Source organism: Lemur catta, chromosome 6 (genome assembly GCF_020740605.2).
Source record: "Lemur catta isolate mLemCat1 chromosome 6, mLemCat1.pri, whole genome shotgun sequence".
Lineage (NCBI taxonomy): Eukaryota > Metazoa > Chordata > Mammalia > Primates > Lemuridae > Lemur > Lemur catta.
This window is the reverse complement of record NC_059133.1, coordinates 54,363,960-54,427,389: the sequence shown is the minus strand read 5'-3', so window position 1 is coordinate 54,427,389 and position 63,430 is coordinate 54,363,960. Positions and strand designations below refer to the sequence as shown.

Below are 63,430 nucleotides of genomic sequence, written 5' to 3'. Positions count from 1 at the left end.
CAGGGGTCAGTAAACTTCGGCCTATGGGCTGAATCTGGCCTACCATCTGTTTTTGTAAGGCCCATGACCCAGGAATGTTTTTTTCTCATTTAAAAATGGTTATGTAAGTACCTATGTGTATCCTCAATTTTGTGTCTTGGTTAACACAATTTAAAATATTTACTATCATGCCCTTTAAGAAAAAGTTTGCCGAGGCTTGCTTTAAAATACTGTATATCACTAGCCTGAGCAAAAGCAAAACCCTGTCTCTACAAAAAATAGAAAAATTAGCCGGACGTAGTAGCACACACCTGTAGTCCCAGCTACTCCAGAGGCTGAGGCAGGAGAATTGCTTGAGCCCAAGAGTTTGAGGTTGCAGTGAGCTATGATGACATCACTGCACTCTAGCCCAGGTGTCAAAGCGAGACTCTGTCTCAAAAACAAACACACAAACAAGCAAAACTGTGTATGTCAGGGGCTTACACAAAAGGAGCAAGTACTAAGGAGGAGGTCAGGAAGGGGTTCACAGAGAAATACCTGAGTTGAGTTTTGAATGATGAACGGGGAGATTTTGGGGGAGATAAGTAGAAGGACATTCTAAACTAAACAAAACATGCATAGAAGCACAGAGGTTTAGGTAGACGCCAACAAAGGGTTTAGCTAGAAGCCGACAGAGAAGAGCCTGGAGGGGTGAGCAGATAGGATCAAGGACGACCTTGTGTATCATGCTAGGGAGCTGGGGTTTTATGTTGAAGGAGATGGAGAGATTTGTACTCAGACGGCTGTGAGTGAACAGTGAAGGCATGCAGGCTGGAAGTGAGTAAGACCAGTAAAGAGACACAATTCAGACAAGAGGTAGAAAAGTCTGTGTTAGGGCCAGGCCACCAGTGTAATAGCACAGGGTCCTGCACTTAGAAGGATCTGGTGCTTGGTTTAATGCTCTTCAGTCACTCTCTTGGAATTCTTAATACTTTTTGAATAAGGGGCCATGCTTTTTCATTTTGTACTGGGCCCTAGAAATTACATATCCAGCCCTGGTTAGGGCAGTGGTTATAGGAATGGAGAACAATGATCAGGATCCACAGGCCTTCAAGAGATCAAATAGTGGGAGGCTGAGGCAGTAGGATCGCTTAAGCCCAGGAGTTTGAGGTTGCTGTGAGCTAGGCTGATGCCACCGCACTCACTCTAGCCCAGGCAACAAAGTGACTCTGTCTCAAAAAAAAAGAGAGATCAAATAGGATTTATTTAGTGATTCATTGAATGAAGTTAGGAAGAGGGAGGAACTAGAATGACTCCCTGTTTTCCAGATGGATGGTGGTGCTCTTAATCAATAAGACAGGGAATATGGGAGGAGAAGCAGGCTTAGGCAAAGGGGTAAATAATGAATTTAGTTTTAAACTAGCAGGTGTGAGGTACCTATGGGGCATGTTAGTATCCCAACCTCTTTAACTCCAATTTCTTCCAGCCCTTAGCTCCCTCCCGACATGTGACCCAGCTCCTGCTTTTCTCTACCCACTCTTCTATAGGCCACTCTTGCCCCTCATGCTTTTGGATCTGTTTTTTTGTTTGTTTGTTTGTTTGTTTTTAAGCTAGATTAACCTGAAAAACAACAGCAACAACAAAAAACTCCTTGTCGGGTTTCATTTCTGAACCCATAGTGAACCCTTACCCCCAACTTCACAGTTGACAAACCCAGGAGGCCCCTATTCTCCTCTTCTTCCTCTTTAACAGTTATCATTCCGTCTTCCCTCCTCCTTTCTTCTGCAAGACTGGGAAGTGGGTAGAGAGGGGGAACTGAGCAAAGAAGAAGCAAACCAGGAATATTCCACATAGCTGCTGAGTTTTGGTCTGAGCTTTTTGGTTTTAGCTTCTTGCCACTCAGCAGGGCTAGAGAGAAGGGGTCACAGGATTACCGACTGCTCTTGGTAGCTTACGGTTGAATTGAATTCTGGGTTTAATGAGGAAGCCCCTCCCCCATGCACCATGTGAGAGGCAGCTGAGCAGTGTGCTCCTCTGTCCCATAGACCATTTAAGGGGCTAGATGAGAAGGTATTCTAGTGCATCTGTGAATAGCACAGTCCTAGTTCTTTAGTCTTGGATACATGAAGTCTCAATGAACCTTTTTTTTTTTTGAGACAGAGTCTCACTCTGTTGCCCGGGCTAGAGTGCTGTGGCGTCAGCCTAGCTCACAGCAACCTCAAACTCCTGGGCTCAAGCAATCCTGCCTCAGCCTCCCAAGTAGCTGGGACTACAGGCATGTGCCACCATGCCCGGCTAATTTTTTCTGTATATATTTTTAGCTGTCCATATAATTTCTTTCTATTTTTAGTAGAGACGGGGTCTTGCTCTTGCTTAGGCTAGTCTCGACTCCTGACCTCAAGCGATCCACCCGCCTGGGCCTCCCAGAGTGCTAGGATTACAGGCGTGAGCCACTGCGCCCAGCCTTCAATGAACCTCTAAATAACTCAAACCTGCTCATTTTTGCAGATGGCGACAGTGAGTTTCAGAGAGGGCAAAGACTGACCCAAGGTCACTATTCATATGGGGCCAACCAGAGCCTAAAGCTCAGACTCCCAGTCCCTGCCCACCGGACGCACAAATTCCTTTGTTTAAGGCTGAGTCTGGACTCGTGTCCCTAGAATAGCGAGACGAGTCACAGGAGCGGCTTAGCCTAGGGGAAACTCCTTTTCTGGGTCGTTGGCGCCGCCTGGTGGACTTGAGGCAAATTTCCAACAGCCGCAACTGCAGTTCCAGACCTGGACTCGAAATGATTCCCCTAGCTAGGCCAAGTTTACACGAGCTGGGCGGGAGTGGGGGTGGGTGGGATGGGGAGCCTCTGCTCGCTTTGCACGAGCCTCGTATCTTGCTTTCCCCCACCCTGTTTTTCCATCCCCCCTCCTCTTTCTCGCTTCCTTTTCTATGTGTGCCAGTTCCCCTCACCATACAGATACATCTCCTGGCAAAGACAGAGTCTGAGTCTGGGGGGCGGAGGGCAGAACGAATTCAGACTTTATTGTCAGGGAGAGGAAAAAGGGGAGGACGTGGGTAGGGGGCCGGGGTTGCTACATTGTCAAGCAGAAAGAGTTGATGGGAAGAGGAAGGCCAGTCCCCTCCCGGGTTGGCGGCTGGAGGGCTGACGATACGGAAACCATAAGGGGGGGGGTGTCACGCCCCCACCCGAGTTGTGCAGTGGAGGTGTCTGGTGGGAGGGGACAGCCATGAGGTCTAGGAGCTGGGATGGGGAGGCTACAGACTCGGCGAATCCTGCGGAAGGGGGAGGGGCGGGGCGAGGCTTCTATTGCTTTTTGCTCACAGTTTTGCGGAAGGCGAGGCGGGGGTGGGCTTGGACTGGACACCCCTTGCCCCCCTCGGTACCCCTTGGGCGATGGGTGCTGGTGAAAAGAATGGAACCCGGACTGGGGAGGAAGAAGGCGAGGAAAAGTTCTACGGGGGCATCTCCTTGGTCCCACCCAAGTGCCAGAGATGCCCTCAAGTGCTGCCCCCTGCAATGGGCCCGGCTAGACCTGGGGCTGGGGCATGGTGCGGGGCGGGCACAGTGAGGTTGCAGGCGGTAAAACCAAAGTGCTTATGAGGGACCCAGGATCCCACCTGCTCCCTTCCCCCTGCGGAGGACGGGGGTGTTCACGGAAGCGCCTCAGTTTGGGGTAGGGGGCCGGAGTTCCAGAGTCCGCTTATTGCCAAGAAAATCCATTTCTGCCCCCTGGACCCCGACCATGGCTTGTGAACCCCGTTTTGTGCTAGGTTTGGGGGGGAAAGGATGGATGGACATGGCTTTTGGGAGGGGGGGTGTCTCCAAGGGGGCTCGGGGGTGAGACGGCCCCCCCTTTTCTAGGGGAGAGGGAAAGGCAGGGGGCGGGGTTCCCTGAGATCTGGGGTGTTCCCCCCCTTCTGAAGCCCCCCTCCCCCGCTACCCCTCCCCATTCCTGGAACCCCGAACCTCGGGGTGTGGGGGGGAAGGAGAGATCATTCAGGGAGTGCCAGGAGGAGGGGCGGGCTGGGAGCCCGGAGGCCTGGGTCCCGGCTGGAGGTGGGGAGTTGAGTGGGAGGGATTCAGGGTGGAGGTCAGTAGGGGGAGAAGAGGATGGGTCCGTGCGCAGTTCGGATGGGTCCGGGGGCCGGGTGGAGCAGGGGGTGGGTGATCGGCGGTCCCTGGAGAAGAGGTGCGGCTGCAGCTGGGCGCAAGGACAGCGGGGAGCCTGCAGCCGCTGCCATCACCGCAGCCACCGCCAGGGGGCTGGGGAGCAGGCCACCCGCCAGGGACTTGGGCAGTTCCTTGGAGAAAGTCAGCGTGCCCTGAGCGGGGAGAGAGGTGGGGTAAGAGAGAGAAGTCATCCTGCTGTCCGGCAAACTCCACCTCTCCCCGGGCCAGGCCCGTGTCCCTCTCTGCTCCTCGCCCAGGTCCTCCCATTGCCGAATTCCCCAGCGTCCAGAACTCACCGCCAGCTCCCCGGCGCCCCTAGACTTCTTGTGACGGCTTAGTAGTGGGTTGGGTTTCCCGGCCACGCCGTCTCGGTGCCGCCGGCTGGAGATGTGCTGCGGGGGCGAGTGGGTAGGGGTCTGTGAGCTCCGGAAAAAGAGCAACCGCGAGGGGGCACGGCCACAGCGCCGATAATCACGTTGAAAGCACCTGGCCTTGCCTCCTTTGGCGACCTGGGGGAAGACCCTGAAGAAGGACCCCTACCCAAGCTGTTGTTCTCCTTCCCCCCTTAGCGGGGAAGGGTCTGAGAAGGGCCTTCGACCCACCTGTTTCAGTTGGACCTCCGAGTTGACCTTGACATTGCAGATCTCACAGTGGAAAGTTCGGTCCTGGGCAGGAGCCTCTGGTTCCCCCGGGGTGGGAGGCCCCAGCCGAGGGTAAGCTTTGATGGGTCCCAGCCCACTTCGGGCCTCCAGAATTGTCTTGTGCTTAGTACCTGGAGCCCACAGAGGACAAGAGGTAAGGGGTGGAGGAAAAAATTCTCTAAGCCTACTAGGATTCAAACACCCACCTTCCCAGTTACAATGTTGGGGAGGGGGGGAAGGAGGAGAGGGCCAAGTGTGGGGTTTTTTCCAAGGCTCTTGAGACCCTCCCAAACATAAGGTAGATCAGAGGACAGACACAGGTAAAGAAGTAAGGTGAAGGGGGAGCTGAGGGCTAAGGAATGGGGAGATGACTGGGGAAGGAGATAGGCTGTTAGGTCTTGGAGGGTCTACAGATATTGGAAGCCAGGGGCAGGGGGCCAGGGAGGGCTGAGGACAGGAGAGTGGGTGGAGGCAGGGGAGTCCATACCTTTGTTATGTGCCTCAAGCTGGGACAGGGAGTTCACAGCCACCTTGCATAGAGCACAGTAGAGCAGCCTCTTGGCTTTCTCCTCCTCTTCCTTGCTACCCCCAGGCAAGGATGCTGGGGCTGGAGTTCCCCCTTCACCCTTGATTACACCCTGACCAGTCTCCGGAACACTGGGAGGGGATGGGGAGCCAGGCTGTTTCTCTGGGGATCCTGGGGCTGGACCCAGTCCATTCTCCATGGAAACTGTTGTTGGGGGAGAAACATGGGGGTCACCCTGGATGGCTGTTGGAGAAGACTCTTCGTGTGGAAGAGTCCCACCCCCGTTTCCTGAAGGGCAAGGGCCCAGGAGTCCCCACCCTGTGACAACATGCATGTTCTCATGCCCTGGGCCAGAGCCAGATGTGGTCCAGCAGCCGCAGGCTGAGTGTGAGACTCCAGTGCCTGGTTCATTCCCTACAAGCTGAGAATAGCCAAGGGGTCTAGCCCCACCAGCCTACCTTCAGGGTGAAGCTGGCAGCCAGCCCACCCTGGGGGGAGGTATGAAACAAAGATTCACCCCTCAATAGCCTACCAGCCAGTCTGGGCTTCCTGCCAGGACAGCCCCTTCCCAGAGTCCTGCCTAGCCCCAAGGAGGCACACCAACGAGCCCTAGGAAGGGGCACAGGCAAGGTGAGGAAAGGTCTCTAGAGACAGACACAGGCATGGCAAAAGGGAAACAGAAACAGCAGAACCAGAGAGGGAAGAAACAGGGATGCAGGTTGCTCTATAATTCATGGCTCGATTAAAGATGCACAGGCCCCAGGCCTCAGTGCTGGGTTCTGGCCTCTGTACAGGGGAAACTCTAGTGCTCCCATTCTAGCTCCAGCAGCCGATCCAGTTTCCGGGTCATGGGGAGGCTGGCAGTGGGGGAGGGGCGCTTGTGGGAGGGGAACTCCTGACCCTTGCGGGTGTCTCTTTGCTTGTCCATCCTATGATCCTTTCCCTCATTTCTTTTACTCATTTCTGACATCCTCCACCTCCATCCCAATCCAGACAGCAATCCACATCCCAGTTTGATCAGGACTTCATGGTTTATGAAAGCAGGGCAGGTATAGTTATCCCGCCCTGCATCCCCAGAGAGATACTGTAGGAACTAAATGAGGTAATATGTGTAAAGCACTTAAAATACTGCTATTCAAGAACTGTTAGCTATTACCATCATCATCATCATCCTCATTTTACAGAGATGTTAACAAACTAACCTAAGATGATCAGGCTAAGAAGCAGCCAGAGTACAATGGGAACTCAGCTCCCCTACCTGCCCACCTGCCCACTCACTTCGTCTGTGCATGCCTGAGGGTGTTTCTGTGTGTGTGTGTGTGTGTGTGTGTGTGTGTGTGTGTGTGTGTGCATGTGGTGAGAATGCAGGCCGGGTTCCCAATCTTGTGGTTCACATGCTTGTTTCTCGTTCTTCTTAGGCTGGGGCAGGAAGGACAGGCAAGGATAAGGAGGAAGATGGGGATGTTAGGCCTGCCTGGAGCTGGCCATATTTGACATCTGATGTGGTAATCCCAGGATCAGGGGGCTGATATCTTCCTGTCTTGATAGTCCCTCTTTCCAGTTTCTTGGCTGGAAGCATGGTTGAAGATGGCCACCAGCCATGAGGGAGAAAGAATCTGAGAGTTGCTTTTTGTAAACCTGGAAAAGATCTCAAAGATCTTAAAGTCTCACTCCCCTATTTCCCAGATAAAAAAAAAAAACTGGTTGGTCCAGAGAGGTCAGAAGGTCTACCCAAGATCATCCAGGGAGTTGCCCAGGTTTCCTAGACTGTGTCTTCCCTGAGGGGAGCCCCAGTCGGGCAGGCACTCAGGTAGCCTGATTCCCTCTGCTGTCCCTCTCCCCAGGAGGAAGAGGCCTCTCTCTAGATTTGATGGTTCCCTTTTTCTTGGGGAGGTTTGCCAGGTGGCCTCACCCTAGCCCCTCTCTGAGTCACTGGGCAGTGGGGAGGACAGACAGTGGGACTGTGTACAGAGGAGCTGTGGCGGGGGTAGGGGTGACAGGATGGAAATTTTACATCACTGTGCTTGGCTCCAGGACTCACCTTGGGTGGGGGTAGGGGTGGGGACTGAGGAAGAGAGATGGAAACAGAGGAGAGTTCTGGGAAATGGGGAGAGAACAGAGAAGACAGAGATCAGCTGAAGAATGTGGGGGATTCAGACACACCTGGACGGGGTGCTACGCCATCCCCATTTGGGGGGGTGCTGCCTGGGGGAGCTGGGTCTCCAGGTTCCCGGACACTAGGCTCTCTGCCTCGGGTCTTGGCGGCCTCGATGCCTTTGACTCGCCGGGCATGACGATTACCCTTGTAGTGCGCCTCGGCCTGGCTCTTTGGGATGGAAGAAGAAAATGGAATCTGAGATCACCTTTCATTTGACTGCTTTCCCCACAGAGCTCCTTCAAGCCCTGGGGTGGTCTCAGCAGGCTGCAGTGAATCTTTCCCTACACCAGTGAGATGTAAAGCTCCATGCCAATAAGTTCTGGTTATTCCTGGGGCTCAGACTAGCTTCTCAGCTTGAGTCTCTGGGAACCTAGATCCCCAGCTAGCCCAGACTCCACCCCCCACCACACCCAGGGCCAGGCTGCTGACTCAGGCCCCCACCTAGTCCTGGGGTGGAGGGAGGGGGACCCCAAACCTATGGAAGGATTCTAAACTGGGTAGGGCCTAGTAATCCAGTCAGTCAGCAACCCCTTAGATCCTAGGGACTCTTCTTAGTCTCCTAACCCCAGGATCCAGCCATTGCTGCTTTCACCCTCAGGCTGGGAGTCCTAATATCTCTATAGCCTGGGCTCTGGGCTCTATCCTGACTACTCCCTCCTGGGTCTCATTTTTCCTGAAGCCTCTGTGGATACCCTGGAGGACCCTGGCCTCAAGCCCAGCTCTGGGGACAGAGACAGCAGCAGAGACAGCTGTCAAAACAGAGCCACTTGATGGGGGAGGGAAAGAGAGGGCAAAAAGAAGGCAGGGCTGTCTGCTATTGGCTCCCCACCTCCAGTCTTCCACCCTCCACCACTGAAGGAGAGCCAGGGTTGGCAGAGAGGATGCCTGGGGTCCAGGCTAAAGGAGAGGCATAATGCTGGGTTAGTCCCAGCTCTGCCTCCCCACCCGCGGCTCCACACCCATGCACACCCTTGCTAAGAACGCACAGTGCCGGAGGTACACGGTCACCTAGACAAGGGTAGAAATAAAAAAATATGGATAGGCAAGAAAAGAAGATTGACAGCTTAGGGATAGAGTAGCATGGAGTGTGTGTGTGTACTGGTTAGAAAAATAGAACATGCTTGTATTTTCCCCTACTCAGCAGAATGAGGCTCTGCTGTTTTTCTCCAAAAGCTCTCAGAGCTTGCACCCCACAAAGTACCCCCTAGACCCACACAAAAGTCCCAGTGGAGCCTCAGAAGATTTCCAAGAGGAAATCTTGGAAGCCAGACATCTGGGTTCTGGGTTTTGGGTGGCTTCTCTCCATGAGAAAGTCCCATGGGAGGGGAGCGTAGGCCAGGCCTTGTGTGTGATTTGGAAGGAGGAGGGTAGAAATAGGGTGGAGAGAAGAGGAAGCCAGGGGGTTAGAGGCAAGTTGGTGGGGTGGTGGAGGAGTTTAGCAGAGGCCAGTGAGGACAGAGGCTCTGTGGGGGAGCCAGTCACCTAACACAGTCCCTTGCCCAAGGACCAATGGAACAGAGGCCACACTCCCACTCAGACACTGATGGCTACCTATGTTCCAAGAAGCTCTGAGGCAGGGATGCCCCAGTCCCAAGGGAGGGAGGGGTCAGTCTTAGAGGACCAATCTACTTCACGTCAAAACACAGCAACCTCTTTTCCCTTTTGAGTGCTTTCCCCATCAGCCCCTGTCCCTCCTGCAGTATCCCCATTCCCTGCTCTTCCCCTAATATCCTCTTAATCCCTGCCCCTCTCCCAGAGCTCCCAGCCTTTTCCTTCTCTCAAGGTCCCCTGGCAGACCCTGCCCCACCCATTAGGTGGACGAGCAGCTGGGCTTCTTACCTGAGAATTGAAGCGGATCTGACAGACATTACAGGAAATGATGGGCCGCTTGGTCTTGAGCAAGGGTCCCCCAAAAGTGTGGGAGAGCACAGCCTTCTGTACAGGGTCCATCTGTGGAGGTAGGCTGGGGTGAGCTGGGAACCCCAGCACAAGCTCATGTCTATCATCCCCCCACTGGCAGCATCTGGGTTGAACCAAGGTCCCCAGAGCCTCCTCCCGTCCCTCAGTATGCCTGGGGACCCTGAGCCTCAGTCCCAATTCTCTCCTAGCCCAATCCTCATAGCACTGGAAGGGACCTGATGGATCAACTGGCCCAATGTTCCCATTTTACAGAAAGTAGAAGTGGTTTGCCCAAGGTCACACCATGAGTTAATAGCAGAGCTGGAACTTGAACCTGGATTCCTGCCTTGGTCTATCATACCATGAAGATCCAACTCTGTTCCCTTGACCTATCTCCGATAGCTAGGCCAATCTACTAGAGGCTCCTTGATATGAAATCTCAAAGCACTCCAGATCCTAGGGCCTTCAGCTGAAGCCTTTGAACCCTTTTGGCCCCCACTCTGGGGTAAGACTGTCTGCCAAGCCCAGCCTCTGGTCCCAGGTGACAGATGTTCCCAGCTTCCCATCTCTGGGCCCCAAGTTGCCCTAACACACTCGCTCTTTGTACCTCTTTAAGGCAGTTACTTCTAGAGGGAGTAAAAGAACTCAGGAGAGAGTAGGTGTCTCTAGAGAATAATGAGAAATAAGTGCAGGGACCTAAACAGCTGGGCTGGCCTGAGGCAGCCCAGGGATCTTCGGAACCCTCTCTCCCTGATCAACAGGCCTTCTGGGGCAGGGCCGTGGGGCTGGGCGGGATTAGGAACCATTTCTGCCCCCACCCTGGGTCAGCAGATGTCTTTGCAGTCTCCTGCCAAGAGTTCACATAAGGAGGGGAAAAGATGGGAGTTTCTCTGAAGGCTTCTGCTACCAGGGGATGAAGCCAGGGACCTAGAGGTATGAAAATTGCCTCCCGGAACAGTGTTCCTCCCTTCTGGCCCCTAGGCAGTTAGGGAGAGGAGAGACTGGAATGCATATGAGGCTGAAGATTTGGTAATGGCTAGGACCTTGCATAAGAATGGGACCGAATTAGGGCAATAACCTTATTTTCCAAGTGGAGGGATCAATAAAAAATAGTTGCTGGGGACTTGGGGGTCCCTAACTCCTCAGCTGATCCCCTCTGGGTGCCTAGGTCTTTGGGTTCCCAGTGAGACACTGGTGAGAGATGGAACATGAAGCACAGGGTAAGCAGTGAGTCTGGAAAGCCCAGACATCTTGACTTTCCTTTGCCTCTCCCTAGTAGTCTCACTGGCTGGTTGGGGTTAATGTAAGCAAAGGGGCTTCAACATCCCTGTGAAATGGTGGTGGCCTCATCACTCTGCCATTTTTGTAGTGCTGGAGGCAGGAGACATGACTGGGTTCAGATAACTGGTATGACTGACAAGTGTCAATTTTTTGGCCTATGTTTGACTGGAAACCAGCCCTCCCTGAGGTTCAGTTTTTACCTCCCTGTCAGCTTTCTGGGAGCCCCAGTCACATCCAAGAAAACGGCAAACAGGAGAAGAATGGGTGTGTCTGTGTGTGTTAGGCAGGCTGTGATCAATCTGTGCATGGGTGGAGTGTGAATGAGTGCCATGTACTGTGTGTACATCATTTACGTATCAACAGTTCTGCGTTGGGGGCTTTGCCGACACCACGAATGGTCAGGTTGTGTAATCTTCAGCTGTGTGTTTATCTGTGCGAATGTATGATGTGTTTGGCAGAAAGAAAGACAGACCAAGTTGGAGACAGGTTTTAATCAGAAGCTGCTGTCAGCTCCCAGTCTCTAGGCCTCAGGTCTTCCTATTTAGATACCCCCAACTCTTCCCTAGAGTCCCCCTAACCCCTGGGTTTTCTCACATGCTGGGTGGGGAATGGGAATTCAGCCTAAACAGAAACCCAATCTGGGTCAGGAAACTTAAGTCGGATGAAAACTGTAGAGAGAGAGGAGGAGTGGGATGCAAAGGGGAGAGCAGAGTCTCCTGGTTCTGCCCATGCCCCACCCCACCACCCAGCCTGCTCCCCAGAGGGGCTGAGGACCCAGCACTCTGAGGATGACTTGTGGACTGACCATCCCACATCCATCACCTGAGAATGGTCCCTGGCCTACCTGGGTCCTTCCTCCAGGGTGAAAACCTTAGCTTTGGCACAACCTCCTCCCCAGATTTAGTACATAAATGTCAGCTAAGAGTGGGGGCGGGGGATGGAGCAGAGGGCAGCAATGGAGTCAGGCGGGTCCTTGCCACCCTCTGCTCCAGGAACTGAGGAGACACCAGGCTGAAGGTGAGGGCTCCTGGGCCCAATCCCTGCGCAGGTGGAACGTGAGCCACCGAAGTGCTGCTCCAGGCCAAGGTCAGGAGGCCCCGGTGACCTAGATGAGGGCTCCCTGGGGAGGGGCAGAGGCCAGCATCTCCCAGAACCCATCTCACTCCAGAGCCCCTTCCTTGGGATGTTGGCCTAGTCACTGCCTGGAAAGGTCCATGAAACAGTCCCCTCCCACCTGCCCTCCAACAGCAGACTGAAGGGGAATCGCTCCCTGAAGCTGGGGCAAAATGAATCAGGAAGGGCAAGGGGGAGGGAAGCGGGGAAACCAGATCAGGAACGTGGGGGGGTATGATTATATTTCCTTCCATTGCCCTTTATCTGATAGAACTCATTGCCCCTTGTCTGATCACCCCAGTTCCCCACCCACCAAAATAAAGACGAAAAGGGAAAGGTTGTGGAATCTCAGGGATGGGAAGACCTGAGGGACAGGAAGGATTGAGATAGGAAAGAGAGGGAGTTAGGGGCTATCTGAAGAGCAGGTGGAAGCTGGTAGGGGACAGATGCTGGGAAGAGGCCAGGGCTGGAGAAGAGGGATCTGGTCAGTGTGGTAATTTGAGGGGAGGTGTAAGACCTGACGGGAAGTCTGAAGATTTGGGGACTCCAAGGATCTGGGAAGCAGAGGCTAGGGTATCCAGTACGGTGGCAATAGTCTGGGGGCGCCAGCTGGGATCCAGAGATTGGTTAGGGCCGCGCCGGCGTGGGGGATGGGCTGGATAACCCGAGGACTAGGCGAAGGGAGAGGTAGCCAGCCCCGCAGGGGCGGGCGGGGATGGGGGGTGCGCTGCGGCAGCTGAGGGATCCAGGGAGAGAGGAGGGGCCGGGTGGCTTACCCTGCGAGACCCTGGGGGCCGCGGCTCCATGGCCCGGGGTGGCGGACCCGGGCGGGGGGGGCCGAGCCTGGCCTGGCCGGGCCGGGCGGGCCGGGGACGCGGCGCTCGTTGCCCGGGCGTCTCGGGGCTGTGCGGCCCGGCCGGCCGGGAGAAGGGGAGGTGGCGCCGGCCGAGTCCGGAGCCCGCCCCGGAGGCGGGGCCGAGGGTGGGGGCGGGGACAGGGAGCTGGAGAGGAACGAAGGGGGCTAGTGCAAAAGGGTAGAGGAGGGGATGTCCATATCCAGACACTCCTTCCAAGGAAGACCTTGTCCTGGCCAGGGGCCACTCGGTCCGGCATCAGGGGCATTGACCTGATGACCCCTGTTGCCCCCACTGGGGTTCCTTCTTGGGTCCAGTGTGCCCACCAATACTTCGCACGACCCTGTTTGTCTAGCTCGGACATTTCTCCTTTCTTCCAACCCTTGCGCCCTAACCTTCCCTCGCGCCTCTGCCATTAGCCTTTCTTCTCAGTCCCTAGACGACTCTTCCCCAGCTGCCTCTGCAGACGACTCCTGTGCTGCTACCTTTCCCCCTAGGGATGGGAAACCGAGCCCAGGTACCCACGTGTCAGGCACTGCTCTCTCAGCTACTTCTCCGAACTGTGGCCAAGGGCACAAGCGACCTCAGACTGGGAACATCGTCCCTCACCTCTTCCCACCTCCCCTGGCCCGCCACCTGCCGGAAAACCAGGCTCCCTAACAGCCTACACTTCGTGCACTTGCTGCCCTCTGCCGGTTGAGTGTGGGGAGCACTGAGCGACCGGCGGCAGGGAGGCCAAGCAGCCCACTCCCCCGACACCGCATCCCCTTTAGACAGGTCCTGGGATTCCCACTCTCTATGTCTAGGTCTCATCCCCTCCCATTCCACCTAGGTCAGAGAGGTTAGTGAAGCAGAGGACTGGATCTAAAGAGAGGCTGGCTCTGGGAAACAGTGAGGGACGTCCAAGGGCAGAGAAAAACAGTGAGTGGGAGGAGAATGAGGGGAGACAGTGATGCCAGGATGGGTCTAAGGGGTAGGAACTGCCCAAGTAGGAGAGAGAGCTGGAGGCACCAGTTCACCGGGAAGGACTCTGTCATGAATAATAATACCACCACTATCACTAATGTTGATTGAGCCCTTGGAATGTGCCAGCTTCTGTACTGAGCTCTTTGCATGGATTATCTAATTTAATCTTCACAACCACTATTTGAAGTAAGTACTATTATTATCTTCATTTTATAGATGAGGGAACTGAGGTTTAGAGAGGTTAAATAATTTGCCCAAGGTCATAAGCTAGTAAGTGGCTGAACTGGGATTTGAATTTAAACCTGGGCAGCCTGACTCCAAAGCCGTGTACTTAACAGCTGCACAGTACTTCCCAAGGCCTGTCTGCAGCTTTTCTGCAGCACTCATTCCCCTGCAGAATCTGACACTATTGATGCAGCCCGCCACGCTCTCTCCTTTGGCTTCTCCAACTCTACAGGAACATATTTCCCTCTCCACCCCCTCCAGTGGCTCCTCCATTTTCTTTGCTGGAGCCTCCTCCCATTCCCACTGCCTAATCTCACTTATTTCTCCAAGGCTAAGGATGGCCTGGACTATCCTGCCTTTTTCTCTCTGTTCCTCCCTTAAACAAAAATAATAGCAATAACAATAGTAAAAACATAGAAATCATAGCAGCTAACACTGATTGAGTGCTCAGTTTGTGCTGGGCATTATGATTATGTAATATGATTCTCACAACCTTGTGAGTTGATGTTATTACTATCCCATTTTACAGCTGGTAAAAGTGAGGTTCAGAACAGTTACATAACTTGCCTAAGGTCACACAGCCAGTACTTTGGAAGACTGATTCAAATCCTGCCAGCCAGATGCCAGAGTTGGTGCAGTTCAACACCCTATTGCACTCTTACCCATGCTAATGGCTTTAAATACCTATGCTAGAGGCAGAGGAGCTATGAACTCTGCAGGAGTCAGAAACCCTGGATTACCCACATCAATCAACTAAGGAGCTTTGTAACCTTGGACAAGTCACTTGACCTCTCTGGGCCTGTGTTTCCTCATCTATACAATGGGGACACTGATGGAGTTGCTAAGATCTGAGGTTAAGTGTAAGTCAGGCATTTAGATGGGGGGAAGTATTCTCCCCACCTTATGCTCCAGTCACACCCAATCAATTGCACTTTCTCAAATGCTCTTTTCCAGCCCTTGTTCATGCTATTTGCTTCAGTCTGGAATGTTCTCTAAGGCTACTTTTTTAAATCTTACCAATAATTCTTCAAAGCCCAAATCATACGTCACCTGCTTCAGGTTAAATCCCTTTTTCCTCTGCTTTCTGTTTTCCTGCTTAACTCTAGTTGGTCCCTTAGGCACCACCACATCCAGCAAGTCTTTCTTGACATTCCCCTGGGCTCCCATGCAAGCTAGATGCTTCCGACACAGCTCTTCTCACACTACAGGGTAACTGTTATCTTTCCTACTAAACTGCGAGCTTCTCAGGGGAGGGACTGAGTCCTGTGTCCCTGACACCAGGAACAGTGCCCAGTACATAGTAGGTACTCAAAATTCTTTTTTGTTAAATTGAATCTTTGTTAGTGTCTTCATAAAAATATGTGTAACCTTTCCTCTGTTTTGCTGTGAACATGTCTTTCTCCCCAATAAAAGGTTCTTCAAGATAGGAGCGTCTCAACTTGTATCTAGAGTGTCTCCATTGTATCTCAAACAGTGCCTTGCTTATAGTCAGTACTCAATTTTCTCATCTGTAAAATGAGGATAATAACAGCTACCCCCTTAGGGTTGCTATAAAGGTTAAGATATGAGAAAACACTCTGTAAACTTCAAAGTGAAATGCAAATGTTTGTTTGGGTTGTTTGGGAGGAGTTTGGGGGGAGTAGCTGGGGTATAAAGAGAATGATACTTAGAGTCAGATGCTACGGGTTCAAATCATACCTTAGGCACATACTGTGTCAACTTATATAAAATACTAAACCCTTGTGAGCCTTAGTTTCTATCTTCCCATTTGTCAAGTTGGAATAATAATGTCTACCTTGTTGGGTTGTTGTGAAGATTAAGTAAGATTATATGTAGAAACATCTATTGCAGCGGCTGGTGCCATAGTCGGTGGTTAATACAAGTTTCGTGGCTGAATATGGTTTGGTGGTGGATTATTTGAATTGAATAAAGCTAACTTCTCCCAAACCTTTAGCTCTATTCCATTCTCCAGGCCTCAAATTCCAAATGTCTATTGGACATTTTTGGCTTAATGTCTTACTGGTACACCAACTCATCTTGTCCTAAAGTGAGTTTGGCACCCTCATCCCAGACCAGCTTCCTCCTTCAACCCCTGTCTCTGTCAATGGTGACTTCTTCCTCCCAGTCACAGAGGCCTGAACCCTGGAGTCATCCTTGACTCATCTCTTCTCTTCTCCCCCACCCCCAAACGCCAGTTGGTCACTATGGTCTGCCTTGTCAATATTTCCTTAGAAACACCTCACCCATCCTCCTTTCCTCTCCACTCATACTGCCACTGCCACTGGCCCATGAGGCTTCTCTGTAGGCCTGCATTGCTGGGACAGCCTTCTAACTGGCTACCCTCCTCCAGCTTCTGCTCCCTTCTATCCAACTGCCCCACTCACCTTCCTCAAATACTGCTCTTAGCAGGTCACTCTCCTACTCAAGAGTGGACAGTGGCTCCCTATTTCATATTGTGTTAAATCTCGACAACCTTGCCAGTCCTTCAAGTCCTACCCCATTGATCCTATACACCTAGCCATGGCTCCAGAGAGCTGGAACTTACAAACTGTCGTGCTTTTCTTCCTGCTTGTTCCCTTCTGAATTCAGCACCTATACCCCTCTCACCTTCCTACAGTCACTACCATCAATTTAAGTCTCATTACTTCTATAGATGGTCGGGTGACTCACTGGTGGACTAAATGAGATAATTCGTCTAAAATACTTAGCACAGTGTTTGGCACATAGAAAGATATCAGGAAATATTAGCTATTACTATTGTTGTTAATAGTATACCAGATAGCCAATAACACTTGTAATTGACTACAATTAAGGAAGATAGAGTCATAAGAAGAGATAAGAAATTAGATATAGGAGGAGAAGAGGGCAGGGGTGGGTCCGAGGGAGAGGGGGGTTGGGGTCACAAGAGGGTGGGGAAGGCAAGCAGGCTGCTACTCACCGTGTTGTAGTTGCTGAAGAGGCCCAGGGCAGGGGCTGGCTCCAGTGGGAAAGGCAGGATCTGCTTGAGGTCCAGTGGGGGCTGCATGATGGGGGGCTGCCGTAGCAGAGGGAGGGGACCTGCCCGGCTCAGGCTGCCTAAAGGGCAGAGAAAACATTCTGTGGGGCAGGAAGATTAAAGCTTGGGAATCCCACCCAAGCCTGTGTCAGTCCCACTCCCTAGCTGGGGCCCCCACACTAGAAGTGCGACCCCAGTGCATGCACACACTTCCTCTGCTGGCTCCAGAGTAATGGAGCATGGTGCCCTGTGGGGAGGGTGCAGACTCGTCCTTCCCTTCTGGGTGGTTTTCACTTCCTTCTTCTCCATCCTCCCTCCCCCGAAAACATTAGGCACTTTATACACCCAGGAAGAGCCTAGACCTTTTCTGCAGGCTGCCTCCTGAACCAGCAGGACTCCTGATCCCCAAACCCCTGTCCACTCCCTTCTCCTTCTGGTTTTGCTTTCCCCCAGGGGATCCTAAAGCTTGGTATCACCCACGAAGAACAGAGTCAAGTGGGTGATTCATCCCATTGACCAGAGGGGAATATTAAGGCCTAGATTTGGAGGTGGGCTGCTGAATCTTTCAGGTTTCCCAGAGTTATGATTTTGTTCCAATCATAATTCTTAATTCACTGTTGACATCTCTGGGGGTAGGTAGTGGGTGAGTGCATTTGCTCTGGGAGGTGGACCGCCTGGGCCATTCTCAGAGCCCCTTCTACCAACGTCTCTCATTCTTCCCCCATGCCCTTTTGTCTCACTGGAAGTGCTCAGTTCCAGCTCTGCAGGAGGAACCTCAGCCTGGCCTCTGGGAGGGGAATGCCTGGGTCTGACCCCAAGGGGAAATGAAAGTCCAGGCAAGCCATTCAGCTACCCTCCCCTGAAAACTTCTCTCAGAGTCATGGGAGGAACTCTACCAGGCTCCAAAGGGGTAGCCCAAAGGCCCTCAGAAACCGTCTGGGCTTCCACTGGCCTAGCTTCCTTCTGTGACCCCCCTCTGTCCACCAGTTGGGGAGCTCTGCCCGCCCTCCACTGCTCTAGCAACCCCCTGCCAGCAACAAGGTTTCCCAGGAACAAAGGCAAACCGAGGAGGCTGCATGCTTGGCCCTGTCCTCCCTTGACCTTACGAGGGCAGAGGGTCCCCAGGATCCTTTCCTGTTCCCTCCATAGAGACCACCCTTTTCATACCTTCGGTTTCTGGTGCCTGCTGCCCCCAGGCAGTGGCCTGGCCCTGGCCCCCCAGGGGCCCGGGCCTGACAGCGTCCCCTTCCCTTGGTTCTGCCCTCTGCCCCCTCCCTTGCCCGCCCCCTCCCCCCAGCCCAGTCAGTAGAATCAGCCAATCAGAATCCTGGAAAAGTGGGGCAGAGGGGAGGGCGGGGGAGCAGGGATTAGGGGAATCTGAGGCGAGAGGGAGGGGGTGGGGAGGGCTCAGGCACAGCTGGGGGCAGGGAGCTGGTCCAGAAAAGTCTGGAGGGGTCTGTCTCTTCCATCCAGTGCCAGGACTGGGTGGCCAGGGTGCCTGAGACAGAGAGGGGTCGAGGCTACTGGGGGCTTGGGCTTCAGAATTCTAAGGGCTAAAGGAGAGGATAAGATGCTTGACTTTGGCCCTTGAGCAGCTGGGGGTCTGTATGCCTGGTTTCCATTCCCTTGCCTGTTACCTTCAAGATTGAGATGGGCTGCGGAGAGGAAAGACGGGGAGAGAGAGAGAGAGACAGACAGACAGACAGACAAAAGTGAGTGAGAGAGAATGGGAAAGAGTGGCAGAAACAGGAATAGGCGACTAAGGACAGAGACACCGAGAGGGAAAAGGATAGAGAACAATGGAGAGATGGAAGAGAGTGAAATAAGATATAAAAACAGAGAGACACAGCAGAAAAGCTGGACACAGAACTAGAGACCAGGGTAGGACCAAAAGACAAGAGACCAGAGAGAGAAAGATGGAAGAGAGGGACGGACTGATGTGGCAGCTTGACCATCTCCCCTTCCTGGTCTGTCCCCTCATGGCCTCTCCCTTCTGTGCCCCACACTCCCTCACGGCCTGGCACCCATGGCCAGGGCAGCCTTAACGAGCCCTGAGCAGCATCAGGAATGGTGAGAGAAACCTGAGCGCTCCCAGAGTCCCCAGCACCCAGCACCCACCCCCTGCAGCTGGTTTGGGCTGGCACTTGCCCCGTGGCAGAGACAGCAGCTTGGCTCCTAGACCCTTTCCTTGGCTTTAGACTCTCTAGGCTCCCACCCTTCAAACCTGTCTTAGAGGAGACAGTAGAGTTCCAGAAAAAATCACAGAAAAAATTTATTGAGGAGCCACTATATGCCAGGTAATTAATTCCAAGTATTATCACATTTAATCTCTGAAGCAGCTCAGTCTATGAGGTAGCTGTGATTCTATGAAATAGCTGATATTTTTTTCCATTTGACATATGAGGAAACAGAGACTCAGAGACATTAAAAAACTTGGCCAATGTCACACAGCCTGTAAGTATTAGGGCTGAGATTTAAATCAAGATCTGTTGCACTCTATAGCAAATTCTTTCTCTGCTACATCACTCCCAAAGGGCTCGAATTTAACTCTGAAACAGAGATCTGAGCACAGGCTTTCATCTTGTTCAAGGAGAGGTAGGGGAGAGCAAGTTCCATCAGTTCCTGGGGTTGGAGTCCTCATTTTTCCTCCAGAGGAGGGATAGAGGAAGACAGGTAGCAGCCATTCGGTTCCCTATGGCCAGCAGCTCATCTTTTCCACTGATGTGAGCCCTGGGTAAGTTGGGGGTAGGGTGGGGGAGAAGTGGGAGAGAGGGGTGAAATGAGGTTAGGGCAGGAAGGAAGTAGGGTAGACAATGGGAGACTCGTTGTCTCCTTCCCAGATTCCTGGGCCCACTCCACTCTGAGATCTGAGGTGGGGAGAGGGGCAGATGGCAGCTTATTATGGGTTGGATGGACAGAAACAGAACTCTTGGTTTCAAGTCGCCCAGGCCTCAGCCCCATCCTTCTCTTTTTCTGAGAATAACAAAAGTTGTCACTTTTTGAGTATTTACTATATGCCAGGCCCTTTACATACACAGTCTCCCAGTGGATGGTTCTACCACTCACTAGCTGGCTGACTGGCCGGTTTCTCTGACTCTTTCAGTCTCATTTCTCACCTGTTAAATGAAAACAACAGTACCTGCCTCACAGGGTTGTTGAGAGGATTGGACAAAGCCATGTAAAGTGCTGGCATGTCACAATGAGAACTCAATGAATGTTTGCTGAATAAATGAATCCTCACCTTATAGGTGATGACAATGGGCTCAGAGAGGGGGAGTTACTTGGCCAGGGTCACACAGCTCGTGAGGGATTTGAACCTGTTTGACTGGCTCCAGAGACAGGGCTTTCAAGCACTACACTTTTCTGGGTAGATTGGAAAAGGGAGGTGGGAAAGGCAGGAATACAGGAAGAGCTGGGGAAGCAGGAACTGAGGTAGGAAATCCAGGGCTTTTGACATCTGGCTAGGTGAAGTCTTCAGGCAGGTCTGGAGGAAGAGTCAGAGAGCAAATTGGAGTATGTGTGTATATATGTGTGCATGGGTGTGTGTGCGTGTGTGGCACCCACATCGGGCAGGGCAGGGAGGAGCTGGGGCCTGGCTGGGACAGGCCACTCCACAGGGAAGCTCATTAGAGTAATTACCTCCCGCAGATAGAGCCCCACCCAGTTCCACGGGGAATTGCTAAATGCTTTATTAAAGACAGCTCCTTACACATTTTAGAGAGGGTGCACCCCCAGACCCTTGGATGGATGTCCATCTGTCCATTACCCCACCCTACTTGCCCCAGGCACTTTGATCCTGATCAGGTTTCCCCGTTAGCACTAACCCACAACCAAGCCACTTCTGGCTCCCTCCTTCCCTCTGAAGTCTGGTCTTTTCCTTTCTCTCTTCCTCAGAAATTGTGGCCAGGTGTGGAGCAGCAGCCCCTTGGCTGTCCTCGGTTTGGCTGGGGCCTCAAGCCCTGGTGGTAGAGAATGGGAGTGCCTGCTGTGAGCTGGCTCAGAGTGGCTGCACCCGGCTAGGAACAGGAGCCAGGGAAGGTGTTAGGGTAGGGCTGTGGGTTAGTGTTGGTCTGAAGACTGGGCCAGGATGAGATTAAGATCAGAGAGAGGCATTGGGGTTAGGGTTGCAAATTGTTAGGGCCTAAGGTGGTGAAAAGCACAGGGTCAGCACCGGGTTAAAATGGGAATTAGACTCTGGGACCAAGGGAGAACTTGGGATCTCATCTCTAATTCATCTTTTTTCCTTCAGGCCTTTTGGCCTCTCCTCCATTCCCAGATACACCTAAAATGAGGAGTGAGAGAGGGAGGAAAGCCTCGAATCCCTGGGTCTTATATTCTTGACCAAATCCCATGTATCTGTCCCCTTCTGCCTTGGTTTTCCCATCTTGGCAGGAGGCAGGCTGAGGGCTGGAAAGGCTTTGAAGTCAAAGATGAAAGAGACAAGGGGATGATTATGAATAACTACTCAAAACACCAACCCTAATACCCTGAGGGTGGATATGGGCGGGGGCAGGGCCTAGAAGGAGGAGGTGACTGGGAAGGAAAGAGCAGGGAGACCCTGGGGAAATCTTTCCCAGCCCGACTGGAAGGGGCCTCCTCCCGTGGCTCCCCACCCTCACCGTACCAGGGACTCAGTTGGAAAGCATGGTACAGAAAGGCTCAGAACAGTGAACCTGGGGCCCAGACTCGAGATCTTCAGGGCAGGAAGATCTTAGGCCCCTCCAGGGCTACTGTGCACATGGATTCATTGGACCTCAGCATTCAGAACTGAAAACCTTAGTGCGGTCCCTGAGGGCGGGGCCTGAGCTCTGGCTGGCAGTTTCCTCCTTCTTCCTTCCTCAAAGAGGGCCAAGGTGTGTGGGCCCCACCAGACTTCCCACCCCTCTGTGGGCTTGGCACAAGGAGAGAGTTAATTACAGTGTCCTCCAGGGAGGGGAGGGTGGTGAGGGTCCAACTGGTGGCGGGGGGTCCAATTTCAGAGAATCTGGACCCAGGCATTCTTCCTGTGGCTGGGGTCTTGGTTGGGCTCAAACAAGCAGGTCCCTGATATCCTCTTCAGGGCCTGCTGACCAGGGAAAGTGTGGCTCATGCCGGCCTGTTCTGGGCAAGTATGATGCTGCCTCTGGGGCCTGTGCCCAGGGTGGGGCCAGGGTGCAGGGATCACACAGGTTGGAGGAATGTGGAGCCTGTGTTCTGGGGGCCTGAGTCCAATGTGTGTTGGTGGGGGTTGCCCTAGGGTGGGGGTAGTACCCATAGAGGGGTGGGGAGTATCTTCCCCTGTTAGAGATACTCTTGGAAGGAGGCAGGCAACCGGTCATTCATGCCCTCGTTCACTCATTCATTTAGTAGATATGATGGAGTGCCAGGTGGAAGGGGGTGAGACATACAGTGATGAGACTGAGGACACACAGGAGGAGGGGGAGGAAAGAGATGGGAGAAGGAGGGCAGAAGGAGAGAAAAACTGCTTGTGGGAAGTCAGTAGGGATAGGAGGTGAAATGAAAGAAGGAAAGAAGGGAGGACAAATAGCAGAGGGGCTCAGGAGAGGGGTGAGAGCAGGAGCCCAGTCAGGCCCTCAGGGCACCAGTATGGAGCCAGGTGTCTCTAGTGGGGGGCAGGGAGACCACAGGTGTCTGGGCCTGGTGGGGGGCTCCCACCATAAACAGGGCCCAGGAACCGGCCTAGCCAGGGTGGAGGGCAGAGGTCAGAGCAGGCCTGTGGACTATTGTGGAGGCAAGGTGGAGGCCAGGGACCTGAAGCCGGAGCTGATGCAGAGTCCAGAGCACAGCTAGGCCCTCTCCTCCCCCACCCCTGGGGCTCCCTTCCCGATGTAGGTCATGAGGATGGGGTGGCTGTGGCTGATGGGCTGTCAGAGCCCAGCAGGAGTTCCCATCCCCCATCCTTACTCTCCCCATCACCCCTCCCTCTCCTGGTGCCCCCGGCCCTAGGCAGGGGTGGAAGGGAAAAAGGAAGACGGGAAGGAAGGGCCCAGGCTGCCAGAGCAGGCAGAGAGAGGGGCAGGTCCCGGCGTGTTGGGGCAGGATGGCTGCGGAGACAGGATCTGAGCCGCAGGAGCCCTGGGATGGACAGTTTCCCACCCCCTCTTCGCCCCAGCTCCCTTATCTCCAGCCCTCAGGTTCCCACCTCCCACCACACTCACCTCGAAGCTACACCCACCATCTTCTCCTTCCACCCCCCACTTCCTCCTTTCCCCCTTATCCTGGGCCCAGAAGGATGTCGGAGTGTCTAAGCCAAGGGTGGGGGAAGGCGCTGGGGGGGACGGGTCAGAACCTTTCCCCAACTCCACCAGGCCAGGGCCAGCCCCCTCCCCCAGCCTCTCGTAGACTGTCATATAATATTCATGAGCCTCATGAATACGCAATGTTCTAATTATGGGGCGGGGGTCTCGCTCAGCTCTGCCTCCCCCTCTAACACTCCCTAGGTTACCCGGAGAAGCGGCAGCGTGGGGAAGAGGGGAAGAGGGGACCCCAGATGTGGAGCCAGATGAAGGGGGAGGGGGAACCGGCCGCTGACGGGCGGCCGCAGTCACCGCGGTGCTGGGAGGTTGGGGCGGGCGAGGGCGGGCGACCCGCAGAGAGGGGCCCAGGAGCCTGGAGCCTGGAGTCGCAGAGACCACTCACCGAGGATCATGCTGGGGACCCAGGCGCCCGGGGTTCCGCGTCGCTCTGTCCCGGGGGCCGTTCTGGCCGGGCTGGGGGTGCGGGGGGCGGAGTCGGGGGAGGAGCAGAGGCCGGCCGAGGCGGAGCGGGGGCGGGGCCCGCAGCAGGTGAAGACGCGGGGGGGCCCGGGCCCCGAGGGCTCCGCGAGGGGGCGACCTGGCCTCCTCCCGCTTCCTCCCGCCCTTCTCCTTGCTGCCCCTGGGTCTCCTGGGTTTACTGTGTCACCGCAGCCCAGGCTGGGGGAACAAGACATCGAGAAGACGGAGTGAGGAGATGGAGGAAACTGGAACCGAAGATGCCTGGGTGCCCAGCAAGAGCTGAATCTGAGGGCGGGAAGTCTGGTTCTAGGCTGATGTGGGGCAGGGGGATGCCTGAGTGCTCTGGAGAGAAATGGAGCTTAGGTTGGGCTGGGTGGAACACCTGGGTCCCCTGCAGAGCGATGGGCTGGGGAGGGGGCGGGGGGAGGTGCGGCAGAGAATGTTTGGGTCCCAGTTTGTCTTTCTGGCTTCGGAGCAGGATGCCTGGGGACTGGGTCTCAGAGGTGAAATGGGAGGTTGAAGATGGATCCCACGGTGATCTCTGGCTGGGGTTCGAATGCCTGGGTCCTTAGGGAAGGTCTCAGGGAAGAGGCTGCGATCAATGGATCTGAGAAGGTGGAAATAGAAGCCTGTAACAGAGATCATTAGGGCAAATGGAAGATGACAGAAGATCCAGAACCGAGGCATAACCTTGTAGAGATGACCCGGATTGGGGCGGGGTGGGGGTGGGGTGCATGTATCCAGGGCCTAAATCCAGGGCATTCCCCACTAAGGTGAGCTTCCACTGAAGAGGACTGGTGGGGTGTTTGGTGAAGTGAAGGGGACTGTAGGACAAAATGTATGAGGGGAGAATGTCTGGGGGGAGAGGGAGTACAGGACACTTGGATATATTCTTAAGGGACCCTAGCAGGAGGCTGGAGTCTGGGAGTCTGCAAGAGATGTCTGGGGAAGATGCAGCTGCCACAGCCTGGACCTGTCTGTACCTGCCTCAAGAGGGAGGGTGGCAGGCAGATTTCCCAGAAAGCTGAGCAGCCAGCTTCAGGCCAACCCCAGCCAGAGGGAAAGGGGGTGTGACTGGGAATGAGAACATTTGGGATTTAGAGAAGGTGGAGGCAGAGGGGACGAGGTCAGAGGAAGGGTGACAGGACTGAAATTTTTTTTTTTTTTTTTTTCATACAGAGTCTCACTCTGTTGCCCTGAGTAGAGTGCCCTGGTGTCAGTCTAGCTCACAGCAACCTCAAACTCCTGAGCTCAAGCGATCCTCCCACCTTGGCCTCCCACAGTGCTAGGATTACAGGCATGAGCCACCAGGACGGCCAGGACTGAAATCTTAGAATGGTTTAGGAAGAGGAAGGGGACTGGCATTCCTGGGTTCTGGAGGGAAGATGGGACTAGATGACCAATTAGTGTGCAAGAAGTTTGAATTCCTACTTCTGGGCCCCAGCAATCTCTTGCCCTCATCCCATTGATCTGATTTCAAAAAAAGATGTTTCTGTACCTGCCAAGATTCTCCAGCTCAAGGGCGAGAGAATGCTGGGGGCACCGATGCCTTGGTTTTGTTCTGATCCAGTGGACCAGAGATCTCAGGGGGCTGTGGCTTTGCTACCCAAGTCTGGCCTTGGGGGAGGTTATGGGGTCTCTGGGTCCATTGGAGGATGTCCTCTTGCTGTGGATCTGACCTGCCACCATACTGTTCAACTCCAGTATGACAAAGCCTGCTTCTCTTTAGATCATGCCTCTCCTTTCCTCTTCCCATTTTTCTTCTCTTGGGTGGACTCCTTGACTAAACAAGGGTCATTTTGGGCACGGTTGATTGGTTACAGAGGCCCCTTTAGCCTCTGCCATTGTCCACCCTCCCACACTGCCCCTAGGGACTCTGGGCAAGGGAGGTCTCAGAAGAGGGTTGCTTAGCTTACCAAGGGGAGGCAGCTGGTTAGAGGGTGGGGTGACCTTGCAGGCAGCTGTGTGTGGGGGGAAGGTGTGTAGGGTGAATTCATTATTGATGAGCCCTGCACCCCAGGCTACTAATGAGCCCAGGCCGGCTGCCCTAATTGATGTCAAGAAACTTGAGACCCCCAGATCAGCTTCCCGCCTGCCAGCTGCCTCTCCTGAGCCCCCTCCCCCTCCTTGCACCCCCAGCTGCTCTGTTCACTTCCTAGGGCCTCCTTCCCTCCTCCTTTCCATCTCCACCAACACAGACAAGGATAGGGCTCAATGCCACTGTCATGAGAATGTACAAATAAAAAGGATAAAAAGGATAAAGCTCAGGCCTTCTTGTCCCCCACCCTCACATTCTCTGGACTACTAAAGTCTCAAGATGGGACTTGCCCTCGAGGGTTGGGAGGTTTGGGAGAGGAAACTTAGACCAGAGTTTGCGAATTACAGCTCAGGGAAAGAGGCTTGTACTACATTACATCTGTGGCGTTTCTGAGCCCAAGGAATTCTTTCCTTGCATTGCGCGTCCCTGGCGGAGACGTTGTCACGCTCTCAAAAGTACAGGCCCTACACAGACACACACCCACGACACCAGCCCGATACTCAGAGCCCACTTCCCCTCATGTACTCCTCACAACAGTGGAAGAAATTTCAGGTCTGGCCTCTGGAGTTTGGCTGCTGTCACCCCCATCCCTCTCCCAAGAGGGGGAACTCCTCTCGGTGTATCAGAAGTATGGGCTTTCCTTCCTTTAGAAATACTGGCTGGTTCTTCGCCTCATCGTGTCTCTGCCTCCCCATTAGTCCCTCTTCACTTACGGGTTCTGTGAAGACATTCCTGAGCTATAGAATTCTACGAAGTCACAGATTGGAGTGTGGTCCAGGCTTGGTCCCCAGGAGGGATAGATATTTTGAGGTGATGCAGGCACTACTAGGCCGTTAATAAGACTAGGCCTGGTGATGGGGGAAGAGGGTGAGGTGGCCCTCACACCCTGCCGTCCCCAAATTCCCATAAATTTGTGGCTATGCTGCCCTCTGGTGGCTGAATTCTGGTCTAGCCTGACCTGGATCTCTGCCTCCAACAACTCCAATCTTCTTCCTCTCGGGGCACATTAGGACCCTGAGGTTTGCATGATTTCTCTTCAAAGACCTGAACTCTACAGGCATGGTGGTTAAGAATGAGGGCTTTCACAGTCAGACCAGCTGAGCTTGATTCTGCTCTGCTGTGTGACCTTGGGAAAGTTATATGAACTTTCTGGGCCTCAGATTCTCCTTGTGTGAATGCGATTAATAGTACTTCACAGGATTGATATAAATTAAATGAGATAATTATGCAAAATATTTAACACCACCCCCCTACTCCCACCAGCACACAATAGCAATTTAAAATACAAAAACCTAATTGGCTTTCTTCCAATTTAGTTCCATGGCTTTTTCCTCTCAACTCATTTCATTATTCTGATTTGGGGAAGCCCAGGTGAATTTCTGAACCATCCTCCCCCACCTTCAACTTGGACCTCCTCCTTTGTATTCTTCTCTAATTTTCAAACCCAAAGAGAAGGGATTCCTTTCTCTCCTCCCTCATTGGGAACCAGATCTGGCGGGGGCTGAGTGAGGTGCAGAGGAGTCAAGCCTTCCTTTCTTCCCTTCCATCATCACCTAAGGGAAGGGAACTCAGAAACTAGTTTCACCGTTCTTGAGGGTCACTTTTCTTGGCTCCCAGTGGAAAGAAGCTGTGAGAGAAACAGGTATCTCCTTCCCACCAAGCCGTCTAGTTCCAGGATGGGTTTGCAAAGAGTTAGGAGCTCACAGATTCTAATTCCAGTAAGTGGGGGCACTGGGTGAGGTTTATTGCACTTGCAACAGAGTTTAAATAAGTCCTGGGTGTCTGGAGCCAAGGTGAGGGAAGGGGTGGGCAGAGAGAAGAGGGGGCAGCGTCAGTGCAGCTGGAAGGCAGAACCCAAATTCTGTAGGCCCAGGATTGGGCTCCCCTTTCCCTGGGGGACTGGGAGGGCCTGTGTCTGGCCAGGCTGAGGTTCCAGATCTGTTGCCATCATGGCCCCCTCAGGGTCCTGGGCAATTCCTGACTTCTTCCAAGTCAGGCGTGAGTTGGGCCTCCAGGACCCGTCTGGAGCAGGTCCAAATGTAGTCCTGGATCTGCTGGATTAGGTTACCAATGTCTGAGTCTGGGATCCAGATCAACCCCAGGCCCCAGGCTGGATCTGGCCCCATTTGAGTTCTGATTGCCCCTGGAGCTGGGTTCTGGGCCAGCGTCGATCCTTGTTTGGGATCTATCCTGAGCTGGTCCTGGGGCACCATCCATAGTTAGTGTTCCTTGTTGGCCCACCAGGGCGGGGGCTGTCCACAGCTGCCAGGTCTCTTTCCCTAAGTTCCAGGTTCTTAGCTGGAGGCTTCCTTTGGATCTCTGGCAAGGCTGAGGACAGATTTTTGCAGGCTAGAGCTGGATAGGAAGTCCTTGTGGCATGTCTGGCCCAAGAACTGGGAATGGATTCCCCAGTTATGGTTCCAAGTTGTTTTCAAGAAACTCTTTCCAAAACACAAAGGCTGCGGGGAGGCTGGGGCCTCTGTCCCTGGATCTGGGTTCCCCCATCCATGAAGAGGGCATGTGTAAACAAGGGTCCTTCACAGTGCATGGGGGGAGGGATCTCCCAGCTTCTTGCCCCCCTGGCTCTGGCCCTTCAAGTATGTCTCTGGGCTGGGGAGAGAAACTTCTCCCTGGCCCTCAGCACCTTTGGGAAGTGCCCAGTCCCCTCACTTTCAGTAGACTGAGGGTGGGGGAACTGGGTCTTCTGGATTGGGAGTCTGGGATCGAGAAGACTCAGGCATCAGAGGTGGCTGGAGGCTTGAGCTGAGCTTTTTCCATGGCGGTGCCATATGGGAGAGAGCGTTTGAAGAATCCGAGCTGATGAAGGGGAAAGGAGAGAGAGTTTAGGTATTCTGGCTCCCATTTCTCCCAGTTCTTATTTCAAGAGGGAATGAGGAGGATTCTAGTGCCTGCAACCTCTATATCCAGCAAAAGTGGCCTCTGAGTTCAGGCTAAGAATACCTATACTGGGTCCAGTGGGCCCAGAAGGGCTAAAATTGGGAGTGGTTTTGTACGGGAGTATCTTTTACCAGTGCCTTAAAAATGCCCCCAGTGAAGCCAGAAATGGCAAATAGGTTTGAGCGCAAGTGCCAAGGCTGATTGCTTAGTAGTGGCTGCCTCTTGAGAAAGATTTTCAGGGCACTTCTAGGATATGATCAATTAGTGATGGCTGCCATGGATTTTGGAGGAAATGACAGCATGAATGTCATGTATTTGCCATCTCTAGGTTACACTGATTTTGCAAATATAGACAAATTTATCTGGAGTCAAGAGGACTCTTTCTGAGCTAGGGGCTGCAGAATGAAGGGAGGGATCCTATAGGAAGGGTCAGAATGGGATGCATGCAGCGAGGACAGAGGTAGGGGCATATAGCTGGAGAATTGGTTGAGGGGTAGATACTTGGGACTATGCCAGGACAAGGGCAGAGCCTGATGAGAGGGTGGCCAAGTCATAGGCACGATGTGGCTGACCTTGTAGAGGATGTAGATGAGCAGACCTAGGAGCAGGAGGCCAAAGAGGATGGCTAGGATAATGATCCACAGTGGGACACCATGGCTGCCTTCTGCCTTAGTCCACTGCATGGCTGTGGCCACCTGGTGAGCAAGTTGGGTGAGGTTACTGAAAACCCAGAAAGTCTTTCTACCCTACACTTGGCCCCCACTTGTCATTGGATCTAGACCCACTCCCTCCTCTTATTTTGAGCTAACAACATTCTGAACTTAAAAATTTAAGTTCCTAAAATATGCAATATTGTCTCTTACTTTCGGGCCTTCACATCTGCTATTCACTCCCCCTAGAATATTCCTTTCCTGAATGGTTAGGCTGGTTAGTTCCTATTTATTCTTCAGGTCTCGGCTTGAACATCACTTCTTCCAGAAAGCCTTTCCTGACCCAGCATGACTGGGTTCAGGTGTTCCTATAATGTGTTTTCATAAATATTATGGCACTTGTCACACTATGTTGTTATTGCCCACTAGACTGTGAACTCTAGGAACAAAGATATCATGTTGATCTTGTTTACTACTGTATCCCTGACCCTTGCACAGCCCCTGGGACATAGTAGATGCTCAATAAATAGTTGTTACAATAACAAGGCCAACTCCCACCCATATCCCAGTCCTAGTTCCAGCACTCTGAGCCCTGTCTTCCTTGGCCCAGACTTCTGGCCCTGGACTCACCTGAAGTTTCTTTTTGGGCAGCTGCCGAGGCAGGATTCTGTAGGGCATCTTCAGGGCTTCATACACAGCTTCACATTGCAGGCTAAATGGCTGGTGCTCCCTCTGTGGGTGAGGGAAAGTTGGTCAGGGCAGCCCCTTTTGGGATCTAGAGGACATAGCGTTCTTCATGGTCTGGCTCAGGTTGTGATCTTTCCCTATTTTGGACTTATCTGCTCTTGAGTCTATCTTGGTGTATTATATGAGATAATAAATGTGTAATTGAATAATCCTAAACTACACAATGTATAATTAGATGATTATATGTTTAATGTAAAACCTTTTTTTCAATCATTAATGTGGGTTAACATCCAGAGCAATTCCTGGCCCATAGTGTGTGCTCAATAAATGACTGCTCTTTACTATTCCTACAAATGCTTGCCTCTATGGATTCATTTTCCATCTGTCTTTCTATCACTCTTTGCACACTGATCTCCCTTCAGCCCTTCCTGCTTTCATGAATGGGCCAGGAAAGAGAAGCTGTTGCTCCCAGTGTGGCCACCAGGTGGCGCCAAGGACACACAGCCTGGTCTAGACAAGGGTGAGGGAGGGGAGCTGGAGTGCCTGGGTCTCATTCACCAAAGGGGAAGTGGCTAGGGCAGTGGAGAAAGGGGAAGGTCAGTCTAGGTAGGCCCAGGGGTCAGGGCTGAGGTAAGGTTCCTTACCTGCAGAAAGGTCTTGGCCCAGACTCGGAAATGTAGTTGGAGACTTAGGCTCTCTTGTCGGTGCAGTGGCCCAAGCTCACAGCGCAGCCTGAAACACTCTGCCTCTGGGCATTTCTGGAAAGAAAGGGGAGACGAACCCGGGGTTCTGCCCTTCTGGTGGCTCTGACAACCCAAACAGGTACTCAATGCTTGGGCCCAGACCTCATCCCCAGGATGACTTACCAGGATCTGAGGTCCTGAGGAGGAAGGGCTCTGGCCCGGAGCTTCCCGTCTTTGAAGGTGATGCAGGGAACCCTCCGGATCCAACTGTAAGAGGAAGGAGACTGCTGCCATTCCTATCTCATTACAGTGTCCTAGTTGGCCCGCACCTGGGTTGCAATGCAGCTTCAAACTATTCTTTTATCTACCTCTTTATCGATCCAGCCAACTGTCCACTTCCTACGTGCAAGTAACTGGGCTCAGCAGTAAAATATGGACATGAATAAAACTTGGTTCTTGGAGTTTACATGGAAGAGATATGTACATAAATAATGAGGTCCTTGTTCCTGCCTTAGGGCCTTTGCACTGGCTCTTCCCTCCGTATGGAATCCGCCACCCCCCCCCCAATGCTCTTCCCGGAATGTTCACAGGTAACTCCACCCTTGTCGCTCCCACCTCAGTCCAGTCTCCCCACAGTATATTAACAGTGCACCTTCATCACTTTGCAATACCTGTTCATTTTTCTCTCTCTTTTTACTTTTTATTGTCTATCACCCTCCAGTAGAGTGTAAGCTTCATGAACATGGGGACTTTGTCAATTTTGTTTGGTGCAATATTTCCTGAGCTTAACAGTGTTCTGTACGGGCACTCATTTAATTAAATGGTAATGAGTAAATGAACTATAAAACAGGTATTGGGACCCAGAAGAACCAGTCTGAAGAAGGCTTCCCAGAGGAGGTGGCACAGAGCTGGGCCCTAGAGATATGCCAGGAAATGAAGGAAGGATATTTCAGGCAGAAAGACAGAAAGGCAGTGGATAAAAGTCTCCCCTCCCAGGGCTCTGAGGTGTCAGTGGGCTTTCTGACCCTATTCCAGTGGCCTCAGTCTTAGCCATAGGCACATCCTCATTGCCTCTTCCAGGTCCCCAGTGACCTTCCCCAGCCCCTCATCCTTGGTCCTCTGGGCCTGCTCCCTTGCCAGCATCCAGGGCTCTCACCTCCAGGTCCTGTGGGTTGAGGGAGTGACTAGCAGTGCAGTTGCTGAGTCCTGTAACCCTGGTCACATAGAGAAGCTGCTGATCTCCCAGAGCCTGGGGACAGCTGAGCTCCAGCATGCCCCGGCTAATGGAGCTGGGGCCCCGGTTGATGAGCTGAGGAGAGAAGAACACAATCATCAGGAGAAGGAAGGGGATGCTTCTGCCCCACCGAGACCCTAGATCACCATGGCCCCACTGCACCGCGCTGCGGGCTCCTATCTCAGCAGTGAAGGAGGTAACCAATGGGCAGAGACGAAATCCTCTCTAATCACTTTCTAAGTCACTCAACTCTCTCCTCTGGCTGTCTCTCCCAGAACCCTGCCCATGCCTTTGCCTATCACTCACCCCTTCCTCCTCTTCTTCCTCTCAGTCCCTCACTCTGGTCCCAGCCACCTGTCACTCATGCTAGCTCCTACTGTCCCATCATTCATTCCTGCCCTGCCCCTCCACTCCCTCTAGCCTGGACTCCTATCCCTCCTCACCTCATAGACGTGGTGGACAGCAGGGCCCACGTCCCCCTCCTCCTGAGGCTGGTCTTGGAGACGCCAGTCACTCACCGGGAACAGCACCGCTTCAGGCTTGGAGACACTAAGGAGGAGGGTGGTTTAGAGGCGCGTGGAAGGGACCCCACAGACATCCTTCCCTGGAAGCCTGTGTCCCCTCCCAGTAAAGGCCCCATTCTGCTCTGGCACTGACCCGTTAAGGGAGACCTGGGCCTGAGCCTCCACGGAGAGCCGGAAGTAAACCATGTCGCTTTGCGAGTTGTTGAGATTCTTGCTGTGGGATGGAGGCAAGACTGAGGTGGTGCCGGAGCCCAGCCAGGAGAGCTGTGCCGGGCCCTCCCTTCCGCCCCCGACTCAGCCCCAGCTCGGCCACTCCCACTGCCCACCTGAGGATCTGGAAGTCAAACTGGATGGTTTTCTTAGTGTCCCGGAGATGAGGGACTGTGAACCGAAGGCCACCCCAGAGCTGGGGGACAGGGAGGAAGGAAAAGGGGCTGTCAGACTGAGTGTTTACCTCATTCCCATCCTGGTCCTCCTTCCCTATCCCACAGCTATGCTCTCGAATGGCGGGGCATTGCCCGCAGGTCCTCTCTCCCTCCAGCCCCCTCCCCTCTGATGTCCCAAACTTACACTGGCTCCTGCCTTCATAGGGTTGCCCAGGTCACACACTAGCAGGCGGCTCTGGTTCACGGCAAAGTAGTCACAGCTCAGGCTGGAGAAGTTCTGGAGGTGGGGGGGGGTGCAGGTCAGGTTTTGGTGCCCTCTCCCGAGGGGTGTTCTCCCAACCCCCATTTGAGAGTCCCCTCTTACCCCTGGGTGTCTGACGAGTCCTGAGTACTCAGCCTCTGGAGGGGCCGTGACCCGAAGCTCAGCCTCATAAGCACCACCCTCACCCACATTCTGGGCATGGAAAGTTAGGTTCAGCGAGTTCTTGTCACCCAGGTACACATGGTTCTGATCCCTTCAGGGGGCACACAGGGTAAGGGACACTGGAGAATTCATCCTCACACCAGGACAATGGGCCGTAATAACAATAATACTACAGTAATAACAGACACCATTTACTGAGTTCCAACTCTATGGCAGGCAGTAGGCCAGATGCTTTATGTACATTACTGCATTTAATCCTTCCAGAAAGTCAGAGAAATAAATGCTATTATTATTCCTACTAAACAGATGAAGAGGTTGAAGCTTAGAGAAGTTCAGTAACTTCCCAAGGTCACGCAGTTAATATGTCCATCCTCTACTTTTCCAGATGCCAGGTGCATCTGGAACTGCCTGGCTTAATGTCAGACCCCACTTACCCAAACACTTCCAGCTGTAGGTCAGGCACACAGATGTTGTCTTCTCCACAGTCCAGCAAGATCTGAGCCTGGGGAGCAGGGCAGCCTTGAGAGGGGGAGTTTAGACCCATGCCTGGGCTGTAGGTTCTCCTTTCTCCAGGGCCCTAACTTCAGGTGTCCAGGCCTCTGTCCGCCCAGGCTCCTTCTCCCTACCCCATCCTCACCTTGTCCTCTATCCGGCTCTTGCTCTGGTAATGCAGGACTGGCCGGAGGCCATGGCTGTCCACAGGGGCTTGGGGGTCCAAGGAGAAGTTGAGAGCGATGTGAATTGGGGAGAGTTTGTCTCGGAATTCTGACTCATTCTGGGGCCAGGGGAGAGATTTCAGAGTTAGGAGACTCTGCGGACTTGACGGCCCTGCTCCTTCGCTTATTACATCTCCCTTTGTCCACTTAGGGCCTGATTATTGCTCCAGAGGCCTTGGTAGCCTGGTTCCCAGCCCCTGCGACAGAAGGGCCCCCTTTCTCAGCCACCGCAGGAGTCCCAAGCCCTTCACTGTAATCTCCCAGTCTCTTGCCCTAAATTCTGTGTGGCCACCCACCCTGACCAGTCCACACCCCGCCCTCAGGGCCATACCCTGAGGTAGATCTTCATCTCTCTGCATTCCTCCCGAGCCCCATTCTCGATGAGCAGGGTCTGGGTCAGGGATGCCTGTCTGGAGGCCAGGAACAGTGCCCGCCGAACCCCTCCCTTCTGCTTCTGCCAGTCCAGCTGAAGTTCCACCGTGAAGCCTGCAGCCAAGGACATACAAGGAGAATCTGCTGTCTATTTTCATCTATTCAGAGAGAAGACAGGTGTCCAGGTCCCCAGTCCCTTCATTCCCTGCCCCAGTGCCAGAGAGATCCAGGCAGTCTCCCTCACCAATGGAGTCAGGGACGTGTTTTCCAGAAGCATTGAGGCAGAAGCTGAGGTTGATGCTGGAGAAAGACCAAGAATAAAGCTGGTGAAGCCAACAGGAACAGGCACCTGTCCTCTACCTACCTCCCAGACTAGGACATCCCATTCCCCTTCCTAAGGCAGACCCGGTACCTCTGCCCACCCCCAGGCACAGACTGAGGTATCCCAGGCTCAGATCCCTGCCACCTCCTAGGCGCCCGCTCACCAGGCCACAGGGTTCCCCTCCAAGCTGCAGCTGCGCTCCTCCGGGTTGAACATGGCAGGGAAGATGGTGAGGGAGGCGCTGGCAGACACAATGGGGCGACCCCTGCCAAGAGTGGGTTTGGGGTAAAGAGGATGAAGACTGCAACCTGTGCACGGGACCCCGATGCCCAGGCCCCAGGATGCCAGTGTCGTCTGCACTGACTTTCCCAGTCAGAGCCCTACTGAGAGATTCCCAGTTCCCAGCTGTCTCGGCTGCCTCCCCCAACCCCTTGGAGTTCATACCTGTACACCACAGCCTTGTCCACACCAAAGGAGCCCACAATCAGATCTGCAGGAAGTCAAGAAACCACCCCTTACAGCAAGCCCAAATCAGGATCCTTTCCTCCTAATCCCTTCTAGTTTCCTGGCTCAAGGAGGCTGATGTGAGAAGACAGTGCCGTCTGGTGGCATTATGCCAGAACTGCACCCAGGAACTTAGGAAAGGTGCAGAAGAGGGGGTAGGGGTCAATGACCAGGGAAGTCTAAGGCAAAAGGGGCCTCAGGCACAACTTACCAGGGTATCCATTGCCGTCCAGGTCTCGGCCTCCACGAAGGGCAGAGCCAAAGAAGTCTGGGGTGTGGCTGGCTGCCCACAGCGGCCGCAGAACCTGGGAAGGCTTAGAGCCCAGCCCTCCTGGGCCCCCAGGGAATACAAACACTACTCCCTGCTGGGTCTCCCCTCCAAAGGGAGCCCCAATGGCCACATCTGCAAGACACAGAACACACACCAGTCAGCAGGCCAGGAATCCAGGAGTGCAAATCCGTACCAACAGACCCCAAGACCTAGGATCCTATTCTTTCCCATCTGTCAATCCCTATGTTCTAATCCCTTCAAACCTTAAGACCTAGACATTGGGATCAAAGTCTATACCCATCCCTGGGAAGTCATAGGGGTCTGGGTATGTTAGCTAACAGAGACCCACTCCCAAGCCCCCTCTGACTCAGGCCCCCGACTCGTCCTCAGCTCCCTGAGCCCAAGGTGCTTACCATTGTAGCCATCCTGGTCCAGGTCCCCCAGGGGGGTCAAGGAGCTGCCAAATCGGCCAAACTCATCATGGCCAGTGAGGGTAAGGGTGGGTGTGGGTTCTATGCCGGCCGGGTGCTGCAGGTAGACATAGACCCTGCCCACCTCCTGAGGCCGCCCATCAGCTGTCCGCTCCATGAGCAGCGGTGCCCCCACCAGCAAGTCATCCAGCCTGAGGGGGAGGGCAAACCCAGGTATCCAGACCCCCTGTCTTGCCAGCCCTCCCGCAGTCCTAGTGATAGAAACCCCAGGCATCCTGGGTCCCAGGCTCCCTCCCACCAAGTCAGAAGATCTGACGTCTCTGATCTTTAGCTCTCGGCTCTCTCCTTGTCCTTGAGCAAGGGAAAGGTAGGCATAAGTGAGAATCCAGAGAAAAAGCCCTGGAGAAACCCTCCTTGCATTTTCTGTCCCATTCACATTCTTCCCTCCTGGATCCGGGAGGGACATCACGGTGTGCCCCTTTCCCAGTGCTCACCCGTCCCCGTTGATGTCTGTGGCAGCCACTGCATAGCCAAAGTAGGAAGCCATCTGGGGAGGAAAAAGGGGCAGCACTGGGTCAGGACAGAGGGGTCCACAAACAGGACCAGCAGGGGCTGCCAGGGGGAGTTCAGAGACTTCAGGGAGGTTGGGAACTTGGGCTGGTGTGACTGGGTCAGGGCAGGGGTCTGGTTGGCAGAGGGCCAAGCTGGGCTGTCCTTACCTGTTCCCCTGAGAAGTTGTAGAGGGATCGGATGTCTGAGCCATTGAGGATGGTGACCTGGGGGATGAAGAGGTAGGTCCTTTGGTCCTGGACTCCCAGACCACCCTATGGTTGGAGGACTGAGGGGTACAGGACACTCAGGGGCAGGCATTCCTTGGAGACACAGACCTTGTGTCCCTGACTCCCTCCTGAGCTTTCCCTCACATTCCCATCTCTGTGCTAGGTAGCTCCCCCCCCACTTCACTGTTTTTCTCCACATCACTTATTGACTACTGACAGATTTCATATTTGTCTGTTGTCCATCTCGACCACTAGAATGTAAGATCGATGGGGGCAGGAGCCTAATGTAGTGCCTGGTGAGCGGCAGGCACCCAGTAATTACGACTGAATACACTGGGGCCTCACACCCATCATGTTCAAAACCTGAGTCATCCTTCATCCTTCAGTTCCCCGAAACCACAAACACTCTTATCTCCCCCTTAGCAACAGGGGATTCAAGTCTCTTGAATCTTTGTTCGCTTCCCAACTTTAGCTGCTGTGACTCTGATGTGAGCCCTCTCCCAGGACTGCTAGACAGCTGCTTCCACAGTGTCCCTGTCTCAGGTGCGCCCTTTCCTGAAGGCACCCTTCCCCCCACCCACCGCAGCCAGACTGACTGATTGTCCTAGAGTGGATCTAGGACGGTGACCTCTGGCTTGGAAATCCACGGTGGTTCCCTGGAGGCACTGCCCAAAGTCTCAACTTCTTGGCTGGTCCTCCAAAGCTCTAAAGTATCTGGCTTTAACTATCTGTTCTTGCTCAACCTTTCTTTTATTCTCCTCATCCTCAATGAACCCACAAGTCTATTAAATTGGGCTGAAATTTTTTTCTTTTCTTCCATCTCTTTCATGCTGCTGCCTAGGATGCCCTCCTGCCTCATCTTCGCTGATCCTTCATAGAACCTTCTCTGATCTGTCCTCTCCCTAGAAAGGAGGTTATTACTTCCCCTAAACTGCTGTAACACCTAATCCTCTCCTCTCTTCTCCTTGTCTCGTCCCTTCCTTTCTTTTCCCTTCCCTTCCCTTCCCTCCTTCCTTCCTTTCTTGACAGGGTCTTGCTCCATTGCCCAGGCTGGAGTGCAGTGGCGTGATCATAGCTCACTGTAGCTTTGAACTCCTGGGCTTAAGCGATCCTTTCGCCTCAGCCTCCTGAGTAGCTGGGACTACCAGCATGTGCCACCGTGCCTGGTTAATTTTTTTATTTTTTGTGGAGATGGTGTCTCGCTATGTTGTCCAGGCTATTCTCAAATTCCTGGCCTCAAGCAATCCTCCCACCCTCGGCCTCCCAAAGTGCTGGGATTATAGTAGGGCTGCACCCAGCCCTACTTTTCTGAAATTTATCAAAGTACAGAAAGAATGCTGGTTTTGGAACAAGATAGACCTGATTTAAGTCTGTATCCAGCTATTTACTAACTGGGTGATCTTAAGCAACTTACTTGGTTTCTTAGAACCTCAGTTTTCTCATATGTAAAATGTGAATGGTAACATCTACCCCATAGACTTGTTGTGAAGAATAGAAATCATGAACAGACAGTGCCCGATGTATTGAGGGGCTTATGAATAGTGGCTTCACCTTAGGTTATAACTGTATGTGTGTCTTATCTTACATACTTGATTGGAAGCATCTTATGAGATGGGATATGATGTCTTACTCATCTTCTTAGCTTTTACCTTGCCTTAATAAATGTTGTTAATTGAATGAACTCCTATGGCCCTCTTACCCGTATCTTTTTAAAGCACTTGTCATGGTCTAATAATAGCAGCTACCAGTCGTACACTGCCTAACAATTCACTAAGTACTTTCACATGCATTTTCTCATTTCACCTTACAAGAGCTTTGTGAGGTCAGAACTATTATTATTCCATTATACAGAGAAGAATGAGGCTTAGAGAGGTGAAGCAGGAAGCAGGGTATGAATAAAGTACAGAATGACGCAGCCAGAGTAAGGGCCAGAACTTGCACCCAGTTCTGACGCCAGAGCCTGTGTTCATAGCCACTTTTCAAGCCCTCACAAACTGCCGTGCATGGCTCTCTGTGATTAGCCAGGGGGAGAGAGGAAGTGAGAAGTCAGGCTGGGTCTTACATAGCCATAGGTGAGGTTCCCTTTGGGTACACCAGCAACAAAGTCTGCAAAGAGAAGAGGAAGTTTTAGGTTAAAGGTGGGGAAAGGGAAGCAGACAGGAATGGTGAGTGTCCAAGTTCATGGGCCCCCAGGTCCTGGGTCTCTATCTGCCTCCCTTCCTTGGCCCCAGCCTGGGGACACACTCACCTTCCGTGTCATCACCACTGAATTCACCCACAGCCACAGAGTATCCTGCGGGAAAAGGTGAATAGATGTTACTGTTCCTGCTTTGGGGACTCCTCTGCCCCAGCCTATCCCCCAATCCCTTCCCTACACTGCCTGGGCCTTCATAGCCATCATGCACATGACAAGTATGGCAGGGGGTTGGGGATGCCCGAGTGGGAGAGGGGAGGCAAGGAGGTGAGTGGGGATAGGAGCACGTGAGGGTCTCCCCTGCCGTGCCCTCTCCACTTGCCTGCTTACCTAGGTAGCTGTCATCGTAGATGGAGCTGGCCTGGCGAGTCTGCAGCTGCCCCGGAACGAGGTTGATCAAGTACTCGGGGTAATAGGATTCTGCAATCTGCTCCTGAGTGGCGGACAGGATCTGGCCTGGGGCAGAGGATGAGGAGGGGATGGATGGAGGATGAGGTGGAAGAGGGGGCTCTGGGGGCTGACTGGGTATGATTTTAGAAGTCTGGTTGAAGGAAGGGAAGCATGGGAAGGGGGCAGAACAGGATATGTAAGTCTCAAGAAAGGAAGAGGAGAATTGGGAGAAGGGCAAGAAGGCAGAGGAGAAAAGTACTGGGAGTAGGGATGGGAGGCTGTGTGCCAGAGAGCTAAAGGAGGGCAGAAGAAGGACTTACCTTGCCAGAAATAGCTCCCCGGCCCACCTAGGACCACACGGCCAGTCTGTGGGTAAAAGGAGGGGAGTCCAACATCTGGTCCCGATCCCTCTGTGTCCACCACCCACAGCCCCTCCCCTCACTGATCACCGTCTCACCTTGGTGAACTCGGCACTGAAGCCTCCTTGGCAGTAGCCCTGTCCTGCTGCCCAGCTGAAATCTGTAAGGGGAAGGAGGTGAGGGAGGGAACCAGAGAAAGGGCCTCCCTGGACCAGACAGTGAGCATAAAGGCTAATGGCCCACGGGGGGCTGTGGAGAGTCAACCCTGAGTATATGACACACTCACATGGAGAGGGCAGATGTGGGGCACAGACCCCCTGTTGCCCCTACCTGAGCGGCAAGGTGCATATTCCAGAATTCGGGTGAAGTTGTCTGTGGAGAGGTAGCAGGTGCCCACGGGGTCGCTCAGTGGCTCCTTCTCTGTGCGCCAGCTGTATAATGGAGCACATGCCTGGGAGGGCCCGAGAGGAGGGGGCTTCAGGTTTAGTCTAATAAGGCCCCTCTTCCGTCCCTCCAGGCCTGGCCCTACCTAACCACTACCCATCCCCTAGCCACCACGCCACCGAGTCCGCTGGTTCCTCACCAAGATGGAGGAGCCATGGGCTCGAACTGTCGCCCCGAACCACTGCAAGGACTTGTACTCCACAGGCTCCTCTCCCTCTGAGCTGGACAGTGAGGACTCCAGGAACCGAGAGCCTTGGGGAAATGAGAAGAGGGAGTCTTGCTGGGCCATGGCCACTTGAGCTCTAGACCAAGCCCCACTCTCAGCCTGGGGATGCCCACGAAACACTTCCAAGCCCTGAGCCCCCATGACTCACTGGGAGAGGACAGTGGGGATTCTGCTTTGTGTCGCCTGACTCACCGCTCCCTACACATGCACGTGCACAGGCACACGGAACCTGGGCTTTCTGGAGTTGCCCGCCCCTGGTTTCCCCTGCTTTCTCATCCGGCTGAGGCAAGGATGCCCACAGTGAGGTGGGGGCAGGAGGGTGGAGGCGAAGAGCGGCTATTTCCCAAGAGGGCAACCCTTTGGCTGTACTTCTTTGTACCTGGGCTGTGTCTGACAGCATCTCGTTCCATCTCCTTTCTTGACCTTTCTCTCTCTGTGTCTTTTTCCGAGCCCTCTATATGACAGCCTCTCTTATTCCTCTCTCATCTTCCACGCTTTATCAGTCTGTTTCACGATCCTTACCCCCCACTCCACTCCACTGTCTCCACCGTTTTATGCTCTCCTCCTTTTGTCCTCTCACCTGAGTCTTTATCTGGGGAGGCAGACTGCCCAGCTCAGGTCCTTGCTCCACCATTTACTAGCTGTGTGACCTTGGACAAGTTTCTTAACTTCTGTTTCCTCGCTTATAAAATGGGGATAATAATACCTTGTACAGTTGTTGAAAGGATTAAGTGGGCTAATATATGTCAAGTGCTCACAACACTTAAAGTGCCTGGCCTAGAGCAAGTGCTCTTTAAGTGATAGCTGTCGGTCTCTCTCCCTGCATCCATGTCTGCCTCTACTCCAGACCTTGAGCTCCTTGAGGGCAGTGGCTTAATCACCTTTCAATCCCTGCAGCACCAGCACGGTGCCTGCCATGCACGATCACTTAGTCAGTACTTAGTTAAAGGAACTGAATAGTCTGCTACTCTCCCTGTCTTTGTCTGTGTTATGGCCCTGGCCTCCCTGAGTCGTGGGTGATTCAGGGGAAATGAGAGCCACATGTTTCTGAATCACGCCCGCCCTCCTTGGGCTGGGCTGGACTGGGAACGTGGAGTGAGTGCCATGGGGAGCCACAGTGCGAAGCTGGCGCTGGGAGGGCACTTGGCCACCGTACAGGGCAGACTCCACCCCTTGCTCTAGGCCCCACCCAGGCCCGCCCCCAAGCTGCAGTCCCCCCTCCCCCAGTCCCTCCCTGAATTTCATTGGCCTACCTTTGCTGTCAAATTCGATGGGGGTGCACTGTGTGGGGCTTGAGCCCCAGGGACAGAGGTAGACAGCACCACCCTGCAGCACTCCTGGCTGGCTGGTGTTAGCCTTGGGCGCTCCCACCAGCACGCTGACCCTGTGAAGGGGAAAGGAGTTCAGGGTGGCTCCTAGCTCTTCATCAGTCTCTGGAAGCAGGAAGGACCCAGGCCGCTAGGCCAGGGCTGGCTAAGGGTGGGGTAGATGCCCCCTGGGTTGTATTTATATCTCAGAAGATGCCACAGATGCCAGAGGCACAGGCTGGAGTCAGGCGGTCCCCATGTGCCGCTGTCACTAACACAACTCTCCCCTCCTCCCACCACTCTATCTCCTCTCTTACCTTTCCCTGGTACTAAAGAGAGGAGGAACCAGAGTCAGTTCCTGGAAGGGGAAGAGGGCCCGAGAGCCTGGACTCCAGCTTCTCCATCTCCTCTATGTACCTGCCAAGATTAGATGTGCAGCCCCTGGAACTTCAGGTCCTTTGGAGCCTCAGGGTCCTCTCACCTAGCCCATACCCTCTCGTTCAAGCTAAATCCCTTCCCTGGGCCAAGACCCAGGCATCCGGCTGCCCAGCCGCTCAGCCTTGGGAGGTGTAGGAGGAAAATGTGAGTCTTGGAAATCAGGCAGCAGAGGTGGAGAGAGAAGCTGGAGGACAGTGAAAACAGATTGTTCCCATGGGCTTGGGCCTGCCCTCACCCTAGGCCCTGGCCCGGACCTCCCTTTCCCGGCTGGGTCTCTGTCTCAGCCCTTGAATCCCTTTCCCATATACCATCCCCAGCAGACTGAATTCAGAGCCTGATCTACTGGGGTCCTAGTTCAGGACACAGTGCCTCAGTTTCCCCTGAAATGAGGAGAAGGTTGCCTCTTCTGGGGTGTCCTGTGTAATGGGGTGGTCATAGCTAAGGGCCTGGGCAATCTGCCTGCCATCAGCTCTGCCTCTTCCACCCCTGGGTTCCTTGCCTCCAAGGCTCCACACAGCTCTTGGCTCCCTTGGCTTTCCCCTCCAGGGTCTCCCGCCAGGACTGCATCTGGCAGCCTGGGCGATTCAACCTGGCCCCTGGGCCAATGTCCCTGCCAGTTTTGGCCTCTGCTCTCCTGCTTTCCTCCTGCGGCATTGCTTCTCTGTCCCTCTGCCCCATCACTGCTTGTTCACTTGGTTTTGGTTTTGGGGTGTTTTTTCTCTTTCTCTCTTTATCTCAGATCTTAGGTTTCTTTATCTCTGTTGGTTTCTGTCCCCTTTCAGCTTTCAACTCTCCCAATACCTACCCCTTCCCTGATACATGAATACCTTCCTCCGCCTTTCTTTCTTTCTTTTTTGTTTTTGGAGATAGGGTCTCACTTTGTTGCCTGGGCATGAGGGTAGTGGCATGATCATAGCTCACTACAACCTCCAACTCCTGGGCTCAAGTGACCCTCCTGCCTCAGCCTCCTGAGTAGCTGGGACTACAGGCACACACCACCATGCCTGGCTAATTTTTCTATTTTTTGTAGAGATGGGGTTTTGCTACGTTGCTCAGGCTGGTCTTGAACTCCTGACCTCAAGTGATCCTCCTGCCTTGGACTCCCAAAGTGCTATAGGCGTGAGCCACTGGGCCTGGCCACCTCAGCCTTTCTTATTAGGAAAGAAGTCCCAAGTGGGGGATTATGGTATCGGTCACAAAAGCTGGGGATGTCTTCCAAGAAGACCAGGTATATTGAGTTGCAGAGGGGTAGGGTCCAGGAGGAATGGGGGATGGACACAACAGAGAGAGCAGGACCAAGGGGAATGAAGTAGGGAATGAGGAAATCTATGAGGGCCAGAAGATGGGAATGAAGGAAAGAGAAGCCAGGGTCCAGAGGAATAGGAGGGAGGAGGCAGAAGAGGGAGAGTTCCTGAAGTTATGGGGGATGGGGAGGGGAGGTGCCAGCTTCGGTTACCCTGGGGACAGGAAATGTTTACTGCCTGTAGCTTCCTGTCTGTTTCCAACCTCTCACTTCTCCATTTGTCTCCCACCCTACATCCCCCAACCCCCTGCCAGGCCCTGCCCTTCTCACATAGGCATTACATACAGCTGGGGGGGGGGTGAGGTTGGTGATGGTAAGAGACTGCTTTGCCCCAGGGCTGGTATACCACTGTCTTAGCAGGAGCAGTGTCCAGAGAACTTGGTTGCTGCCTTCAGGCTCCAGAAAGCAGAAAGGGCCACCAACTGAACCAGGCCAGAGAAGCTGTGGTACAGAAGCAGTGAAAGGAGCACTGGACCAGGAGCCAGGAGTTCTGGTTCAGGTGCTAACTCAGTGTGGACTTGGGCAGTACCCTTTCCCTCTTTCTCTGGGTGAAAAGGTTATCTCAAAGTCTCCTGGCCGCCTCAGCCCCGGGCCCTGCTCTTGGAGAGGAGCTGAGCCTGAGACTCCTGGGATGGCCTGAGGAAGTAGCCTGGAGTCTAGCAGGGTTGGAAGGTGAGAGAGGGCTTACAAAGCTTGTAAAGTCCACAGGCCCATGGGCCATGGGCACATCCATTCTAGCTGTGTGAAAGTTTAGGTTACCTGTAATGCAGGCAAGTGACACAGATACATACCTCTTCCCCCTGCCCTGCCCCCCAACTACACATGGCTTATACCTGAAGATTCAGCAGGGCTTCGATTCCAGCAACCCCAAGTTAATCTAATAAATACTGCTCCCCCTACATGCCAAGTGAGGTGCCTGGTGCCAGGGATGGCATGTAAGCTAGTTTGTCCTTATTCTCCCACTCCTAGTTCTTGCTTCTTAAATCCTGCAGCAGTTGGGCCCTCTCAGGGTCCAAGAAGGTAACAGTGGAGGGTCCTTGGGCTTTTTGCAGTATTTTAGAAAGCCAAACAGAAATCATGCATTTGTTAGATAAGGTGGGCCAGGCTAATTTATACTTAAAGTGTATTTGCTTTTGGCTGGAATTGTATCAACCCATGTGGGGAACCTGGTTATCTCAGGCTGGTCAGAAGCTCTGACTGACAGCTATAGATGTTTCTGGTTAATAAAAAATGAGAAAAGGAATTAATTATTCCTTACTAAATGCAGTTTGGCAGGTAAGCTCTTCCAAAATAGAGTCCAAGGGAAGAAATAATTGCTATAATTTATTTCGAAGCCTCAGAACCCTGACATTCTAGAGTTGGTCCTTGGAGACAGACTCCTACAGCTGGAAGGCACCGTAGAGAGCATCCACTGGTTTTTTTTTTTTTTTTTTTTTTTTTTTTTTTTTGAGACAGAGTGTCACTTTGTTGCCCGGGCTAGAGTGAGTGCCGTGGCATCAGCCTAGCTCACAGCAACCTCAGACTCCTGGGCTTAAGCGATCCTACTGCCTCAGCCTCCCTAGTAGCTGGGACTACAGGCATGAGCCACCATGCCCGGCTAATTTTTTTGTATATATATTTTTTAGTTGGCCAGATAATTTCTTTCTATTTTTAGTAGAGACGGGGTCTCACTCTTGCTCAGGCTGGTCTCGAACTCCTGACCTCGAGCGATCCACCCGCCTCGGCCTCCCAGAGCTAGGATTACAGGCGTGAGCCACCGCGCCCGGCCTCATCCACTGGTTTTAAGACTTTATTGTAGATGCCTCGGGGTGCCACATGGAATAAGGGGAAAAGTTCAAAACTGCTTATCTAGTCCCATGTCCTTATTTTACAGACGGAAAACTAAGTCCCAGAGAAGTTAAGTAATGTGTCCGAGGTCACTCAGAATCCTTCCCAGCATAAGAACCAGAAGCCAGGAATCCTGATTCCTAGGCCAGCATTCTGACCTACCCCATTGTCAATTTATCCCCTCCTTTCCTCTCCACTATCTGCCCCGCCAGGCTTCTGATTAACCAAGTCCCTGTTCAATACTCGGTTACTGTTTGACTCCCTTGGCCTGGCAAGCTCGGGGGTGGAGAGGAGCAAGTGATCAGGGCCAGCCTTTGCAGGACAGGCCAGAGGAGGACACCTGGTTGTGGGTCCTCCAGTGTGTTCACAAGGGATGTGCCTGCTTGCCTGAGGAGGAAGAGCTGCTTCCACTTGTGGCAGCTGCAGAAGGGAATAAGGAGCTGAGCGGAGACTGGACCACCTTTCAAGCTTTCAAGTGTCCTGGGCCAATCACTTCCCCTCTTCAAGCTTTGGATTCTCTACTCATAAAATGATGGGTTTCCTTTGAATGGTCCCTAGACTAACTTCTAGTTCTAAATTTCTATGACTCCTGAAGCCTCAGTTTTTGTACATCTACAAATGGGGCAATAATGCTTCCTCTGCTTAACACAAGCAATCTGTAGCAATCCAATGAAAAAATTGATGAGACAGCGCTAAAGAAATGTGAGAGACTATTGTTACTATCACTGTTAAAAGCAAGTAAGAAACGGGGCTATACTTAAACAAAGAACTAGGTGGTCGCCAGGGAGGAGAGAACCAGAAACAGAAACAGCTACCCCATAAAATTCATACACCTCCCATGTATTGATCACCCTCTGTGGACTGAGTGCCTTTTATGCATATTTTCTCATTAAGGCCTCAGAACATCCCTGTAAGTTAGGTGTCTGATATTCATAGGAAGACCAGGCTCCAAGCATGTAAGTACCTTGCCCCAGGTCACAGGAAGAACTAGTGAGCAGTGGGGCTAGCACCTAGCTCTGGGTGACTTAAAGCTTTGCTCCTTCCTACCATGTAACCTCTTTGGTGCTGACCTTGTCCTTTGATGCTGTTTTAGTGTTCCCTAAGAGAGGGGATGCAGGAAAGAACAAGAGCACTGGGGCCTTCTCTCTCTGGCAACAGCCCTAGGTGAGGTGCTGTTCATTCCATGTTGGGAGGAGGGGGGTGAAGGCCTAGTTGTGGTGGAAGGGAGGTCATTGGGGAGGCAGAATGTTTGGAGTCCTATTCTAGAAGGGTATTGTAAAAAGAAAATGAGAGGGGAGGAATGCAAGTTGGACACCTGGGTTCTCTTGGGAGGGGAGATGAGCAGAAGGGGAGGGGAAAGGATGAGAAAGCTGGGTCCTGTTTTAGAAGAGGGCTTTAGGGACTGTAGGATCAGGCCAGGGGCCAGAGAGACACCTAGGGGACCAGGAGTATGTGAAAGCCCAGATGTTTTAGAGTACTTTAAAAGGGAAATAACACTCTTGTTTAGGGGAGGGGGGAGTAAGGGGAAGGTTAACTTCGAGACAACTAGATACCTTGATCTGGGGGAGGAGACCCCATTCCCTCCCTCCCTCCCTCCTCTCTATTCCATTAGGGTCATGGTAAGAAGTTTGAGGGGGCCTGGGGGAGACCAGGCCTGGCAGAGGCTCCAGTCAGGGGTGATGCAATGGGGTTTGGGCAAAAGGCCAGAGGGGGTGGGGTGGGGGTTGGGTGGGGACCTTGAATAGCCCAGAACCAACAGCTGGGGCCTAACCATCTTTCTTTTTTCCCATCCCCAAGTCCTCCAGACAAAGGAGAAATCTGCCTCTCTATATTAGCTAGATTAACCCTTTTTCTCCAAAAATTAAAGAAATCAGGTAGGGATCAGTTAACCGTATCATGTGTAAAAACAGGTCACTTCTGACAGAGTTCCTATCAAACCAGGAGATCCTGGGTTAGATACGGGGTTTGATACTGGGCGGGGCGGTGGGGGTAGGGTGGTAGTGGTGAGCAGAGCGGGGCTCAGAGCTCAGAGATGGAGGAGGAAGAGGCTTACTCCAGTCACTGTGGAGGATGAGGAATCTGGCATCTGGGGGTCCCTGTCCCAGTCCAGGAGCAGTCACTTTCCTCTCTTCCTTCCCAATTCCCCCCCCCACACCCATTTAAACAAACACCCTTGTTCTAATGTTTCTGCTCTAACTCCGGGTTCCTCAAGCCTGTGAGCACCCCAATTTCTAGGCACTCAGGATCTGGGTCCGCTTGTCACTCTGCTAAGTTGGGAATAAGGGTCCTCCTTGGAGACTTCCAAGATTCTGAGTCCTTCGTTCTGAAGCTTTTGGGCCCAGCAAGCCAGCGTCTCCCCAGCTTCCCACCCCAGCCCTAGAAGTCATGGTCTCAGTTCAGCTCCAGCCGACAAGCTACAGGAAATCAGCTTTTCTCTTCCTCCCAACAGCTAGAGGAAGAGGGAAACCGCCCACCCCCCTTCACGCGCTCACACACACCCCTCCCGACACATCCGAGCACCGCCCTTGGCTGAGCCTGCCCCCAGCCCCAGCGGCCCCGGCGCCAGGGTCCCAGCGCTCTCCCCAACTCCTCGGATCCCCGCGCCTGAACACAGATTGGGGTGGGGGGAGGAGTAGGAGACAGAGAAAGGGGAGGGAGCCGCCGTCCCCTTCCCCAGTTTGAGTTGAGGGGGGAGGGGAGGATGAGGCTGGCCCCCATTTAACCTTCCGACCCCCTCAGTCTCTGACTCCCCTCTTACTACACATGGCTCGTTCTGCATCGGCCCGTTCTCTCTCGGCACAATGGTCCCCGCGGATCCCAAGCAGTGTCCCCAAAAGCTCTTCCCGGCGTCTCTCCGCCCCCACCCTTCTCAGGTCCCAGCAGCCCACAGACCTCAGCGGGAGACCCTCAGCTCTCCATTCGCTCGCTCTCCTCTTCTCCCTTGGCCCTGAGACCCCTGCCTAGACTTCTCCAGCTTTCAGCTGCATGTCTTCTCCCCACCCGACACGTCTCCCCATTGATCTCGCTCAAGCTCCAGGCCCCTCTCCGTTCTCGCCACGGTCCCCTAACCACTCCAGCGCAGGCCCCCAACTCCAGCCCTAGTGCTTCCAAACTCCGCCCTCAAACTCAAGCCCGGGTCCCCTCCGGACTCCAGCCGCGTCTCCAGGCGGACCCCCACCCCCATCCTGTGGCCGACCCTTCTCGCTCACCCGTCTGTGAGAGGCCGGTAAAACTCCACCGCGAAGCCGAAGAAGGAGCCTGGGGGCCCGGAGAGCACCGCCGGGGCCTCCGTGTCTAAGTTGAAGCCCCCGACCCTGGGTGGCGGCGGCAGCAGCAGCAGCAGCAGCAGCGGCGGCAGCGGGGGTCGGCGCCGGGGGCCCCGGCGCAGCCGCACGGCGTGGAGAGGGGACCCTGGCGTCCGGCTCCCCATAGCGCCCGCTCTTCCCTGTCCTGGGGCCACCGACCCGGAGCCGCTTCCTAAACCTCCCAGAGGCGAATGACTCAACGCGGGGAGGAGTTTGCCAAACTCCCGGCTGAGCCCTCCCCCGGCCTGCCGAGGGGGCTGGCGGGGGGGCATTCCTGGGTCCCGGACCGCTGAGCCCGCGCCCCCCACCCCGAAGGGGCGTGGGGGGGCCGCACCTCTCCACCCCCGTTTCCCCAGCCCCAGCTGGAGACCGGTTGTCTGGACTGGGTCAGACTGGGCGGGTTTGGGCTCTTCCCCCTCCTCTCTGCTTCCCCCTCCTTCCTCTCCCCTCCTTTCCAGATGTACAACGTAAACGCTCGGAAAAGGAGTCGGAAAAAGAGAGCGGAGAATTTCCTAATGAGGAAAGGAATCACCTCTGGTGGGTGGAGGGAGCCTGTATATGTGTGTGGGGTCTCCCTCACTGCTTCAGGGAGGAGACTTTGGGGTCTAAAGAGACAGGAGACTCCTTTGGCATTTGGCCAACTGGGATTCCCCCTTGCCTTCTGGGGCCACCGGGTGCTTGGGTTCTGGCCAGCTGGATTTGGGACTCAGGAGTACAGAGCGCTGCCGGTCACCCTGATAAAGGACCTACACCAGCTCCTCGAGTTCAGCTGCCTTCCCCTCTGAGCAGCTAGAATTGAAAACCCAGGAGTTTGGGGTCACTCACCAGGGAGATTCTGCCCCAGTTCACCACCGTCTTGGTTGTAGGGTATGGAAACCTCTACTGAGCTCTTTCCTTGGATTTGGCAGTTGACCAAGAGCCTGGGAGTGGCTGGGCCCCCAGTACTTCGTTGATTAAACTGGCCTGATTGCTACAAACCTGGAGAATTGTGAGGGGTGGTAGTGGTAGTAGTGGGGTGTCTTGCAAAGATTCTATTGGCTCTAACTATTGGGAGCTGGAACCCAGGACCCCCTTCTTCCCAGACTCCCTGTGGAATTAGAGGAAGGGACTCCAGTAAGGGAAGGCAGTGACCCCCTCCCCACCCCTTCCCCCAGCTCTGGCTCTGTGTGATGAGATCACCTTTCAGGATTCTAGTCTTTATCTTAGTCTGGGGGAGGGGGACCAAGGGGCTTAGGTTCTCTCCTAACTCCCTCTCCTTTCCAGTCCCCTTCCTGCCGTTTTCCTCCAGGACTCCTCCCCTTCCAGAATGCCCCCAAAGTCAAACCCTGTCCCCTCTCTTCCTCAGTCCTCTGCCCCACTCTGGCCTGAGAGGCTCAGAATAAAAGTGCCAAGAGTCAATGTTTTTTTCCCTGCCTTGACTCTCCCCCTCACTCTACTGCTCTACTTCCTGTCCCAGATCACCCATCTGTTTTTTCTGAAAGCCCCCTCCAGAGCCAGCTGCAGCCCAAGGGAGAGGCGGGATGGTCAGACTGTAGGGTGATGATGCTGGCCCCCATCCCACTCTCACATCTGCAGGTCCTGACCCTTTCCTAGGCGAGGAACCCAAGGAATCTCTGGGTCAGGATCTTAAGCACAGCCTTGCCGCAAAGGTAACCTCTAGGTGAAAGCTACCCAGCCACAGAGCTGGGAACCCCCTTTGGGAGAAGGGCTGAGGCCTGATGGCTATATAGCCCAGCAAAGCACATGTGTGTGAATCAAGCTCTCTCCTTTCTCAGTCTAGGCAAACTCTTTAGATTTTCCCAGGATTTAGGAGCTCGGGAATGGGGATGGGAGGGGTGCAGGGAGGGTGCAGGGAGGGAGGTGTGTGACTCAGCTCCTCCCAGAAGGCTTGGTGGGGGACAGGGGACATAGTGTCCTGCCCAGTCCAGTCCTCCTCCCCACTCCACCGCCCATTCCCCCCCCCCAGCCACGGCCAACTCAAACAGGCCCCCTCCCTGTCCATTCCCTGCTCCTGTTTACACCGGGAGCCCCTTAGTCATTCTCTGGCTGGCTTTTCTGCTCTCCCCAATATCCCTCCTCTCTTGGCTGTCTTTGCCCTTATAAGTCCTCTCCCAGTGGCCCCAACACCTCCTGCCTTCCTTCTTATCATGCCTGTGTTTGCCTGGCCCTCCCTTCCTCAGCTCTGGGTTGTGCCTGACGGTGGGGTTCCCTCCTAGTTGGCAGGAGCTTCAACTTCAGCACTCCTCCAGGCCTGGAAGCTGACCTAGAAAGGCCAGCTAGGAGGGAACCCCATGGCCCAGAGGCCATCAGTCTAATCTTGAGAAGAGGCAATGGGTGTAGAGAGATGAAGAGACTTGTCCAAGGTCACATGGCTAGCCAGTGGTGAATCTAGAACCTAAGTGTTTTGACTCCAAACCCAGTGCCCTCTCCTCTAAGCCCACTGCCCCTCTAAATGCTCTGTCTCCTCTCACCTTTTTCTCTCTGTCTTGTGTATCTCTCAGCTTGTCTCTGGCTCAGCCTGTGTACCTCCAAGTTTGTGTTTTTTTCTCTCCAATCTGACCTCTGTGGTACCCTCTGTTCCTTCATCGCTCAGTAGGAATGATTTACTGTGATGAATGACTATTATTAATCATGGTCTGCTCGATGGAAGGGCAGAGGAGTGAAGGGCAAGGCCAGGACATTCACCAGGCTCCTGCTGTCACCAGCCTGCCTGCCCTGAAGGCTGGAGTTTTAGAACCAGAAGAGTGAATTTCCACAGAGAAGTTCAGGACACAGGTGCAATTTCTAAAGCCAGGAGTCATGCTGAGTTTCAACAGCATGGGAAAGGGGTGGGGAGTATTAATAATGGTTTATTTAAGGCCGGTCTGGTGGCTTATGGCTCATGCCTGTAATCCTAGCACTCTGGGAGGCCAAGGCTGGAGGATCACTTGAGCTCAGGAGTGTGAGACCAGCCTGAGCAAGAGCAAAACCTGGTCTCTACTAAAAATAGAAAAAATTAGCTGGTGTAGTGGCATGTGCCTGTAGTCCCAGCTACTTGGGAGGCTGAGGCAGGAGGATCGCTTGAGCCTAGGAGTTTGAGGTTGCAGTGGGCTATGATCATGCCATTGTACTCTACCCAAGGCAACAGAGCAAGACAAAAAAAAATGGTTTATGCCATATTCCTGGCTCTGGGCTTGATCTTTAATCTACCTCTATCCCATTTAATCTTCCCAACTATCCAGCACTGAAGGTATCATGATCCAGGAAACTGTGGCCTAGAGGAGAGAAATGACTAAGCCAAGGCCAACAGAAAGAAAGGAGCAGAGGTGAAATTCAAACCCAATGCCTATAGATTCAAAGCTCTTGCTTTTCCCACTGCACTGTTAGTCCTCTACACTGGGTTTAGAGGGTTTCTGGGGTAGAGGGGAAGATTCTAGAGTAGGGATCTTAACCTAGATCCATTGATCCTGGGGTAGGGTCGGAGGAAGATTGGGTGTATAATCCATTAATCCTCTGAAACTGGATGGAAGTTTTTGTTTGTTAGGTATGTGATTTCTCTGGGGAGAGACTCAGTGGCTTCTTTCAGATTCTCAAATGCCTGGAAGTTCTGAGAGCACTAAGGCTGGATGCCTTGATTTCAAGAAATAGGCTCAGGTCTTGTTGGGCCTATAAAAAGCCCAGGGTGGGTAGAGGTGGCTTAGGCTGGGGAGTCCATGAAATAAAACTTCTCAATTGGTGTGCTGAAACAAACACAAATGGGTTATAGGTATGCTGAGACAAATATTGGTCCCTCTTAACCCTCAAAGGCTGGAGAGATCTGGGATTGCTAGACACCCTAGGCTGGTAGCTTCTGGCCAGAGCAGCCTCTCTCGCTTACTCTGGGGAATTGTACAAAATATAATTTTCCCAGTGTGCTATGGTGCAAAAAAGATTGAAAAGAGTCTATGAATAAAGGGGTCAGGGGAACTTGTTGGTTTGTGGCTTCTAGATTTGGCCCCACAGCTCATTCCTCCTGCCCTGTGGTGGGCTGATGAGTGGGAGTTGGATCTCACAGAGGGAAGGAAAGAGGGATATTTATGAAGATTATGAAGCTATTATGGGAGGGGGTGTTTCAAGAAGTAGAGTAGGAGCCCAGTTATACCAGGAGTCTGGATCCAGAGGCTGCTGAAGTTAGAGTGTTGTTGCTGTTGTTGTTGTTATTATATGTGTGTCTGTGTGTGTGTGTGTGTGTCTAAGAGAGGGAAATTGGAAACCATAGGAGCAGGCTTCTGAGCCCTTGCTGCCCTGACTCAGGTCTCTGCCTAGGGGAACTGATGGCTCTATCATCTGTGAGTCACCACCCACCACCCCCACCCCCTGTCTGACCCAGGAGAAACTCTTCCCCCATGTCCCAGACCTAAAATAAACTCTGACTTCTCTCTTCTTTCCACCCCCGTTTTGCCCAGAGCACAGGAGGGGTGGATGAAGGATGTTTGGTAGGGTGACTAGAACAGTCCTGGGAGATAAGATGCTTGGGTTCTCTTGGTGCTCCAGGACTCTGAACCTTATGATTGAGACTGTGACTAGGTATCTCTGTAGGGACCAAACTGGAAGTTTTTCCAGGCTGGACTAGGTTGGGGAGGTGTGGAGGGACAGGGACTAGGGGAAGGGTACTGACAGAAGAGAAGCAGAGCTAAGGGAATAGTGGGGTAAAAAATATAAGACTCAGGAATCCAGAACAAGTAGATCAATGAAGGAATTGCCCCCACTCCAGCTAGTGTCTTTTCTTCCAAACTTCCTTCAGTATTTCTTTTTCTTTTTTCTTTTCTTTCTTTCTTTTGGCATTTTTGGAGACACCTGAATTCTACAACAAAATGCAATGACCCCAGATAGGAAGTTAAAAGGAAAATAAGATCCTCTGGGGTATCCTAAACATTGACCTCATTTTATTTGCTCACTCACCCCACCCCCATTACTTTCCTTTTTCTCCCGTTTGCTGTCATGTACCTACCTCTGGAGAGGAAAGGCGTGCCTGAAGCTTCTCAGCTCAAGGGCCTAGAAGCCGGAGGAGAGACCCATGTTGGGTGGGAGCTGTGGGCAGGAGTGTCAGCTTCCTGGGACGGTCTTCCCAGATGCAAGCACATCTGGAGCCCATCAGGAAGGGCCTGGAGCATCAGGATTCCCAGTGCACATCTGACTGGGCTGTGAGGGGCTGAGGATGAACCAGGCATTCCCTTCCGCCCCCACAAGTCTGCCTGCCATTTCTAGCCCTCTCTTGGGAAGGATTACCACCAATCCTGATGGAAAGTTAGGGCACTGAAAGGGGCTGGGGAGGAGGGCAAGAGGGCCAGGGATTGCACTCAAAACTCAGACATGCTGTTTGACTAGCTTCAGCTCTTTCTGGCTCTGTGGAGATGACATCATCTCTGATTAGGTAGGGGGTGTATGGACATAGAGCATAGTCTGTCATCTGTCCTTAACACAGTGGCATGAAGTTGGGGATAGGGCCCAGCATATCCTCCTTGCTTTTCATTAGCAGGCATAAGTCTTCTTCCCGAGTTCTCTGGGCCTCTGGCACTGCTCACCTCTCCACCCCCAAACAAACATACACACTCCTTCCTTGGCTGCAAATTCCTCCCTGTTCATCATCACCTCACAATGAACACATTTGTTTTCCAGGAGTCACGTACAGGGCTAAGAATAGGTCTATCTCCTTGCCCTTCCCTTCAGGGAGATCTAACCTATCGGGGTGCTGAACTAGGGGGTAATTGTGTACAGCAGTCCCTGCAAGGGTTCCAGGTGTTCCCGACAGCCAGCCCATAAAGGCACAACGGACGCTCTCTGGGGCTGACACTCAGGAGCCCGGTGATATGGAGCACTCCTGGGGAGAGGACCCCTCCCTTTCTTCCAGAGCTATCACTTGAGGAGGAATCAAGCCTCAGATGATTGTTAAACAACTCCCGGACTCCAAGGTTGTGGCTTACTAAATTGAGAAAATAATGTAAAAGAAGGTAATGATATATACAATTTACAACTTTACAACTTACAAGTGGTTTATTTCCGGGTCTAATATACAAAAATATATTGGACTTCCTGCCTTACCTGTAGCAAAGATTGAATGCACTATGCCCTTTGGGCACGCCCTCCCACCTCTGGCCTCAACCCTTGATTGGACTTCAAAGCCCCAGGGGAGAAGCCCAGAGGAGGTGCTCTCTGACCCTTTGGCTTAAATCCCTTTCAACAGCTAGCTGTCCAGCAGCTCAGAGCTTGGGCATCAGAGACCTCCTTGTCCCAGTCTCTAATCTACATTTGGCTAGAGGGTTCCAGATGGCAGAATTGTGGGGCTGGCTAAGGCTAGGGCCTTCAGGTCTCTAAGACAGAGGAGGGATGTGTGTTAGAGATTGACCTGGGAAGAGAAGTTTGGCGGTTTGAGTAGAGGGCTAGGTGCCTGGGGGCAGGAAAGCTGCCCTGGAGCTCAAAGTTTTTACCTCTGGAGTAAAAGCCTCCCTTCAGGCCACACCCTTCCACCCAGCCTGCCATGGCTGGCCACACCCCCACAGCTGGCTGGGAAGAGATCTCAACCCTACCCCCCTTCACAGGCCGATTGCTTACAGATGTTCCAGGAAGGGGGGGAGATGTTGAGAGGAGGAAGGGCAGGATAGGTGGTGTAGGGAAGGAAAACTGAAGGAAGGGTGGGGAAGATTCCTGGAAGGGAGAAGGGAAGTTATGATCAGGTGGGGAAGACTGTCAAGAAGGGGAAGAAGTCAGAAAGAAACAGTTGGAGACAGAAAGAGAAAATGAAAGAGGGTCTCATTTATCCCTGCAGTTCACCCTACTCACTGCAGGCAACTTAATCTTCCTAAACCAAGGTTCTTGATGAAGTTACTTCTCAGCTCAAAACCTTCTACAGCTCCAGACTTTTAACCAATAAAGATCTCAGTCTGCTCTAAAGTGCCCAGAACCATGCAAGGGACGTAGTAAGTGCCATTGGTCTAGTTCAGTATACAGTTTTTGAGTACTCATCATGTAGAAAGCTCTGGGGGCTATGGTGGAGGGAATAAAGAAAGAGAAGGAGGGGGAATTGGGCTAGGTTGGAGACATGAATGAGAGTGAAGAGGTACACAGAGGGCTCAGAGAGAGAAAAAAGGCAGAGTGACTACAGATAGGTGAAAAAGAAAAGGGTGGAGGAACGAAGGAGGATCCTGGACAGACGGTAGAAGAGAGGAAAAGAGAAAGGATAGGGGAAGCAAAGAACAGGGAGGAGGGATAGAGAGTGTGGAGAGGGAGGGCAGGGGTGCAGAGTCATGGAGAGTGGGGGACAGACTTGGGAAAACTGGATGGAGGGACTAATCTTTTCCTCCTGCTGGACAGGAAGCGGACCACCTGGTCTGCTCCTTTCCCTGCCACTCCCTAGCTTCTCATTTAGGACCCAGTTTTCTATGTCTTTTGTCATATTTGGGTTCTTTCTTGGGTTCCCTGCTTTCCCCACCCCACCTCTTGGGCACAGATATGTGAAGTCAACTTCCTCCCCACTTGTCACACTGCAGTCTAGTCTCCTGTGTCTCTTCTGGCCCTATTCTCTGGGTTTATTTCCCTGAAGTGGGTGGGCAGGGATGAAACAGACTGAGGTGCTTCCAGCTCTGGTCTGCCCTTCACACAGTGTCCCCCTCCCCCTCCCCCCAGTCCAAGACTGAGATGTTTGTCAGAGGTCCCTTTGGCCCCTTTCCTGTTCCTGAATCCCTGGGGTGGTATTTGGGATGGGAGGAGCGGTAAGGTCCGAGGTGGAAATTCTGACGCTGAGTCCAGGCCCCCAGCCCCACTCAGACTGGCTGAGCTCATCTCTCCAAGCAACCACAGCTGGACATTTTCCATGTGATCACCTCAGGGAAGGGGGCTGGGTTCCAGAAGGCCAGACAGAGCTGACTGAGTTTCACAAGCAAGCTTAGGAATGGAGCACCCTCAGGTGCCTCTTTTCCACCTTCTGGTGAATTCTGCCTGGGAAAGCCCTGGGGGATGATCAAGAAGAGGAGAAACAGGCCTGGAGAAGAGCCAAAGCTGCAATAGACTTTGGGCCCGAGTTGGCTCAGGTTTCTTCAACTCTTCACGTGAACGTTCACCGTTTGTGCTGGCCAGGCTGGGAAAAGATCCTGTGTGATGTCAATGTGTGTATGAGGTGAAAACCTCTTTGTGTGTTTGTGTGTGTGTGGGAGGGGGTGGGGGGTCTGAACACCTGAACATGCTTGTGTTGGTGTGTGTGCTTGGGTTGGGTGTCTGTCCTGAGCAGTCAACAGGCCAAGGTCTGGGTGTATGTGTGTGAGGGTGTGATCATCCCTGCTCTCCTCCCAGTGCAGCAGGAGGTAAGACAGCAGTTTCGGGAAGAGGGCTGCCTGTTCTTACAACTCCCCCATCTCTCCCCCCACCCCACCCCTTCCCTAACCCATGGCTTTCTTTTTCAACTGCAGGTAACTGGTGGGCCAGAGAAAGCAAGTCCTGAAACAGCGACAGGAATGGGTCCACTTTAGTGGAGGAAGTTAGGGCGAGGGGGTTTCTGGGACTGGCTGAGGTGGGAGTGATCATCTAGTAGTGGATGCAGGGGCTGCTGGGAGAGCAGCCCTGGGCCCTGCCATAAAGGCTGCTGAGCTGGAAACCTTAGAGGGCGTCCGTGTGGGTCTCTGCACCCCTTTCCTCCCTCTCCCCCAGGCCCTGAGATGTCTGGACAAGCTGGAGGAGGTTGGTGGGGAGGCAGGGAAGGGGATGGGCAGGAAGCACTTGGCTGTTTGTTCTCTCTTTCCTGACTCCTTTGTGGCAGCAGACTGGCTTCCTTCCTCCCCTCAGCACCCTGGCTCCCAGTTCATTTCCGCTCTTTTGCCCTCAGTCTAGCTCTCAGCTTTGCACAGTGGAGCTTTTCTAAGCTGGTCTTCTCAGCATCGGGACCCCTAGAAGAGTGGGGTAGGGGCTGAGGAATGTGAATGAGATACCAGTGTGCCCTTTCCTCAACCCATTCAAAGTCAGAAGCCCAGGACAGAATGAATTGGGGGAGGAGCTCATTTGCCAGGGCACGGGAAACAGGGGCCCAGGTGTTTGGTTACCTGGGGCCTGCCTCTCCTTTAGCCTGAGACATGGAGAGAGCAGGGCTGGGACCATACCCCACCCCCACCTCAGCCAAGCTCCCTTTTCTGTGTCCCTACTTGGCTGTCCTTGCCTCAGTCTGCCCCTGCCCCACCTCCCACCTCCATCCACTGCCCTACAAGTCAAGGAATGTAAGTTTCCTCTCTCACTCTCTCATTGATTAGTCATGGGCACCCCGATCCCCACGGGAACCGTTACTCACCCTTGGGCCCCCCTCACCGGCGTCTCCCCAGAACTGGCTGAATTCCTGTAGGAGGAGCTCACAGCCAGCCCTTGGACATGGGGGGGTGGTAGTGGGGGTTGTGGGTGGTGGGCAGTGTCTTAGAGACGGCCACTTTTGGAACAGTGGTTTGATCTTATTATGGCCCAGAAGCAGGAGTCTCTCTGTCTCCTGCAACCCCCCAACACACACACATACACACAAGGAGGCTGTACTTCAGGTCCTAACCACTTTAATCTGCATGGAGGTTTAGTCAGAAGGGGTGAGGTTGGGGTAGGGAGAGTGTGCTGTGACTGTCTGGAGAAGGATCCAAAGCAACTGAGCAACTAGTCCCTTCACCAGTGCTGTCCTTGGGGCCAGGACTAGGGCTTGGGGCCCACTCTTTGTACTTGGCTGAATGCCCAGGCCTGGCCTCTGTCTCTCAGAATCAGACAGGGGCCTTTCCCAATAAGGAGCCTCTCAACTCTGGGTCCACTCCCCTGCTGTCCCCACCCCCTCTACCCTCTAACAGCTCCTCTGCCCTAAAATGGCCACGTTTTCCCTTCCCTTCTTCCATCCCTTTCCTATACCCAGGTTTGGGCCCCAAGGGTAGAGATGGGGGTCGAGTAGGGGTAAGACTGCCAGGGGCCAGATGGGCAGGTTTAGAGAAGGGTAATGAGATCCCAGGAAGCGGAGGGGAGTAGCCCAGATATGAATGGGGGTGGGGTGGAGGCAGAGCTTCCTGGAGTTATTGTCTCTCCTATAATAATAATAGCTTATGTTTTATGGCACCTACGATGTATTCTAAGAACTTTACATGTATTAACTTATTTAACTGGCACTGCTCCTCTATGAGGAAGGTATTATTGACCTATCCCTAAGATGAGGAAACTGAGGCACACAGTGGTGAATTAACTCGCCCAAAGCAAGTGGAAGAGCTGAGATTCAAACCCCAGCTATCTGGCTTCACTGTAGGAGAGACCAACACACTCCACTCCTTTGTATTTGGAATGCTTGTGCCTCACTGGCAGAGACATAGGAAAGTCCTTATGGGGATTATGGGCTAGTGATGCTCACAGAAGCTGCCAGCCAAGTTCGCACCACTATGGACCCTGGGGTATTTGGATTCAGACTAAACACTTCCAAAGAGAACCACTGATCCATTCTTTTTATTTTTTTTTTAACGAATTCATTTTTTCTTAAAAAACCAAATCTATTGTTAAGTGACATGCAAATGATATGCAGGTTAGCACAGAAGCCAAACAAGTGTGGCTGGAGGGAGGTGGGGACTGAGAAGGGAGGAAAGCATGAAGGGGGAGGAATTAAGAGTTAGGGAAGACCTGGGAAGAAACCAATAAGGTTGTGTGTGGAGGACTTCCTTGAGCTCTTCTCCAGCCTTTGCTTATGTTCTAAGCAGTTAAAAATAGTGATTTATTATTCTACCCACTGAAAGGGCGAAAGGAAGAAGGGGATGAGAATTCTTTTATCCCTGAAAGCAGACAGGGACCCTCTGGGCTAGATCCAGGTATTGACTTGGAAATTCCAACTTGAGCAAGACTCTGCCCTTCTTTGGCTCTCAATTTTATCTTTCCTAAACCAAAGGAATTGGGCTAGATGACCCCCGAGGTTCCATCTTACTCCAACATATTCATATTCTCATATAGGAACTCAGGGGAAAACCAGGGTGGGGGCTGGAACCCTGGTGTGGGGGCCTGGAATAAACAAATAATTGGTAACCAGGATGAGCTCAGGGCTCTAGGGGAAAGGCTTTGCAGGGGGTAATGGGAGGGAAGCCAGGCCAGGGGAGGCCATACCCCAGAAAAGTAAATGGAGAATGGACTCATTCATTCATCCATCTGGGTACCTTCAGAAACTAAAACCTAGGGATTTGAGCTTCCCATCTAAAGAAGCTATCATGAGGGCATGAACTCTAGATGTCTAGGGAGGGCAAACTCCCAGGTCCCTCCCCAGTTTTTGAGTTATAGGAAAAAACTAGCTAATAGTTATCAAGTACCAGGTATAGATCTAAGTATTTTACATATATTAGCTCATTTAACCTCAAAATAATCCTCTGAGGCAGCATTTTATATCCTTCAAATCGATTTCCTTATTTAATTTTCCCAACAACCCTCTAAAGTTAACAAGGGCTTTTTACTGATGAGGAATTTTTAAAGCAGGAAAAGATGAAATTAGATTTTTAGTAGGACTTTCAAACTGGTAAAGGTGGGAGACCATGGGAGGGGTTAGGGGAATCTCACTTCCTAGTAAGATCTTGTCCGGTTCTGGGCTTCCAGATTGGGGGTGGGTGGGGTGTGCTTTCCGGCCCTTGACAAATGGTGAAGATGTGCACCAACATCACATGATCAGGAGCAAGAAAATGGCACCCTGATGTCTTTGAGAATGTTTCTGAGAAGTCTTGAGATAGAAACAATTACAGCTTTGGGGTATTACCTTAAATTTGCATAGAGACCTTCAGAGGCTAGAGGCAGAATTTTGAGTGAGCTAGCTCCTCTTTGTGTCCACTAACTACTGGTCCAACAGCAGGAGAGAAGGAAATTAGATATATAGAGGGACTTCCCTATTGTTTGAGGCTGATAGGAAAATCTTGCCTCCTGTAGGTGATTGTAAAGTTAATGAATTCTACCTTCACTGTAATCAGCAGGAGGTAGAGGTGTGAGTTGTGGTGTTAGTGGAGGGGGGGATGGTAGTGAAGGTGGGATTGCCTGGAAGACCTCTGACCAGTTGGAAGAGCCTGAGATTTCTGAGACACAGCAGGAAATTTGCCAAAAGGGTACTTCGGGGGAGGGTCCATGTGTTTGGGCTCCAGCCTGGGGTGAAGTCAGAGACATAAATCACACCTCCCAACTGCCCGTTTCCGCTTTGAGTTCAATTCCCAGCCAAAAGCCCCAGCTAGCCTGCCAGAGGAGTGAGTGTGTGTGTATGGGGGAGGGGCCAATGAGCTGGAAGCGGTGATTGGGAATGGGAATCAGCTGGGAGTGGGAATCTGGTCTCATCAGGATCCCGAAATGGGCTCAGGGTCAGGGCTGGTAGGGCAGGGAGCCCAGGGATCTCAACAGAACTGGGCTGTGGGTTTCTCATCCCACTCAGGACACACCCACAGCCACACCCTGTTTGCTGAATTCTCTCCCACACATAAAACCAGAGTTACAGACACCTACAAAGACACACTCCCATCCCTCCTCCATCTAGCTGTTGCTCACTTCTGCCAGAAAACCCCAGATCTTCTGGGTAAGCAGAACTGGAAGTGAGTGGGTGTTGAGACAGATAAGAGGATCCTGGATCTTCATTAAGATCTTGAAACATCCTCCTCTAGTAATCTCTCTCTCTTTTTTTTTTTTTGATAGCTGTAATCCAGTATGACCCTAGTAATCTTAAAGGCCTACTCTATGTTATCTTTTTGTCCTTCCCCCCTGGGGACGGGTCAGGATGTTTTTTTTTTCCTTCCCATTTTAGGAGGAACTCAGTGGTCTGTTCTCTTGGTGGGCGGCACTGTCCTAACCACAGTGATGGCAGAGCAGGAGGCATGAGACTGAGTGTGCATGTTGGGCTGGGTAGGTGTTTAAGGGCAGGAAATCCAGAAAGCAACAATGGCCTTTTCCGCTGGCTTGGGTCCAGGCTGCAGGATCCTGTCTGACCCTAACAGCACCTCCTATCGTTCCCTTTGGTTAATTTCCCACTCAACTGCTCATTTGGGGAGAGAGACAGGAGAGGCAGGATTGCTCTGGAGGAAAGGTATCCCTTTCATCAGCCCTTTTCCGGGTGATTGCTCTGCACTGACCACCGGGATCGCGGGGCATAAGTAACCTCAGAAAGCCTGAGACCATCCCACCTATGCCTAATGTCCTCTTCCATGTAGAGTTTGTCATGGCCCCCTACATGGTATGGCTATACAGACTTTGACATCTTAAAGGATTAACGATGCTTTTATTTTGGGCTAAGTTTGCCCCATTCTGTTCTCTGAATTGTCTGCTTGTATCCCACTAGACTGGAAGCTTTAATGGAGCAAGGATTGTGTCTGTGGTTGGTACAGCCCCAGACCAGAATTAGGAAGATAAGATATGTCTTTTTATATTCAAGGTGACAATATCATTATATGGGAGAGGGAAGATCTTGGGAATGCTGGAATATATTCTTCCTAGAAAAGGTGGGGTAGGATCACAGCTACCAGTGCCACTTAAATGGGGGTAACCTGACATTGAGGTCTCTCCACCTCTCTCCTCTCCAGGCACCCTGTACCTTTGAGAAGCAGAAAGTTTCTTTTCAATATACCCTCTACTGCAGTCATTTGGGCCTCATGTCTCAGTATTGTTTCACTAGGATGCCCAGTTTATCTTCATTCCAGTGTCTGGAATGCATTGTCCTTTGTACTGATCATTGAGGCTCATCCAAGCCCTGCATAAGCTTCCCCAGCTCATTCTAACTCTCAGCAATGTCCTACTCTTCTGAAGTCCTACATTCATAGTCTGGACTACACAGTCCAGCACTTAGTTATTCAGGGTATTTATAATTTAGAAATTAAATACATTTGGATGTATATATGATATAAACCATAAATATTTTATAAAAGCATATTATATAGCATTTTTAATGCTATTGTTTGTTTTTTGTTAATGTGCTTTTATTTTGCACAGGAAAGGTATCTGTTATACTGGAATGACTTGAGTCTGAATGCTGACTCCCTTACTTAATAGATATGTGACCTTGGCAAGTTACTTAACCTCTCTGGGTTTCAGTATCTTTGTCTGTAAAATGGAAATAATATCTTTCTCATAGATTTGTTGGGAGAATTAAACTAATATATGTATAATACACTATATGTATATTACACTGGTTAGTTGCAAATGTTAAAGCCTCATTCAGTGTGTCCGATGAATCTGAAATCTATTCAAAGTCTGATGTGCTCTCTGAATGTAATGTATTTTATAGGCCAAGTCTCAGCACAAACATTACTTCTTTCAGGAAGCCTTCCTTAATCCCCACCCAGTACCCCAGATTTCATGAATCATAGCATGTGTCTCACTTTATTGTATCTTCCTGTTTAATTGTCTCTCCTACTAGACTAAGTTCTGTGAGGTAAGCAACTGTATCTCGAGGGCAGAGTCACATCTCCAGGGATAAAGCCTGTCTCCAAGGAAAGGCAGGGGAGCCAACTCTTGGACTTTAAAATCCTACCTCTGTTTCTGTTATCAGCCTGCCACTGAGAAGACAAAAAGGAGTGGATGCAGCAATTTCTCAATTGTATCCTGCTAATTTTACAACCCCTCCCTTTTAAAAAAATCTAAATAGCTGGTTTTTGAGGCCACCACATTCTTCCTTTTTCCACCTCCATACTGGCCCTTTTTTTGCCCAGGAAAAAGTAAATAAACTTTTTCTCTTTATCCTAATCTTTGTCTGGAGAAATCTTTCTCAAAACCCGTGTATACTAGCTCATACCCTAAACAGTAAGGATCTTGTTTATGCCTGTTTTTCCATTGCCTAGCACATTGCCTAGATCAGTAAATATTTGAATAAATGGAGCCTTTCTTTAAAAACAGTGGTAAACATAACACATTACAAAACTAATTTCTGAACTGTATGACAAATAATTTTTTTTCTTACAAGGTAGTCATCTAGCAGGATAGCACTTCTTGCTATCATGCTTTTAATGTGCATCTAATTCTTCAAATGGATCTGGAGATGGGGTCCAATTACTTGTTAACCTTGGTCACTTGACTTGCTCCCACAGAACTAGATTTTATAAGTGTGGCAGAGACCACTATCTTCCATCATCCATTCTCCTCTTCTTCTTTTTAGTAATATGACACCACTACCCTGGCAGTCCCACACTGAGTTTTAATAGGGTACATAGCTGCCAGCTAGATTCTACACAGCCTAGCCTCTCTTGCAGTAGGCGGTG

The 63,430-nt window shown here is 52.6% G+C and overlaps 2 protein-coding genes across 4 annotated transcripts; both read right to left on the bottom strand.

The window, feature by feature from the left end:
• Window positions 1–2,963: 2,963 nt before the first annotated feature.
• Window positions 2,964–23,504, bottom strand: ZNF385A (zinc finger protein 385A). 3 transcript variants are annotated; one of them, XM_045553792.1, is made up of 8 exons: window positions 23,439–23,504; window positions 16,743–16,879; window positions 9,306–9,416; window positions 7,472–7,634; window positions 5,270–5,512; window positions 4,744–4,913; window positions 4,438–4,533; window positions 2,964–4,293 (listed from the first exon to the last, which is right to left on the bottom strand). In XM_045553792.1, the coding sequence occupies exons 1-8, from the start codon at window positions 23,446–23,448 to the stop codon at window positions 4,063–4,065; spliced, it is 1,161 nt and encodes a 386-aa protein (XP_045409748.1). In that variant the 5' UTR covers window positions 23,449–23,504; the 3' UTR covers window positions 2,964–4,062. The 3 variants fall into 3 exon arrangements, with proteins under 3 accessions (XP_045409748.1, XP_045409749.1, XP_045409750.1); XM_045553793.1 differs by lacking the exon at window positions 23,439–23,504 and adding an exon at window positions 17,967–18,055; XM_045553794.1 differs by lacking the exons at window positions 16,743–16,879; window positions 23,439–23,504 and adding an exon at window positions 12,536–12,693.
• A 3,772-nt stretch (window positions 23,505–27,276) lies between these two features.
• ITGA5 (integrin subunit alpha 5) lies at window positions 27,277–48,624 on the bottom strand. Its single transcript, XM_045553737.1, has 30 exons — window positions 48,132–48,624; window positions 41,301–41,431; window positions 39,961–40,073; window positions 39,708–39,828; window positions 39,476–39,537; window positions 39,339–39,384; window positions 38,959–39,084; window positions 38,683–38,727; window positions 38,497–38,540; window positions 36,375–36,431; window positions 36,150–36,202; window positions 35,638–35,846; window positions 35,165–35,356; window positions 34,894–34,939; window positions 34,613–34,714; window positions 34,372–34,427; window positions 34,087–34,241; window positions 33,677–33,814; window positions 33,474–33,541; window positions 32,980–33,130; window positions 32,800–32,892; window positions 32,556–32,635; window positions 32,363–32,443; window positions 32,149–32,254; window positions 31,628–31,780; window positions 30,655–30,738; window positions 30,433–30,546; window positions 29,732–29,833; window positions 29,024–29,146; window positions 27,277–28,370 (listed from the first exon to the last, which is right to left on the bottom strand). Exons 1-30 carry the CDS (start codon window positions 48,497–48,499, stop codon window positions 28,287–28,289), a joined length of 3,303 nt encoding a protein of 1,100 aa, XP_045409693.1. The 5' UTR covers window positions 48,500–48,624; the 3' UTR covers window positions 27,277–28,286.
• Between the last annotated feature and the right edge of the window lie 14,806 nt (window positions 48,625–63,430).

Coding starts and splice junctions, on each gene's coding strand:
- ZNF385A (XM_045553792.1), bottom strand. Junction 4,534..4,743: donor CGGAGGTCCAACTGAAACAG/GTGGGTCGAAGG, acceptor TCGCCCCCGCAG/CACATCTCCAGCCGGCGGCA. Junction 4,294..4,437: donor GGGGCGCCGGGGAGCTGGCG/GTGAGTTCTGGA, acceptor CTCCCCGCTCAG/GGCACGCTGACTTTCTCCAA.
- ITGA5 (XM_045553737.1), bottom strand. CDS start 48,499: ATGCCCCCCCGCCAGCCCCCTCGGCAGGCCGGGGGAGGGCTCAGCCGG. Junction 39,538..39,707: donor ATATGCACCTTGCCGCTCAG/GTAGGGGCAACA, acceptor TTCCCCTTACAG/ATTTCAGCTGGGCAGCAGGA. Junction 34,715..34,893: donor GACAAGGCTGTGGTGTACAG/GTATGAACTCCA, acceptor CACTCTTGGCAG/GGGTCGCCCCATTGTGTCTG.